At 32.6% G+C, this 65,432-nt stretch overlaps 3 protein-coding genes across 3 annotated transcripts; 1 reads left to right on the top strand and 2 right to left on the bottom strand.

The window, feature by feature from the left end:
* The first annotated feature begins 19,662 nt into the window (after window positions 1-19,662).
* On the top strand, window positions 19,663-25,778 carry LOC148603652 (uncharacterized). The gene is made up of 3 exons (XM_088552435.1): window positions 19,663-20,832; window positions 24,305-24,394; window positions 25,120-25,778. The coding sequence occupies exons 1-3, from the start codon at window positions 20,712-20,714 to the stop codon at window positions 25,743-25,745; spliced, it is 837 nt and encodes a 278-aa protein (XP_088408561.1). The 5' UTR covers window positions 19,663-20,711; the 3' UTR covers window positions 25,746-25,778.
* Window positions 25,779-27,944: 2,166 nt separating this feature from the next.
* Window positions 27,945-36,546, bottom strand: LOC148603651 (transcription factor 15-like). Its single transcript, XM_088552436.1, has 2 exons — window positions 35,414-36,546; window positions 27,945-29,037 (listed from the first exon to the last, which is right to left on the bottom strand). The coding sequence occupies exons 1-2, from the start codon at window positions 35,885-35,887 to the stop codon at window positions 28,978-28,980; spliced, it is 534 nt and encodes a 177-aa protein (XP_088408562.1). The 5' UTR covers window positions 35,888-36,546; the 3' UTR covers window positions 27,945-28,977.
* Window positions 36,547-57,604: 21,058 nt separating this feature from the next.
* LOC148603650 (pancreas transcription factor 1 subunit alpha-like) lies at window positions 57,605-59,724 on the bottom strand. Its single transcript, XM_088552783.1, has 2 exons — window positions 59,264-59,724; window positions 57,605-57,975 (listed from the first exon to the last, which is right to left on the bottom strand). Exons 1-2 carry the CDS (start codon window positions 59,679-59,681, stop codon window positions 57,770-57,772), a joined length of 624 nt encoding a protein of 207 aa, XP_088408909.1. The 5' UTR covers window positions 59,682-59,724; the 3' UTR covers window positions 57,605-57,769.
* Window positions 59,725-65,432: the final 5,708 nt, after the last annotated feature.

The following is a 65,432-nucleotide window of genomic DNA, read 5'->3' as shown; positions in this document are numbered from 1 at the left end:
GACTTCAAATCTTGTTTTTGACAGCTGTATATTTATTCTAAAGTATGCTCTTTACATTTTTGTTGTTAATGTTATAAAGAAGTTATAAAACATTTGTTCCTAAGTTTGACTTGTGCTTGTGTGTTATATACATATAAAGATGCATTTAGCGATGTTTCAGTTTTTAATTTAATGTATTATTAAAACTATGAATGAAAACATTTCATTAAAGAATGTCAGAGATATTGACTTTAGCAGAACCTTAATTTGATCCCAGCTATTTAACTCCTGTACATAAAATGCAAGCACCGTGTACATATATGTTAATTACTACATGTACATGTACATGTACATATTAAATAACATAAAATGGTAAACACACATGTACATACATGAAGCAAATAATGAAGTATTTAAAATAGAAAATAAACAGAATTGTTAAATTATTACGACTTCAAAGCAGAGACATAACAATGTCTCTGTTTCAACGATAAGGATGAAAGAAGGTCATGTGGCATATTCATCACATTCAGTAGGTAATCTTGAACTATCAAAATGGAGGGATATCCAGTGAAGTAAATTAATGTCATTGGGATGCAAGTGGACACATGAGCCATGACATTACACATACACTTGTACATGTACATGTTCCTAAAATCCAAACTTTCACACCGGCCATAGACCTTTATCGCATACCCTATATCACACCCATAGACCTGTATCACATACTGTGTATCACACCCGTAGACCTGTATTGTATACCGTATATCACACCCCAAGATCTATATTGCATTCTGTATCACACCCCTAGACCTTTATTGCCTTCTGTATATCACACTCCTCGACACTAGACCTATATCGCATACCGTATATCACACCCACAGACATATATTGCATACCTTATATCACACGCCTAGACCTATATCACATACTGAATATCATACCCATGGACCTATACCGTATTCTCTAAATAACTCCCATAGACCTATATGGCATACCCTACATCACACCCCTAGACATATTACATATCATATATCACACCTTGCACAGAACACACTTGAAGTATATTTTGTATAGATAAAATATAAAAAAGAATGAACATGACATGCAAAAATCTGTTTGATATATATGCAGTATCAACCCTCGACTAAATCTATATCACCCCGCGGGCCAGTGGCCCTTGAGTTGATATAGGAGTCTCCTGTTGATACTGCATGTGATGCAGATTTTGGCATGTACTATTCAGTGTGGAATTTAAAGAAATAGTAATACAATGTACATGTGTATTGTATCCATGTATGTCATAACTGATTATCAATATGGTTCTTTTTTAGTACATTGTCAAGATATACCAGATACATTTATTTAGAATGCAGATCATAAAGTAAGAAACAGGATTTTCATGACACAGGAAAGACACATTATGTTAGAAATTCTGTGTTCATGAAAGTGCATTGAAAATGTGTTGGATATCAAGGCTACCAAAAGTAGACCTTTTCTAAGAGCTGATTTTCATTGACATTCTTACATGTACAATGTACTAGATAAGTGTTAAAGGTATACATTATTTATTCATATACTTTGTATGTACACAGTTATTTAAAATTTTCAAAACTGGTGATAGGTATACTGTTTTTTATTGCTAGTGCAGAACAGTGTAGTCGTATTTCTTAGCAAAATTTGCAGTTAACATTTATATGTCTGTGAACAAGAAATTTACACTGAAAACTACAAAAATACATGTGCATGTACTCTAACTATGGTTACTGGCATATGCATTACAGTATCAATTAAAGAATTACACATGAAATTATGATATTTGTAATATAGTAATACATGTATCTAATTTGTTTTCTACTTTACAACGTGACATTAATTGCTCATCGATAGATAAATCAATATCCAGGGATTGATCCAGGCATTTTAAAATGGGGATCCAAACATCATTATAAAGCAGCAGGTAGCTAAAATCATACATAGAAGAAGCCCTAAAGCAATATCCTTAGCAAGCTTTCCATTTTCTGTATTTAGAAGGTTTTTGTCTGGTAAATGAAATGACTTTAATATATTGTTTTAAACTCGACACTTCAAACCACTTTAATATGATCTATCTGGTTATGAGGGAATGTTGTTTTAACAATGACAGGTGAAAAGTAACCTGTTCTACTTTCACTTACATGTATGTTACCTGTTATTAATAGGTACTGAAACAAAGATGTGCTCATGAAATACACTGTACATTTTTGTAAAGTTTGTGATGTTATTTCAGATAAATTTGAATTATTTTAAAGAAAGAAATTGTTATTTTTTTTCTTAATTAGTACAGCTGATAGAGATATTAAAAGAATAAAACCTAAGAACACTGAAATATAGTAGATATATACTATGTTAATATTTTTTTAATGTAGGATAAAAGCTATGAAATTATTGAATAATGGCAGAAAGATTGTTTGCAAATTTTCAATGGACCAGTATTGATCACTGTTGGAATATTGACCAGGTGGTTTAAAAATCAGTAAAAACCTGGAACTGTTATAACCACCAAACTTTTATTTTTACTCGATTTGCACGAAATTATATGTACATGTAACAATATTTCCCAACAATAGGAGGTTTCTCTATATCATATAGTTAAAATACATGTATATTTTCATGAATTTACATTGTAACATTTTGCATATATAAGACAATGTTATGATTTTTTCCCTTGATTTCTTTTCAATGGTTATCACTTATAAGTTTCACCAGATGAAGTGAGAAGAAAGCAAAAGTAAAACAGACCATTTCTGTGCTGGGACAATATTGAAACATGAAATAAAGTTCATGATTCTCAAGTGCTGGTACATGTATGTGTAGCAGGAAGCAGCTGTAAATGTACATGTCAACATTTCTTTATAAAAAAAACTATAAAAGCATGAAGTCTGATTTCTCAGCACTTATATATTTGCAAAACATAAGAGTTACTTGTATTGTAATCTTATACATATTTGTGAAACAATCATGCAGAAAAAAGTGAGAGAAATGCACATACATTATTAAAGGCAGACAGGTATAAAACACTCAGCAATAGTGATTCATCATAAAAAAAAAGTGGTACTCATGGGATATGGGTTCACTATTAACTTCTTTTGTTTTGGTGAGAAAAAAAGATGAATTTATACTCAGTGCATCATATTCCCTGTATTCACCACATCTCTATACCATTGACTTTTCAACTTAATTTGAATCTTAAATTGTTCAAATCTATGAGCTATAATTAAGTTGTTTTTAGTTTAATCATCTTTAAACTGCATAGTAATTTTTACAACATGAGTTTTTGTCCTTGTTTGAACTGAAAAATTCCTAGAGAAAGGTAATAATTTATTGTAAATACATGCACAGTTTCGACGAGTTAAACCCATAGCCTAATCTAGACAACAGTGACAAGGACAAATTTTAGTTTTAAGTTATTACAAAAAAAAAATTCTACATCAAAGTGAGCACAAACAAGGAAAAGATATGTTATTTGCTCATTTCTCCCTTGAGATTAGGCCCTTGTTCAACATCCTCCAGTTTGCATGATTCATTTCTATTTCATGTGGAATTCATATTTTGTAAGAAATACTGATTTAAGTAAACATTAGTTTATAGAGAGGCAAAAAGAAAATGCCCTATATTTTTATAGTATCCATGTTTTCACGTACACCCGCTCAGGGATATGCAATGCGATACTGGTACAAAATGTGGTAAGCAAGGGAGATAACTCATATTAACTCATAACGCAGCATGAACAAATACTCCTACAACGTAACATGTTGGAATTCCGTTCCTCCATACCCCTACCTCTTACTTCCGATCGCCATATTCCATAACGCTCGTTCCGTCGTTTTATGAAATCGGCAGAATTATAATAAACTGTTTGCCATTTAAAACGTTTTTTATAGTTTCTTTACCATAACACGTCAGAAGTTGACTAAACTGGAGAAAACCAAATGAACGACCTGATGAGAAAATCCAGCAATCCTGGAAATCCTTTGTAAAAGCAGTTAAAATGAACTTCAAGTTTAGTTTTTAGCTTTTTGGGTGTGATTAAATTACGGATTTTACAATTACCGAAACGGACATATCAAATTAACCAAAATCCCTTTACCAACTTTAAGTTCGTTTTGTATTCATATTGTATTCCGTAAAATAAGTGACCCAATTCAAAATGGCTGGGTATTTTGACAACTGTCTTCATTACAAATATTTTCTAGGTATTAATTCAAAATGGCTGGTCATTTTGACAACTGTCTTCATTACAAATGTTTTTTAGGACTTTAACAAATATTTAGATTTTTATCGCTCTATTTCCGGTAAATTAAACTTCTTTTATGTAAATAAAAGACTTAAAATATTTTTAAACACATATTTAGCTAATTCACATTGGCGTTGGCTTTCAACATATCAGATGTTAGAGGTTAGGATGGCACCAAGTCAGAAAATAGCTTGCCAGACAACTTCTAGCATTGCTGGTGTTCATGAACAAGTAGTTTTGTTCTTAATGCTTTCCTAAGTTTAGGCAATTCATTAGGAATGGTAAGTGTTAACACGTTTTTATTAAAAACCTTTAAAGCATAGTTTTCATGCTTGCTAAGTAGCAAAGCCCAAAAGGAAGATAATTTGTTGTTTTCCCAAATCTCCAAAGGTTATATTCTTTTACCCTTTTCAACGGCTATGCCATATTATGACTACGCATAATTTACTGTATTTTGTAAATTATGTTTTTGTTTACGAGCCCAATTTCTTTAGTTTTGTCCCTTTTGCGATCTTTTATAGGAACCAAGATTTATTTTAATTTAGTTAAAGAGTTGTCTCCACTTGAGACGCCAAAAGTTAATTTTGATGTTTATGTTTATTACTTGTAAGATTTATTTATAGATTTAAAACAAACGAGTTATGGTGCTATATTATGTTCTATTTAATTTATATGACATTTGAAAATATTGTTTGTCTCTAAAATTTATAAAGAAAAAGGGGGCATTATTTATATTCAATTCAGCCAATGAAAGTTTGTCAATTATTCACTGTATTTGTTGTATTTGATTAATTGTACCATTGCTGATTTGGACGTCTAACCAGCCAGTCGTAATAAAGTATTTTCATTCACAGACCTTTGCATATTTTCAGTCTGCCAAAGACCAGGTGTCAAGCTTAGCTTCCTGCAGACCTCGAAAATTGGTCACCTAAACATAAGCCTAACAACACACAAAAACAAAAAATACCCATAACATAATCTAATTGGGACATTTGCCAAGATGTTACACATAATAGTGCCTACCCATGTTTCAATGAGCATAAAGAAAAATCACTTCTTTCATGTTGAGTAAAACATCCAAAAACGTCGCACGACTACGAAGTCTTATATAATAGGACTAGTAGAGTATCATGCTGTCAATAACTTGTAAGTACCTTTTAGGTAAAATAAAATAAAATATTACATTTTTGAAATACCACAGACCCATGAGGCACGGATTGTCTTGTTTTATGTTATGTTATTGTTTTATATTCGGTCAAAAGCTCCTTAGAACTTGTGTTTATATTCATGACATGCCGAATCAAAATAAAGTTTTTTTTTCTTATCTTATTGTTCTGACCACAATCTTTTCTTAATTTTTATTTGTCTAACAGAGTTGAAGTGATATTGGTATAATATAACGCAAACCCTGTGTTATTTTAATGAATGGACATAGAAACTTGGACATTTTTATAGGATTGACGAATCAGATAAAGAGTTACTAGATAGTTTCTTAAATAAAGAGGACTGTTTGTGCATGTAATTTTAGTGGATCCAGGTGAAGGATTTTGAATTTAAAATCCCCCTTTGTTAAATATTTTGCTGATTTGATGTAAAATTTGGACAAAATTGCCCAAATGGTAACCTGGAACTTTCCCCTAATATAAAAGTCTGGACAGAACCCCTTTTATACGTTCCCGAAAGGAGAGTTAATAGTTGTATTATCGACTTGGTTCTGCATACTTAGGGCAAAATGCATCAATATCCGGTTTGTACTTTCAGTATCAGGCGCTTAAAAATAGCATCATGACAGCTTCATTTGAGTATACTTTGTGAATGCGATTAACAACCAAACCAGTCTCGGAAAATATTGGTTAGTTTCGATGATTAAATTCAAATCGAATCTAGATAGCTTTCCCAAGAGAGGATTGGCCATAACACTCTGCCGTATGCGCTCAGAGGTTAACGAAAATGACGTAATCAGTATAACAAATAATTCTTGGGTACTTAAAAATTGCAAAATGTAACGAAATAAAACGAAAAGAATCGATAAAAGGAGATTTATTTCGAAACAATTCGAAACAAAATTAATCTAATCGAATAAAAACAAAATAAAACGATACAAATTTAAACATAATGAAACGCAACTAAATGAAATGAATTATATTGGAAATATGCTAAACACAGACATGATCAAAAACCCAAAACGCTTCTGGTCATTTATCAAAAGCAAACGCTGTGATGCTTCAGGAGTTGCTCCCCTAACAAAGGATGGAATAACACACAGTGACAGTCTCAAGAAAGCTAACATTCTTAACCAACAATTTCCCTCCGTTTTCACCTGCGAGGACACAATTCGGATACCTCATATGGACACAACAACTCATCCAAAGGTAGCAGACTTCACAATCGATCAAAAAGGTGTACTTAAACTTCTAACTGGCTTATCCCACACAAAGCCACGGGACCAGATGGCATATCAGGACAATTCTTGAAAGCACTAGCCAACGAGATAGTACCGTCAATTACTCTCATTTATGAAGCATCAATAACTCAGGGACAGATACCATCACATTGGAAAAATGATTTTGTCACGCCACTGTTCAAAAAAGGCGATCGGAGTAAACCATCTTATTACAGGCCAGTATCTTTAACACCTATCTGCTGTAAATTACTAGAGCACATACTATTTAGCGTCCTTATGAAACAACTTGATGCCAATAAGATCTTAATAGATACGCAACATGGATTCAGGAAATCTCATTCATGTGAATCACAGCTCTTACTAACAGTCGACGACCTTGCTTCAAGCATGAACAAAAACCAACAGGTTGGTGGGATACTTTTGGACCTAAGTAAAGCCTTTGATAAGGTCCCTTACTAACGGTTATTGACAAAGATCCAGCACAACGGCATTACAGATAACCGCAACGACTGGATAAGAGATTTCCTAGGAGGACGAACACAAGAGATTGTACTAGAGGGCAAACATTCAGCATTATCAAATGTCACATCAGGTGTCCGTCAAGGAACTGTCCTTGGACCGCTATTGTTCCATCTCTTTATAAAGAGAACATATCATCAAGAGTGAAATTTTTTGTAGACGACGGCCTCTTATTATACCGGAACGTGAAAAACATAGAGGATGCAAAACAACTGCAACACAATCTTGATACTCTGCAAAGTTGTGAACGCACCTGGCTGATGGAATTCAATCCTGATAAATGTGAGGTCATAAATATCACCAACCAAAGGTCATATGTACATTTCGACTACAACATCCATGGCAAGATTCTTACTCATGTACCACATGCCAAATACCTTGGACTTACATTCAGCACCAACCTGACTTAGAATAAACACATAGACAACATAACAAAGAAAGCCAATTCCACTTGTGGTTTCCTGCGACGAAACATCAGCAGTTGTAGAAACAAGTCAAAGCCCAGTGTTATATTACAATAGTGAGACCAAATTTTGAATACGCTGCCACAGTACGAGACCCTCACACAAAACAGAACATCAACAAACTGGAACAAGTGCAGAAAAGAGCAGCACGTTTTGTGAATGAGGACTACTCGACTTACAGTAGTGTCAGTAAGATGTCAGACCTCAAATGGCCGTCATTACAGCATAAACGACAAAACATGAAAGCAATAATGATGTACAGGATTGTCTACCATCTGATTGCAATACCATGGCAACAATTCCTCACACCAGTCATTACCTCCACAACCTGAGGCCACTCAATGAGGTTCACCATACCCCACTCAAGAATCAAGACGCCTCAGTATGCCTTCTTCCCCTCAGCCATCATGATATGGAATGCCTTGCCACACACACTAGTTGTTGTACCCACACTAGAGGCATTCAAAGTGGGAATCTTGACAGCAGAGTAGACGAACTTGGATTTTAACTGTATATACAGATTCTTTTAATTGTACAGTCCTTTGTGACAGTATGTAAATAGTGTACATAGCCAAGTTTGACAATACTCAGGAATCTGAGGGATGAACTTTATAAGAAGAAGAAGAAATCTTTATAGACGTTTCGCAGTTTTTAGGAACCATAATGCTTACCTATGCCGGACAATACGATCCAACGACATTTCGGATCATGACCACATTTTGGCTCACAGACATTTCAGGCTATGACAATTGGATAATGCATTACGACAATTAAAACCGTATATAATTACAAAAATTACCATATTGGAAGGTTATAAGAATATTATATCACATCAGAGCTGACAAAAAAGTATCAAATGTGATTTTAATAGTAATGTTTCTTCAGGAGCGTTAAAAATTTCACCTTCATTTTATTAAATATCTGTATTCGCCTCTGTATTTGATGGTTTCAAGCAATCAAACCAAACATTAAACCATGTACTCTTACAAGCACATTGAACTGTTTCATTCACACCATGTATGATGTACAATCGTTTACTTACTTGACTATGCCCTCTTTGACGCTTGTATACATACAAGTCGTCTTCATATCACTTTGTGTTTTCCCCGTTCCAGGCTTTCCCCATATATATCATCCGTTTATTGTTATCTCCAGAGTTGAAGTGTACGTTCAGGAATTTTGATTTGATCTGTGTAGCTATATTTCTTTCTTTTCTTTAGTATTTCCTCCACTGTCTGGAGTACACATCAACATTTGATGAGAACTTTGATGAAAACTGTTAGTGAGGTAAAATAAATGTGCTTGTGAAAGGTGTGGATCCAGTATAAATCGGCTCAGTCCAAATAAAAGATAACAAGTCCGAATTCTACGATTCCCACCCACCACCATATATTACAGAGGATCATAGCAGCACTCAATTACATGGGTTAGCGTTTATGAATTATATATATATACTAAAAACAGCACATTACACAGTATAGCATGTTTGTTTCCTTTTTTTACCAAATTGTATTTACAGATATGCCATAAACTGTTCTTATTGAAACTTGTTTTATCCTAGACGTTATCCTTGGATTATATTCTACTGATTGTCGTTCAAATCGTGGTTTCCTTGATTTTCACATACTGCATGTACTAAGCATTTATTTGAGTGTTAAATAAATGCTGGCTGATTCAAGACGAGGGTTTGAGAGGTTGTAAAGTTTTGTTATTTTGGGGGAAAATATGGGTAGCGATGATGAGCAAATTATAGCTTTTTATAACCTCCTTTTTATTAATGTCTGTATTGGACACCTTTTATAAGATCAAGGACTATCCCCTTCACATATTGTATTGTTTTCCTCTCTATCAACGATACGTATGGCTAAAAAAATCATATTTTTTAGGGTAAAGAACACCTTCCTTTCTTGGCATCACTTCACTAGTTTAAAATGCTATAATTATAGATATACCTGAGAAGCATGTTACGGAAATATACGGAATCGACCGAAAGTACACGATACAGCGTTATTTCATGGACTTTCTCCACACATACAACTGTATAAAAAAATCCTAATACTAGGTTTATAATCAGAATATCAATAGTTTCGTTTTAACAAAAGTTGCATAAAATTTTAATCTAAACATTAGATAAAGCTAAAAGACGGCTAGCTTTTTAGATTTTCCGGTAGGCAGGATTGAAGATTTTCAAAATAGATTTGGTGGAAGAGTAATCAATGGAACCAAAGTTATAGCGGTAATCAAATGAATGTAATCCAGGGACAAAGACTAGACATGGAAAACAGATATACACAACAAAGAACATAAAGTAACTAAAATCATACGTACAAAGTAACAAAAGCAAATAAGCAACTCAGATTCCACTGAAAACTGGGAGCATAGACCAGGTGCACCGATAGGGCAAGCATCCTCTGCTTTTCTAGAAACAAACGCCGAGTTGCTCATAAAAACTCAAGTCCGGGGTAGACGAAAGAGGAAAGGAAAACTATGACACGTTGAACAAATCAGTTTTCATGACGCAGATGGATACACCGTAAAGATACAGTATTCTGGATGACATACAAGTAACATTAGGTTTATTCCACCACATATAAAATAATTTTAGAGAATATTTACAAAAAATATACTTTTACCTCATTGGCACAGGAATTTTTCATTTATACAAGGATACAAACTCTTGTAAAACTACTATGCAGTTTAAAGATCTTTAAACTAAAAACAATTATGTACATTATAACTTTGAACAATTTAAGATTCCATTTAAATTGGAAAGTCAAGAATATACAGATGTGGTGAATACAGGAAATATGATGTCTTTATCACAAACAAATGGAGGGGATTCGTGGTCAAAACAAAATGTTTGTACCTACAACGTTCATGTTACAAAGTCAATTTAACGAAAAAAGGAAATGATATCGCATTATGTAGGATGAAATTAGGGGGGAAAGTATACCATTTTAATAATATACTATTTGGTGATAACTAAATGAACGCATTTAACAGTGTTGATTTAACATTTAAAATTGCCTTTTTACCATGAAGCTGTCCCGAATTAGTTACCATTCGGTATATGATCTGACTCGGCATTACTGCCACCGTTTTTGATTGATAGAAAAGGGGCGTGGTTTTCTCGGGAAATAGAGCCGGAACTAGTAAACTGAAAAACGAAACGAAAACGAAATCCAACGAAAACTAATGCAATCGGTAAGCATTAAAAAAACGGAAACAACAAAGTGAAAACAATTTGATTTTTTGTAAAAGAAATTTTGAAAATGTTGAATACAGCCAAGAGAAGTTGGAAATTTTGCTTTCAGTAAAATATGCAGTACTTCTTACATGTAGCGTCATTTTTTTGTTATGATTGTCGTATATTCTATCCTGTGTCCGGGCAAATATAAAATGTTAAAATTTTATCCCTCGAATTAATTTATAAACTAGATTTTTCGATATATATGTATTATACTTTCCGATATTGATTTTATTGCTTGTTTCCTTTACACATTAGGCGCTTCATAGATTGATAGAATATTATATAGACTTCCTCGTTTTCAAATTAAAAACAAGTGTAATTGTGCTGTTTATTCTGATCCATGATTCTTTTTGAATGAATACTTAAGGAGTGGAAAAAGAAATGCATTTGAAAGATAATACTTAGGGTCAAGTGACAGTATACGGAGGGTTGTTTGTGTGTAACAGTAGACGAAACCAGCTGAAGAACCCGGGACCCTGGCACTGTAGGCCGACACTCTACACAGGCAAAATTATTTCATATGATTTTCACACGAATTTCACATGATTTTCCCCTGAATTGAGCTAAGTGACAGGGTTCACGTGAAATTCGGGTGAATGGAGCCTCTACGTAAAATTCACACGAAATGTTCACGTAAAAATCGTGTTTAGTGAATTTCACATGAAAATCATGTTAATTTCATATGAAGCTCTATTAACATGAATTTCACGTGAAAAATATTTGCCTGTGTACCAATTACTGAGCTAAGGGAAAAGCCAATCAATTCTGAGGTAAAAAAATATATTCACCTGGAAAATTTGGAAATAAATATATCATGGCCTCCACTATATATCTAGAATATAAACAATAAAATTTCTACAGCCTCCAGATTCTATTATACAGTATAATGATAATAAATAATCTAGCCATACAGCTTTGAAAACCAAAACTATCAGACCCTCTCAGAATCAAAGAGCAAGCCCGAAAAGAGCTATAGTCCCCCTATGCAATTATTGGAATGCGGTATTCATATCTCCATGCGACAGGAATCCATCCGCTACAAATCAATGTATTCTCTACATGTACTTGCTGAAAATAGAAAGGCGTTAATTATAGGTCCATCGTTACCTTCGACAAATATGGCTTCAATTTCTCCAAAATTTCCCAACAACGTATAATTTTAGTGTAAAAAATAAAATTTTGATGAAGATATGCAATGCAAATAAAGTTGATGGCAGAAATAGATAAATAAACTTAGAAACTTAAACTTAAACCAAACACAAAGAAGATGACAGTGCAAAAACCTGGATGGTGTCTTATTGTCTTTAAAATAACTTTATGGCCACGTTCTCGTACACATACATTATTCGAAATTTGCTGCTCACATTAGCGAGCTGTTCCTAAATACATGTGTTTGTTGTTATTTGATTAACGTATCTAATTCCATTAAGGTCCAATGTTCATGTTTGATATATAAATATAAGGCCTGTACCCTATTGATTCCACCTACTCTCCAATATTCCTGGCTTCACCCAAATATCATCTTTATGTAGTTGTTAAATTTTTTTTGTTTGTTTTTGTTGTTGTTTCATTTGTTTGTGTTTGTTTTCGTATTTTGTCTTTTGCAAAAATGAATCTGATTTTGATCATTAAAACTGTGCATTTCTCTATTTGTTATTCATGTCTTTATTTTTGTGTGTTTGCCTTCCTTCAGCACCTGCGTATGGAGTTTTCATATTTCATATCACAACTCATACGTTATGCAAAACTTGCCATAACTACGCAGACTTTGTGTATTGCGTTAGACTTCTCACAATTAGGCTTCTGGAACATGGTTGTGTTGCTACAAGACCGAAGTAAACACTACAGAAGTTTTATGGCCGTCGTTATGAACTCGTGGATCATTACGGTGTATCCATCTGCACTATGAAAACTGATTTGTTCAACGTGTCATAGTTTTCCTTTCCTCTTTTGTCTAACCCGGACTTGACCTTTTATGAGCAACTCGGCAGGTATTTCTAGAAAAGCACACTTACACCCTACTGGTGCACCTGATCCATGCTCCTAGTTTTTAGTGGAATTAGAGTTGCTTATTTGCTTTTGTTACTTTGTATGTATTATTTTAGTTACTTTATGTTCTTTGTTGTGTTTGTCTGTTTTCAATGTCTGCATGGTCTTTGTCTCTGGATTACATTCTTTTGATTTCCGCTAGAATCTTGGTTCCCTAGATTACCCTGATATTTCATAAAGTCAGAAGGCCGGCATAATCAAATTTTGAATGAGTGCATGCGTACTATAATACCTTATACCCAATCCGACCACCTAACTTTAAGTCAAACAGTCCAAACTCCTACTGAATATCGGGTTTATTCAAGATTTGGTAGATTTAGAATTGCAAGTGATTTTTTTATTCGATTAACTAATTTTTTCATTTTTTTTATAAATATAACTATATTTATTCCAAATATTTGCTCAAACTGCATGAATAACTTTATGTCAAATTTGTCATACGACTCTTATACGATATTCGACAATATTCCGCTGACTATGGTATGACAATGCTTGCGACTCGTTTGATTCCGTTTTCTTAGTTTACAGATTTCTCTTGTTTTTGACTGAATATCTTTTCCTAGTTTACAGTTCTCGTTTTCGTTTCATTTCATTTCGTTTCTCAGTTTACCAGTATCCGGCTTCATTTCGCAAGTAAACCACGCCCCCTTTATAATTAGCGGCGATTACAAGGAAGAAATGTTGTTTGGAAAATGTTTGGTCAGAAATGTATGGAAACGATGCATTGCTGAAGCGGGTCGTATACCGCATAGAAACTAAATTAAAAAGAGAAATATGAATTCCTCCAATTTTGTGTTAAGGAACGCAATCCTAATTCTTTTTGGGTCGGAGGCACTGCGGGAATGAGGGTTGCAATTTCATGTTAAGCCGAGCCGGTGGTATGTGTAGGGTCTCAAGGAGAAGAAACTGCTTCTGGACGGACATGCTCATCTAGAACAGACGTTCTGAAAATCTTGCTTGGATCCTGTTTTAATCTGTATCTTTGTGTGCTAGGTGTCTCTTTTTGTTTGTGTGTGTGTCTATGACATAAATTGAAACTGACTTTTATTTTCTATATTAAGATATTAATGTTAATTGTCAAATTAGTGAATGATTAGACCTTAGACCGCTGGTTTCAACTTCGTGCTTTGTTTTAGTTCGTCACTAGCACTATATATTACTTTCGTTACGTCATCTGTTTACTCAAATCCTTTAAGTATTTCATTAAACTTAAATAACCATCATAGGCGAGTGCCGAACAAGGGATTTCAAGGTTTTTAATGCACCTACCTAACACATGGCTATATTATATATCTTTGGAAAGATCTTTAATCGTACTTTTAGAATTACTTGGTCGTAAAAATGGGAACTGGTCACAATTGTTTTAAAACTGCAAAAAACAGCAAAAAAATGAGTATTTTAAAAATCATAAAACATTTAAATAAAAACGTGGTTTAAAAATAAACCATATTTCAAAATTATACTAAAATTGTTTTTAATCAATTCAAATCTTAGCTTTATTCATTTTTAAATTTACCTTCTAAAGATTCTTTAGAATTTAGGGAAAAAACGCATTATTTTGTAAAAAAAACAAAATTTTTGAGGGTTTCTATATTAAATGACTTATGAACATAAAAAAACTTATGTTTTCGTCACAATAACATATTTATGTCCGTCTGTCCGTGCGTCCGTCATAACGTCTTGTGGCCTAGGTAACGCCTCCGTTTTTTACCGATCTACTTCAAACTTAAGTGAATGATTAATAACAATAATATCTAAGACGTTTTTCACATATATCGGTCAATGGGCACTATTTTATTTGGTTACATACATGTACAGGATTGAATATACTTAAGTGTGTAAATGTTTGCGCGTTGGGTATTGTGAGCGTGCTCGCTAAATTTCTTTAAATTGTTCTCCTTTCAGTTAGACCAGATACAACTACGAATATCTCAATCGGAAGCTAAACCAACGCAAGAAATAAAAGGTCGAGGTCCGCTGGTAACCTTCGTAGGCAGAATAAAGTAAGACGACAAGGATCCATATAGGAGCCTGAGGGGCGCATTTTATTAGAGACAGAAAAGTAAGGCAACAATGAGAATAATTAATGCAAATGAAAGCCATTTATTTTTTTCATTATTCACTATTAATTAGCAAAACTGTTAATACTTCAAGAAGTTAGAGGCTAATTATTAATGCCTGTTCTGAAAACTTCATTTTTTACCCAAGGTTGCTTTTATTGCTGTTTGATGATTTCAGTTTTGATGACTGTCCAATGTGAGAGAACGGCTCATAAAACTGTCAAATGTTTATGCGGCATGCCAAAATACTTTAGATATTTCAAGACATTCGTGTTACCTAATACAACCTCAAAAAGAGCAGATCCAGTCGGCTATATGTCTTACACAGGAGTGTGAAACTTCGTACGGCACAGTTGGATTGCTTTCCAGAAAGCATTTCGTAAACAGGAGTGACTGCATATCAATCTGTATCTACCAACAGATATCAAAGACTCCCATTTCCCAATTTTTATGTAATGATGAATCAAAGCACGACAGAGTTTAAAAGCCACCAAACCACAGAATGTGAAACTGAAAACGCTCAAGTATGCACAGAAAAAGGTCGACATGCATATCACTTATATCAGCACACCATTGATATTGTATTTCAGTTTGTTGAACACAGTACACAAAAGAATTTGCTGTCTGTCAATTGTACGTAATTCACATGTTAGCTCAACAATAGTCCGTGGTAAATTTCTAAAGAAGTACCAAGTAATGAGAAGTTTTAGGATGGAAATGAAACATTTCAATAGCTTAGAAAAAGCATAGTTGTTCTGAACAGTGTCAGCTCTATGCTTTAGTTTCACCAGTATAAAACTTTGTCTATTGTCTGGGGATTTATTCGACAACTGTTGATTCTCTGATTACGTTGCCAAGTATTTCATTTTTATCGCGGCTTACCTCCTCACAAACAAGAAATGGGGCACTAACTATTGAGTAAAAAGAATACTTTCGATCTACTGTTTCAGCATTCATGTCAACTTTGACAACATATTGGTAGAAATCAGTGGGAATATATCAAGTACAAACATGCAAAGGTTTTCAGCTACAATGTACAATCAAACCTCGTGATATGAATCAAGGATTCTATGACAGTATAAGTGCTCAATTAGAAGTTATGACCTTCGATATAGTGCAATTGCAAAGAGATACCAATACAAAGTGTCACTAAAGCCTTCGTAAGCAATAACACAATGCAGTCGGACAAACCTTAACTTTTCCTTATATATTCAAAAGGATTTCAAATAAATATTCCTTTTTCTACATTGCTGTAAGATTTATCATCAAAAAGTCATGTAATAAACCCTGTCGATAAGGAAGGCAAAGTCTCCAAAGATTTCATCAATGACATTTTGTTCACAGTAGGATATTTATTGAATTCTAATTTTGCGTCTAAGAACTGAAGCTTCCAAATCAATTATTTGGTTTTTTTTCTGAAGTTTACGCAGACATTTGTAGTTTTACACATTTTTTTTTAGTTTTTAAACTAGTAACTCTGAGTGCCTAAGACAGTTGTGAAAAAGTACTTGATACAAAAGTTTGACTTCCCCTGACCATGATTCACATCAACAACTATGTTGCCCCCGAAATATTTAAAAAAAATTGACTTAAAGTCCAAAAGACGCGTATTTGAATAACTTGTCTGTATGTATAAAGCAATATTTGAATTTTTTTCAACAAGAGATCACCTTTCATGCCTTAAAGCATTTATAAAAGTTGGGAATATTTTATCAGTTGATGCGTACTTAGTTTCTGCTGTGTGACAGTTTGGCATATAATACAACAATGTCAATTTACTGACTTTGTATACGTTTCTGAGGCGGGGTATGCATTCAACGCGACTAAAACTCGATCATGATACGCAAGTACTATGTCTTTTTAAGGAATATTTCAATTTACACAATGAACAAATCGAGGCCGGGATAAACACGAAAAACAATCCGGAAGACAACTCCACTGCTTTTTATTTGAAAGGCTTGGAAAAATATTAAGTCGCATCATTGGTCTTCATTAAGTGAATAAATCGCTTAAATTTATTAAAAGTAAGATTAAGAAAGACTTATGAAAATTCTAATAGACTATTTTGATAAGAAATCTAAAGTAATATAATGTTTTGTGCTGTTTTAAGGGGAGTCGACAATAATGTCGTTGCATTATTTATACTGTAAAATTGTTTTTATCATGATTTTCTCATTTTTTGGACAATGTTTTATCTTTCTAGTAAGAAAAGAAATAATTCAGCATCAAAAGTTAAAAACTATATAGAATTGAATCTCTCTATAATTACAAGCTTTTCGGCATATCTTTGATCTCGTGAGATTTTAAAGAAACGGGAAACTTTTACGACCAATCAAAGCTTAAGCTATGATGAATTTTCTTTCAATGCATACCAAAATTAGCCATGTGTTAGGTAGGTGCATTAAAAACCTTAACAGGAGGCCTTTTTTCCAAATTGGCGCTCGCCTATCAAGACTTTCCTGTCTAATGTCTCTCATTTTCACACAGTACTTGATTACTGTGTTTTTTCCGGGAAGACACATTTCCATAATATCCAGTCAGTTACAAGGTCAGCTTAGAAGTTTTAATACAAATTATGATTGAAAAACAGAAACAATGGATGAAAATGATGAGAAAAGAAACAAGAGTACCAAAAAAAGGATAAGGATGATATTGATGAAAATGATGATGATTAAGTAGAGTAGCGTATGATGATGATGGTGATGTCAAACTTTTGTGACAACTCATTCAGGTAGGGAGGCAGGGACCTGGAAACATTTCATTTAAAGAATTCCACAACAATGAAGGGGTGCCGTTCTTTTTGTTCAGAAGGACAAGAGCTGGGATCATTTTTTCTTAATCAGCTTTAGAGGGTGGATCAATTTTATATTCTGTTTTCATTAATAAGATATGAGGAGAGCCCCTGTCGGTAAAAATTATATTTCCTTAAAACGATTGGGAATTTAGTTCATTTTAAAATTGTAGTATTTGTCCTAAAATGACTGTGTATAATTTATGTATGTCGACAGTTTTATCGCTTTATAATCCATTGGGTTATTTACAATGTTCAAAAGTAATACGAATTGATATTTAGGCTCGGAAGGTATTTACATACGGAAGCGTATTAGCGTCACCTAAATTTCTTGTTTTGCGATATTACGCAAAGTTTACTACAATGTTACTTACTCATTAGAAACAGAGAGAGGTCGTTTCTAAATAAGAAAAACAGACAGTTAGATGACAGAGAATGCAATCTGTGTGATGCTAATTGCATCGAAGATGAAATTCATTTCCTACTTGAATGTAAAAGTATGTAAAATATGGTAGTCAAACATTCTTTAACTTTTTACACAACTATTGTTCAAATTTTGCCCTTTTATCACAACGAGATAAATTGATTTGGTTAATGATAAACGAAAATGACGAGGTAATCAACCAACTTATAAACTTCATATATTTATCTCCAAAAGAAAGAAATGATACCAAAATTCCCTATAATAACCATGCTCCTGTGTAATAATGTTAAAAAAAATTTTCAATTTTTTTTGTTTTACAATTTTTGTTCCACACCGTAATTGCATTGTATTTGTAAGTTTTAAAATCATAGGTAATTATATATGTATGTTGTATATGCCTGAAATGGCCGATAGTTGGTTTTGATAAATTATTCTATTCTTTTATATTCTATTCTATTTTTATTTTATTCTATTCTAATCACTTAAGAAAGGTTCCTATATGGAGGTCTGTGGCCTTATACCGTTTCAGAAATAGGGCCAGTGGTGTTATATGAAACAACTGTATATTTTTAATCTTCGTTTGATGATTATCTCTTTATTGTGTTCCTTTTCAATTTCAAATTCTGTCGAAATAATTTATCAACAGATTTGATTTATAGTAGGCTATTTGAAAGCTACCGGGTCAAGTAGAACAACATCCAAAAAATCAACTATTTTATTTGAGGTCCTATTTCGACAAATTTTGTTCCATTAAACTCCTCAAGAGCATCCCTGCCTGTGTTTGTCAATCAGATTTGCGATATCTCTTACCGTTCTCGAGTAGTAAGGAGTTGAAGGGTTCCAAAAAACGTCAATTTCAAGGGTCTGTAGATTTTATTTTGTTAAAGGATCAGAATGTTTTTCCACCAAAAGGTGGAGCTAATTTGGATATTTGAGAGGTATGTCGGTAAATTTGATCTATTATTTACCATTACCGAGGAATATGTGTTAAACATGGGGACAGTCTAAATGTGAACCCTTTTTTAGACTAATTTCATTCGATAACTATTGAACTTCTAAGTTTTTTTAAAAGAAATTCAGTAAATATATTGAAAGACAAGTTCCAAACGCCTAAGTGCCAGGGGTAGTAAATTTTCAATTTGTGTCAAAAGTCACTGCACTGGGGTAGTTTTTATTTAGCTATGTATTCAGACTATTCGTCTTTGAAACGTATCTGTGACGAATATTCCACGTTTGATGTTTATATACAAAACTCTGCGTTATAACACAAACTTTACACTACTAACCAATGATTTAATTTGATAGTAACATGCAATGTGATTGGTTGTTTCTTTTTTGAACAGCCCCGTGCAGGTCCGGGTGTTAAACGAATAGGCCTGCAGCAGCGTTAAGCTTGTCGTAAAAGGCGATTAAATAGTGCTCAGAAACCTAGCCGGGGGCTAGGCGCTCTGCCCACAGAGCAACTGGGATGTGTGCCCCAGGTGGTGGAATGGGGTACCCCTGGCGTGTTACATGCTGGGGTTGTCAGGCTATAATACGGAAAACCTGACCGCAAACCATAGTGGTGCACCGTGTTGGGAAAGATGCCACGTTCCTCGCACGTTAAAGAACCCTGCTGTGGTATTCGATAGGAGTAGGAACCTTTGCGCTCCGCCACAGGAGGCTAAATTGCCCGACCTTACCCATCCCCCTTTTTTCCAGTGGCAATCAAAATTTGTCGACCCTATTATCCTTGTGACCCATCCTTTTTTTTCATTTCATGTTCATTTTATCATCCATTTCATGTTCATTGTCTGAATATAGCTGAAATATTGCTGCTCGGACGTTAAACCCCAACAAACAAACAAACAAACAAACTTTTTTGAACATTGCAGATTTGTTTGATTTGCTTTGGAACTGTTACGTCATTAACGTCGACCGGTCCCCACTCCGCGATTCAAAATCACGTTTTATCAACTATTAGGATTTGACTCAATTTGAAATTAATTTTTTTAATGTTTTTAATTGTTGAATTGGTTATACCTGGTTAGAGCCAGTTAACAGTTTTTTTATAAACAGGTTATTACTTGCAACCTGTTAAAACATTCATTAAATAAAAAAAAAGTTTAGGTGACGCTAATACATTTCCGTATTTACATACCCTTAACATAGAGAGTTATTTTTTTTTAATTATAGTACGTTTTACTTCAACATATGCAGAAAAATGTAAAAAAAAAACAATATTGAGTGTGCGGTTTAACTTTGGGGTATAACAATAGAACTTTCCACTTCTTTTTAATGCGGGTGGTTTAAATAATGTTTAATTCTTAAGTTACACATATGTGTAGCGACCATCGTAATCATGATCAACACAACGTCGTCATACACGAGGTCAGGAAAAAGGATGTCCGTGATCGAGATTCTAGTGTGATGAGAAATATCGATTCGGAAATGAACTAAATGACATTTTAAGACATTGTACATTGTTGTGTATAATTGACTGGAAATGGTATCGAATGCTTACAAGACTTAAAATGGTGGAGAAACGAACCAGATTGATAAGTGTGTGTCGTTCTCATGTTTCTCATGGACTTATTGGATTTCTACTTCTAGTGATAATTCCATACATACATATCGGTAAGTCTCATTACGTTTGAAGGATGCAGCAGTGAGTGGTGCTATTTACAAATATGCGAGGTCTGTCAGTTATTTGGAGAGATCTATTTCTTTTTATGCAGTGGCGAATACGGGGGAGGGGTGTTCCAGTCCCTTTTTGGTATAAAGATTTATAGATTCCGTGCGTAATTTGGAACAATTAGGACAGCCTGGACCCCCATTCTTCCTACAAATCTCACCCCTTTAAAGATATTCTTGGTCCTATCCTGTTGGTTTTAAGGAACGAATGACCCAGAACATCTACATGCATTTACTTTTACATATGCAATGTAAAGTTCCTGTAACAAGTACTATAACCTATGACTTTGAAGTTGTGCGATATGCTTCATTTCGGATGTTCATTTGCGCAACATGAATAAAACATCCAGATAAAGAACGTTTCGCAACTACGAAGTCTCATGTAATATGACTAGTAAGGTACCGTGCTATTAATTACAAAAAAAGTGACTTTTGGTTTAAAAAAAAGACATATACAGTTTTGAAGTACAACAGGCTCATGAGGCACGGACGGTTCTAACCACCCTTTCTTTTTTATTTGTCTGAGTGAGATTAAGCGGTATTGGTATAATATAATGCAACCCCCTGTGTTATTTTGATAATTGAGCACAGAAACTGGGACAAATACAAAATTTATAGGATGGACGAATCAGACAGAAATATAATGGTTATGAAAAGGAAAGGGGGCGGGCGATCGGTACATATCAAGCTAATTGTATCTATAGAAAATACGGAAAAAAAACTATATAAACCTGAATTTCGTTACAGTATTGATTGAAACTGGTTTTGATCATCCATTTCGTGATGAAGCTAGCATTCACTTTTGATTTATGAAAATTTGCTTTTAATTTAATAGAAAGTTCCATTAAATGAAGGTGACTTTTTGTGCATGTAACTTTAGTGGATCCAGGAGAAGGGTTTTGAATTTAAAATTCCTTTTTGTTGAACATTGTGTTTAATTTTGTGTAAAAGTTGGACAAAAATGCGGATATGATAACCTTAAAAGTTACTCCTTTTATAAAATTCTGGATAGAACACCTTTTATAAATTTCTAAATTCGCCTCTGTATTTTGATCATTTCATTGTACATGACTGTACTAATTGTGGTATCCCTGCTCCTCTTGGACTCTTACATATAATGTTAAACCAAAAGTTTAACCATCTACTCTTACAAGCACATTGAACTGCTCCATTCACACTATGTAAGTTTAACCATCTACTCTTACAAGCACATTGAACTGCTTCATTCACACCATGTACGTTTAACCATCTACTCTTACAAGCACATTGAACTGCTTCATTCACACCTTGTAAGTTTAACCATCTACTCTTACAAGCACATTGAACTGCTTCATTCACACCTTGTAAGTTTAACCATCTACTCTTACAAGCACGTTGAACTGCTTCATTCACACCATGTACGTTTAACCATCTACTCTTACAAGCACATTGAACTGCTTCATTCACACCATGTATGATGCCCAACCGGTTACTTATCTTATTTGATTAAACCCTCTTTGACCCTTGTAAACATACAAGTTGTTTTTCATATTACTTTGATTTTTGACTGTTTTACATATATTGTTTCGTTCCAGACCTTCCCTGTATCATCCGGTTATTGTTCTCTCCCTGAATTGAAATTTACGTCCATGGATTCTGATTTGATCTGTGTGGCTTGTTCGATTCTATACTGATATGTCATAAGCTGTTTCTATTGAAACTTGTTTTATCCTAGACGTTATCCTTGGATTATATTCTACTGATTGCCGTTCAAATCCTGGTTTCCTTGATTTTCCAATATTACATGTACTAAGCATTTATTTAAGTGTTAATATCAGTCATTGGCGGATTCAAGAGGAGGGTTTGTGAGGTTGTAAAATTTTGTAAATTTAATACTTTGAAAAATATGGACAACGATGATGAGCAAATTATAGCTCGGAACCTCTTTTTATTAGCTTCTTGGTTGGACCCCTTTTATAAGTTCCTGGAGTCTCCCTTGTGCATGTTGTTCTCTCCTCTATCAACGATAAGAACGACTTAGAGAATATCATTCTTTCTTGGCATCTCTTCACTAGTTAAACCTAGGAAACATGTTACGGAGATATACGGAATCGACCGAAAATACACGATACAGCATTATATCGTGGGCTTTTTCTACATTGGGCATATAGTAAATTCAACTATATATAGAAAATTCCTATGTTTGCCATCAGAATACCAATAGGTTCGATATAACAAAAGTTGAACAAAATTTTATTCTAAACATTAGATAAAGCTAAGAGACTGCTAGATTTGAAGAAAAGCCATTGCTTGTGTTAATCAACATCGATCTAACCTCGTGCACGTACGATGCTTAAGATTTTACCTCATTGGCACAGGTACACTGGGTCATGACATACTTTGCCCCGTTTTTTCCGATTTTCATCAATAAATCGTAAAACAGCTCGATAGTAAAATTGCAAAAGTCAATGAGAAGTAGTAACCTAGTTATAAAAATGGAAGGTCAATGATTATTAAGCAGAAACTCTTTTGGTTGAAAAATCGGAAAAAAGAGCCCCCGTCCCCCGGTCAAAATAGGTCATGACCCCGTGTACATGTGCTCATTAGGCTTTTAGTTACAAAACATTCCGCATCCACAGGTAACAAGAAAATAAAATAACTACAACGATCGTGTCAAGTATTGTATTTTTAGCAAACAGTTGGCTGAAATCAGTTAATGGTTGGTTTGACAAATATTTTAATTGCAATATATGAGGAAGTTCATATTTTACCAGTCTCCAAATACATTGTAACGCATGCATCCTTATACAATGTAGTTGTTGTGAAACTTTGTATAGTACTGTATAACATTCCATACTTGTATAGTACTGTATAACATTCCATACTTGTATAGTACTGTATAACATTCCATACTTGTATAGTATTGTATAACATACCATACTAGTATAGTACTGCATAACATTCCCTACTTGTACAGTACTACATAACATACCATACTTGTATAATACTGCATAACATTCCCTACTAGTATAGTACTGTATAACATTCCATACTAATATAGTGCTCTTATGACATTCCACACAAGTATAAATACTTGAAGTAACCATATTTCACAAGTAGGATAGATGGTAATGAAAGATTGACGCACATCTAATTTGTTAGTATATAGTATCTATAATCACAAGTAGTTTGAAACACACCTGCAAGACGTCACCCGGCTTCGTGACATCATTAGAAAGTTAAGACCAGATTCGATAGCGGTTAAGACAATTTTCCAGAGGGAGAGGTTCCAGCAGAATCTGTAGGGTATCTCAGTATTTAGAAACTTTAACCATTAACTTTTTCACATTATCTGAGGTCCAAGTAGCATCATCAGGTCATAATGTATTTTTTTCTTTTATCGTTTTACAAATTTGCTTTTATATGAATTTTTCAGGCATTATATATTCTAAGATATGGGTTCCTGATAAAAAGCCAGTACACAGGAACAACTGTACGTGTAACTGTTGGGACACAGTCTTCAAAGGTAATCTTTTGCATTCTATCCTTTCATGAAATTTGAATAATTACATGGGGTTTTTCTAAACATATTCTAAGGAAGGATTCAGAATATTTGTGAAAAAGGGGGTTTCCGTTCCTGAAATTCACAAAAAAGTAGTCCGGGTCATCTTTTGATCATTTTTGCCCAAATTTTCTACAACATTAATATTTTTATCCTAGGAAGAGGTAAAATTCCCGCCCTTCGCCAAAATCAACCACCCAGCTGCGTCCAGCGCCACAAACTGAAAAAAAAATACTTAAGTCTGAGAATATTCTTGACATCAATGGTAACTCCGATCAGTGTATTTGAAATTGATGACGTCACAAACTGTTAAGAATTTTAAGTAATTTTTCAAATTTTGTGGCGCTGGGGCCTGAAGTTTACGATTCAGACCAGTGATAGAATTTTATCCAGAAATAGTTTAAACCTTAAAAAATAATTGATAATTATTACATGTCTGAGGTATTTGTTTTTGTAACCGTTACGGGAGAGCATGATTTGACTCACAAAAATATCGTTCGCCAACGCAGGTAGACCGTCCTGCCAAATCTCCCCACCTTTTGAGTCACACTACCACGACTGTAACACTAGCACATCAGCTAACAGGAAGGCCATCGTTCCACATTTTTGTTTTTTAATCGAAGTATTACGGTACCACTGAATCTGCTGTAAATGTGTGTCTTATAATTAAAGTTTCGTTATATTTTTAGGATCATACGAAAATGGGAGACACATTGGATATAAACACGTGTACTTTAATGCAACACCACAGACACTTGGGATGTGGTTTATTACAATGGCCGCTGTCTTGTGCGGATACGAGGTTGTAAAATATATCTTACGGCTATATTCAGCAGGAACTCTGCGCCTTTCGATGTTATTTTTGATACTGGTTAATATACATCCCCATTATTATTCATGGTGGGGCTACCTTAATTACTTGAATGATGATTTTTACACTCAGTTTGTCCATCAACTTTTCTTCACAGTAACGGAAGTGATATCTACAGCAGTTGTTCTGCGCATGTGTTCTACGAAATGTCGAATTACTCCGTCCTTGTTGCTGTTTGTTTTCTCAATAAATGTAGTGCATATATTAATTGGTGGACTAGACCAGTTTTTCATGCAGTTATTTCTAATGAGTGGAAGAACATTTCAGAGAATGAGAAATCTTGGATTTGTTATTCCGGATGTATTTCATTTGATTATTCCATACACAGAATATAGAAAATCTTACAATAGTGCACATTCTCAATTGATTAGTAGGAAAAACGTAGCGGTGTTTTTATCGTCCACTTTGTGCTTATTTTTGTTAGGAAAATTTGTTATGAAATAAATTGGTCTTGTTGTTCATAAAGAGTAATAATTATTTTTGAGTTATCTTTCTTCGCGTAGTATATGAACGCACTAATTCACCGGGTAAACAATGGTGTAAACAAACAAACAAATTGCAGAAACAAACCACACGGTCAGAAAAAAGACAGTAACATATATAAAAATAATAATAACAAAGAAACAAATAAAAACAAATATAAAAAAAAAACAGATATCGGGGATTATCTATATCAGACTGAGTTAATATTTGACCTCTAGGCATGTAAAGAAATCCCATTGTAAGAAGCAAAATTAAAAAGAAAAAAAATGACAAATACCAGAAATGATAATCGAAGTACATGAGATAATATGAGGAAAAATCAATAATGCGACGGTCGGAACACCACTGTGACAAAAAACAGGAATCATCGGTAAGCCCTTTTTGATATTTCTTGTATTGTAACTAAGTTGTCAGTGTTTTCCACTCAGAGAAAACAAATAATCTATGCCCGGTGGTGGGGTAAAAATATAATCGAAATTAGCTGTAATCGTGATAAACTACATCCATCCAAGACAACAAGTGAAATTTTTTTTTGACTGTAAGTCGAATCATGCTATGATACATGAATATACATGTACCTGCAAGAAGTTAAAGACGGTAGTAGAACCTGGCCATATATTTACATCCTAACATTCTAAAGTTCAATTTTGTCATGAACCGAAAGCAGCAAAGCTGTAAATTTATTTAAGTTATTAATATGAAACTGGATTCTCTCTAATTTTCACTGCAACTGTCTATTTACTCAACAATTGCATAATTTAATGATACGTTAATATGTTTTTCTGTATACCTTTGTCCTCAGAATAAAGTAATATACTATATACATGTATATCATACATTTAGATTAAAATACAACTTTTTTGTACATGTATATGCGTTATAATTGTGTGTTTCAACTCTATTTCATCTACCCTATATCGCATACCCTATATCACACCTCTAGACCTATATCGCATACCCTATATCACAATCCTAGACCTATATCGCATACCCTATATCACACCCCTAGACCTATATCGCATACCCTATATCACACCCCTAGACCTATATCGCATACCCTATATCACACCCCTAGGCCTATATCGCATACTTTTTATCGCATCCCTTCACAGACCATACTTGAAGTTTGGTTAAAATATATGATATAATGAACATGACATGTTAAAATCTGTATCACATGCTGTATAAACACTCGACTTGTATCACCCCGCGGTTCGGTGACCCTAAGAGTGAAATGGGAATCTCGGGTTGAGACTCCTATATCATTTCAACACATGAGCACTCCAGTGTCCTGTATTATAGGGTTATTAAATGGTTATAATACAGGATTAATATGAAAATAACCATTTTATGATCCCTTTATTAACTGATGACTTAAAATAACAGGAGTTATCTGTACAAACCTTTAAATACAGCTCAGTATGACATATTTCCTATAGTCTGTTTCAAACAAAATGGCGGACAAGTTTAACTTTTATACAGGGCCAGAATTAATACAGGGCATGTGCCCTGTATTAAATTAATACAGGGCAATGGCTCTGTATAAATTATGGTTGCTAAAACCTCCTGTTGTATCAAAGGGGCAATTTACATTGTATTTTAAGTCATCAGTTAATAAACTGTGATACAGTAAACCTATCTGACCCAACACCTGAGTATTCCAGTGTCCCGTATACTGTGATACAGTAAACCTGTTTGACCCAACACTTCAGTATTAGTATTCCAGTGTCCTGTATACTGTGATACAGTAAACCTGCTTGACCTAACACCTGAGTATTCCAGTGTCCAGTATACTGTGATACAGTAAACCTGATTGACCCAATACCTGAGTATTCTAGGGTCCTGTATATTGTGATACATAGTAAACCTGTTCACCTGAATATTTCAGTGACCTATGTACTCTGGTACAGTGAATCTGTTTGACCCAACACCTGAGTATTCCAATGTCCAGTATACTGTGTACAGTGAACCTGTTTGACCCAACACCTAAGTATTCCAGTGTCCTGATTACTGTTTACAGTGAATCTGTTTGACCCAACACCTGAGTATTCCAGTGTCCTGTATACGGTGGTACAGTGAACCTGATTGGACCAACACCTGAGTATTTCCGTGTCCTGTGTACTGCGGTGAATTTTGTAGGCAGATTACGAACACATATCATTTACTTTAAGTTTCTTATTTTATAATTTAGAACATAATAGTACATTACAAAGTTGTTTTCATATACTAGTAAACACATGTACGTTTCAAGAAAAATATATGGGTATCAATGGAGACAACCATTTAATTCCGAGATCAGTTGAGGATTCAGGCGGGGGCGTGGCCGGCGTACGCCCTCCCTAAAATTTGCAAAGCATGGGTTGTCCTCAGTTTAATAAAGTATCTGAAGAGACGATGAAAATTAATGTCGTCGCATTCAATCCGTTTTAACATTCAAAGTATACAAAACAGTATCATTCAACGTGATTACTAATCATCTGACTTATGGTATATTTAAAATTTTCAAAAATTTAACCTCAAAATTTTCTTTATTCGCTCCGCTCGGCGAGCTTCTAACTGTGCGTCCCCCTAATAGAAAATCCTGGATCCGCCCCTGGAGATGGAGGCGGGGCGGGTCATATAATGTTCAATAGCCAGAAAATCTATTTTTCAATGTTTTACGAGAACTTTTTTTTATCTAAGTTGATTGAAGACACTTTTTCCTACATAAGCAGTGTTTGAATACAAAAATAAGAAAAAATCATCTTACTTTTTTCCAGTCTTGAACAAGTAAGCCATGATATATTTATTTTCATTTTTTTCTGAGCCTATCATATTAAGTTGGAATACAAAGCACATGCCAATCTTTCAAAGATTTCAAATGGACATCTCTTTAACTACGTATAAATATGATACAGTAATTGGATTGTAATTGTATGATTATGTGGTACATGAGCTCCATGGGGCATAGTTATTATACTATAACGTATTTCATATTTCATTTAGAGGATTTCCAACATCAAGTCGAGACAAAACTTTGGACCAAGTGATAAAATAATACATAGATGTTAAAATCTTATCGTCATGACTTGCTCAACATGTAATCCGTGCAGTCAATATGGACATGATTTATTTTTCTCTTATTCCAAATACGAGTCCTAAATATCAAAAACTGGTCACCTCCTCCTATACAATTGCATACAAAATCTGTTCATCACCTCCTTGACTGCATAGATACTCGAATGTCTTTGTACATACAACTTTCTGGACGTATCTAAAACGAAACAGAAACATTTTCTTTAAAATCAAATTTATAAAATGGCGCGTTTGCATTAAACAGCACCAACAAAATATCTTCCATATTTCATGATATGCAGATACAGGGTGGGGTGTCGCGGTTTGCCCGCTCTCTTTTTGTAAGAAAACTGTTGATTTTGTGGTAAGTTTTTTTTCCATAATTATACAAATATTATCCTTGAAAAAGTTTTCATTTTTTATTCTTCGTCTATTAAACTGTCTGGCTTTATCCCTGATATGTCACACTTATTTTGTCCCTAACTTAATGTACGTTACTGTATTTGATGTATACAGTGCGGCTATGTTAAACAAAACATTGTGTTCATCATATTTAATCTTATTTATAAATAAAAGTTACTGACAGAAACTCTGTCATAATAATTAATTAGTTTATCCAATTAACTCAAAAATGATTAGGAAGTAAAAATTGTAAGTAACAGCATTTCTAAATCTGCATCGATGCATAGACTCAGGTGCTACACCCAGGTGTTAAGATCATTTTGTTAAACAATTAGTTCCTTAATGACATTGTTTGGCTTTTTGTGATTGTTGTTTTACTCGTTGCCTCAAAGGAATTACTGACATGCATTTTCCGATGGCTGAAGACAGAAATCTAACGCCACGTGTTAATGCCGGTCGTATTGGAGCTCATTTGCAGCCAACCGTCAAACGAGATCTTCTCGGTAATTTCAGTGTTCCCTTTGGTAGCAGAGATATATAAAAGGAACATATAGCTTCTTACGATTTTTTTAAAAAGCAGTTATTTAGATTTATTACCAATATTGAAGATAAACGTAGAGACAAAAGCTTTATAGTGCTTAGGCGTAGGAAATACGCTTTCTTATTAATTCTTCTTCTGTAGTTATAAGACCCTGTCAAACGAAGTGACATATTTTATGATACCCTTCAACCTAAGACAAGTGACGTCATCCGAACTTCTTAGACTGGCATGTCACTGACATTAAAACTTAACGTAAAACATTTAGTCAAAGCATCGTAAATAATACGCTTCATACGTAAGCAAGACGCAGTTTGCACTTTTACAGCCGCCTGTAGACGATTTCCAACACATAATGTTTACAAATTCATTTATCATTCCGAATGGAAATAGTTCGTCAGTAGACTTGACAGATTTGTAACAAAATCTGACATATGTTTCCGATTTTATCAAACTTTTGAAGATAAATGTTACAGAGAGCTTGTTCGTTTTCAAATAACCAACTCAACGACCATAAGTTATAACGGGTTGTGGAACAGATGTTCGGAAATCAAATACTGCCATCCGTCATTCTAAACCCACAAAATATTCCGAATAATAGTCCAATGGAATCCGAGTGAACAACTGTGCTTTACGCCTTTCGCTGATGAATTTAACTGTAAACGACTATTTATGTCAGAATGAACATAAATACATAAGTTATCATGATTTGTCTGTTTGAAGAAAGCTCTGAAATCTTTGAGGATCTGATGATTGTTTTTGCTGAAACATTAAAATAATAAAACTGACAAAATAGACCGTATATCATTTTAGCTCATCGCTCTACGTGTTTTACGGAACCCTTCAAATTTAAATTCATCATATTCAAGGTGTTTCTCAAATTTTAAGAGGCAGCTAATGGAAAGTACAACTGAACTCCATTTTCTGTAATATAAACATGATGTCTTATCCTTTTTTCGTAAAATATACTGCGAATATAATTATATTGTGGACAATTAACTTACATTTTGTTCAATTCTCCAAAAATTAATTTAAAAATGGACTCAAAAGTATTGTTTCTCAAACTTTGAGCCATGTCTTTCTAAAGTAAGTCGTTACTCGCTTAAGCAAAACAAACAAATACAATTTTGAGGGACTGATAGCCACCTGATATAAAGAAATTGTCAAAATATATCTATCAAAAACAAATAAACAATATAAAGATGATCGATTGAATTCTTTATATCAGTCAAATCCAGAATATTGATTAAGGGTGCTAAAGAGTACATGCAGATTGTAACAGGTGCGCGAGGCGGCCTGAAGTAACCTTACTTTGAGGTTAAAGCAGCAAGAATTATTTTTCTAGTTCTGGCTAGTTCGCCCGGTAAGTTAACCGGAAAGGTTAACTTACCAGGCGAACTAGCCAGATATTACAAAACTTCAGTCTCTTGAAACGGTGTTGCTACTAAGATGTATTTATGTTACATTGTACACCTTACTGGCCTGGATTTCATTAAAAAAAATCAAATTGAGGATTTCCTCAAATATTTCCTCAACTATATGAAATGTCTACCAATCAGATTGCTTGAAATTAGATATTTGAGGAAAAACTCAAGTATTTGGAGAAAATCTCAATTTGAGATTTTTTTACGAAACCGGGTCCAGTTTTTGTTTCGTATTTTTTAAATTAAAAAATATAATTAAAAGCACAAAGGCAGCGATTTAACCTTCTATACTGGTACGTAACCGAGTATTCCAATGTATTCTGGCCTTCAAATGTTCCATTGGCCACTTTCAAACAAATAAACTTCTTTACTGATTGCTAGTTTGTCTATTCCATCCACACACGATAAGTATATAAAGAAATGGGTTTCTAAGGTCTAATGTAATTTTATTTAACTTTGGGTTGAGAACATTTCGATTCTGATTGTGTCACTAAAATAAGTGAATAAAAAAACATCAAAAACAAAATTAAAAAAAAATAACAAATGTGAATAAAAGCAATAGTTTGCCTACTTTGAATTCTTATTTGTATCGTTTTTTTTTTATTATTTATTACAAAACAAAGATCCGGCGCCATGATAGTTCCCCACAGCTTTACATTGTAACAATGCTTCCGCTCTTCAGAAATTTTATGACGCGGTTTTTTTTTATTCTTGCACATTTTGTTGTGTATTTTTCCCCTTATTTCAATTATATATGTCTTGTACTACTTCGAAATTTCCTTATACCTAAAGGGTAGAAAAATAAGGGATACACCTCTTATATACCGGTAATATACATGTATGAGTAAAAAAATCGGTTTTTAACTATATAACTACGTACATGTATCAGTTTATCCGCATAGTTTTCTCAATGCACAATCAATATCTATTACCAAAAACATGATCATCACTTTTATCTGCCGATCAAAACATTGAAACAAAGAAGGCATTAAAATAGACCTGTTTAATAATTGAACATACTAGAACTCCCTTTAATCATTTTATTGTTACTACTTTGCCTCATTGTTTTATTTTGTTTTGTTTTGTTTTTGGTAGAATCAGAATGATATATGTAATAAGTAGGTATCCGTATGTATATAGTACATGCTAGACTTGCACACGTACGCCTACATATATGTCGAAACTTGAAATTGATATAAGCATACTTCACAGAAATGTGTTTCTTCAATAAATAATTAGTTTTTTTGTATTAAATGTATAAGTGATTAAATTGATTACTGTAGTTGAAAAAAATGTCAATTTACTGAGTTGAAAGTTTAGAGCTTAATATTCGTAATTTCCAACAATGAAATACTATATATCTGACATTTAACTATGGCGAGTAAAAGAGCAAAATTGCCCTACCAATTGTGAGAGTGTTACAATGAAATGCGTCAGACTTTTCTATTGAAAAATTGCTTTATATTGTCAAAATATCCTATTCGCCATTTTCCATGGCCTCGGTCATTATTGACCCCGGCTTCAAGTTTACCAGTTAAAAGATTGGACGAAAAGGAATGAACAGCAAAAAATTAAAAACAGGAAGTTAACTTTCGAAATCTTGCATTGCGTTTAAAAAAATGGAATAAATAACATAAATGCTCTTATTGATACTATACATCCCACCATTGTCACTACCAAATCCTTATTTTATACAGTCGTACAATAAAACTTTGCAGTTTTGAAATGCATGTACCATTAAAATCTTCAATTTGGTGCAAACGCTTATAAACAGACATCAATTTATTTGTTTCATTCATATGCCAATCAATAGTGGAAAACATGCTTTCAATGAATTTTGAATTGAAATATATTTGACTTATTGATATTGTTATTCAATTTTGCACTTCTGATATCTCAGGGATTTTTATTTTGATAAATACATTTGCATTTCAAAGATTCTCTCCTAGTGAAAAATGAATTTTGTGAAGTTTTTTTTTAATGACAAAATGGGCAAGAAAAGAAGAAACAATACAAACATTACAAAAAAACAAAACAAAGATAAAAACGAAAAGAAAGCATATCATAAAAAAAAATAAATATCTCCACAATGTGATGACAGTTTGCTAAATGCAATAATAGTGGTGTCATTTCCTTTACGCTAGTTGCACTCACAAATTAAAAAATGCCCAACGCTTCAGATCTTCAAAGGAAGCATTTGGGAACTATAAATACAAATTTATATCTCTTGTCCGTGAAATTAAAAGTCCAGTTGCTATAATATTTCACGGATCGTTTTGAATGAAGTGGTAGTAGCTTGTCAGATCTGTGTCAGATATGTTTAGATAATGTCAGAAAGAATTAGCGACCATTTCGGTATCCGTCAGAAAAGTATTACTGACAAGAAGACGTATGGTTTCAAAATGTAGCACGAATAATTAGTACATTACATATTGCTGCTGAAAGATTGATGTATTTCCGAGTTATTTATGCCACTATACATTTTTGTATTATTTTCTTTTCGGTTTCATAGGATTGTACAGCTTAGAAGTGATGCATTTAGACCTAGTTTGCTCGTATAGTACTAATATCATTTTGCATTATTAAACAAAAGCATCCGTTATTTTGTTTCAAAAAGATATAAACATTAACATCAATTATATTTGGTTCAGTACGAGTGTCACTGTGAACATAATAAAATCAGTTTATGTTTTATTTGGAATTGACGAAAAAAAAACAAAACAAAACAAAACAAAATCGTGAAGAATTGCTGGATTATATATTCACACTGTTGCCATTCGAAGTCACTTCACTTGGGCTAGATTTTGAGTTATTAACGCCTACTTGTTTCTTATTTGTATTTTCAAAGAAAATGAAATTTCATCAACCAAAAGAGGGCAATCTACAAGAGCCCATTATACTAGTTTATAAAACAGAAAGAAAAAAACTATTCCAACAGACATTTATGTTTCAGCAGTGGTCTACAAGTTTGTTTTGGGGTATTAAAATAAAAACAAGAAAAACAATTCCGATATCGGTACCGTCACATTCAATGATATCATAAGCAATGATTATTGATATTTTAAAAATATTCATTTTTGTTTGTTGTACGCATTAAAAATTTAAATAAACTTCAGTCTTGTCATGACTTAGTGTACTTTTATATGTTCTTGGGAAGTACATCTGCAGTTTTTTTGCAGGGGCAGGTACTGTCAAGACAAAAACAAGCGACGTCGTTTCATTGCATTATGGATTGGGCTCGAAATATTTTGGATTCTGAAATCTTTGCTATGTTCCACTTTGTTTGTGCAGCTGCAACACGTTTATTTTCTTAGACATATAACATAAACGATGTACGTATTTTATTCCTATAGAAGTTACTTGTCTATATATTTGGTTTTTCAGCAAATTTATTAAATATATGGAAATAATAACGTGAATCAAAATTATCTTATTGAAATGTAACTAAAAATATTTATATCAGAAGGAGATAACCTGATGCGTGAAGAACAGAATAAAATCATGTAAATTAAGAAATAATTGTAATGTTTATAATATTGGGAAGATGCGACTTATATTCGCAATGATTTAAAATTGCATTAAGGAATTTTTAGCATTATTGATGCAGGATTTTTCAAGACTTTGAAATCCCATTTACGGCAAAATTACGTATTCACAATTTTAATGCACGAAATAATTTCTGAATTTACAGTATATATAATCCAAACTTCCTATTTTGAGTCATGCATTTATTTGTCTAAAAACTTAAATATGTTGATAAAAATTCGAAAAATATGATGAGGATTTTCTCTTATTAAAAGAAAAAGAATATAGAAATATTAAATAGTGAAGGATAAATATCACTTATTTGAAAAAGACTTCATATGAGCGAACACTCAATAATTATTTATCTTTCTTCGATATCATATCTTTGAGATGTTATTATTATAAAACATCTGAAAGCACAGAAAAGATAAACTATTCAACGCCGTTGTCGCCCTAATATTTAAATATTTCCACCTTATTTAGTATAAAAGAAATCAAAAGTGATGAAAAATAGACACCAAGAATTTAAAAAAAAACCAAGAAAGGAACTAGAACTTAGCTTAACCTCTGGCCACGTACTTACGTATATACCGCGCAAGCATTCCTATTCTTTTTGCGCTTTCTTATTTTTAGAAAAAACTAATTTGTTTAACTGTACACCACTGTACACTATATTTGCAACTTACCATTCTGAGCCGAGAAGCGCTGAGACAGAAGGTGCACACCGTTTTCGGAAGATTGTCCATTCCACCACGGAGCATGGCTTGGTGTTTTATACAAGGTTGATCAATACAATCCGCTCCGACCATTAACACTGTGTTTAAATGCGCAATGTAACTTGTCGCCAATCTAAGTGTCTCAATTTTTGACAATTTCCGGTTTGCAGGCTCCGTAGGAATCAAAGTCCTAAGGGTAATAAAGGCCGAGTTAACACTATGAGTCCTGTCTCGTTCTCGGGCATTCGCCGCATTTCTTGGTCTCGTATACTGAAATTCGCCTTGTTCCTGATCATTGTCGTCTGATGAAGTCCGAGATTTCCGTTTTTTGGACGTTCCGTTACCATTTCGGAAACCTGATGCATCTTCACTAGATCCATTGCTATCACTAGAATAAGTGTCCTCTTTAGCTTTCTTTTGATAATGCTCTAATGATCTTTTCATAATTCTGTTTTATTTATAAACCGTCTGTTGTCTTGAGATTTATGATTCAGGAATATGGAAAAGATATTCACTTTCCGTGTGACTCTCGTCCCATGAAACCTCTATAGGGAAAGATGTATTCGAATTCCATCTGTTCCAAAACAGTCTAACCAATAGTCCCTCAACTAACCATGAAACTTCACATCGTTCCGGTTGCAAACTAATTCTGTTGTCTCACACAGCTTCCGTCTGCTGTTCCCCAATATTATTTGAACATTTATTGACAAAAACAGAACGCTTCAGAGAGGAAATGAGAAAACTTATTAAATATAAAAATTATGCATATTCCAGAATTCAAACATACGCAAAATATATTATAATCTCCAATAGAGTTCCCAGCTTATGTGTTGATGAGCAAAACGACTAAAAGGGGGCGTGGTTTAAGAACTAATCAGTCTACTACTGTCTCTGTTGAGAGCAATTGCTTGTCAATTTTATGGCCACTTTAATCACATTTCTCTCGAATTTCTAATACCACGGACATTCCATGCCCTGATGAGTTTAAAGATAGGTCAAATGCTATTATTTCTGCAATTTCAGAACAATTTTTGTAATGTCAAGCAAATTATCGCTACCAGCTGGTGTCCTTAATACAGATAGTGAATGAACTTTGCCGGGATTGTGTGCTGAGTTTAACCAATACATGCATTTATACATGTATTGTACGCTGTAGGTGTGGAAAAGATTTCACTGCGCACAATCTATAGTGCATTGTATTTTCTCTCAAACCAAACTAAGCATTGCTGCTGTGAGTTTTTTTTCCGGTTTCGACTATCCTTACGGATTGCACGAACTCTCCGAGTTTCAGTTAGTATGTCAGGAGATTGAGGTAGCGAAGCCCAACCTTCGGGATACTGAGAACTTAGAACTCAGTCAGAATTTGTCCTACTAACGGCTGGGCTGCTCCGTAAAATTTGGGAGTGGGTCATTTGTAGAGTGAAACCAAGTATTCTTCATATAATAAATATTGTATTACATTGCAGTCGATGTATGTAACAGTGATACATAGCGAAAAAAAAAACTTATCCATTGCTGTAATACGAAACCACGATGGAATACTAATTTTATTTTTATCATTAAAATAAAATCTTTTAAAAATCCGTAAAATATTAATTTAAAGATACACTTTTTCCCTGAAATATTTCTTCTTCGGATATCGAGTTCAAAATTTTATTTATCCACTCGTATAATTATCAGTTGTACAGTGGTTTAACTTCAGGTACTGACCATTTAAGTATCTCGCGGTGGGGCTAAGCTTCTTAGATTGTCATGCGGGCCAGAATTTCTCAATAAAAAAATGACTTTAAAAACATCAAAATTATAAAAACAAAAGGATAAAAACATTAGAAACAAGAACGAAACAAAACGACACATACAGAAGATAATAATAACAATGCATTTATAAAAACACAAAACAAAACAGAAAATGCTATATTTGTTGTATCCGTCCTGTTTCATGTCTGTACTTCACATATTTACCTCCTAAGGTCAAGTGGTTACACTTTGTGTAGTATGTACCTTGTAAAACAAATGGTAGGGACATCTTTTCTCTACAATATTGTCTTTATAACCTGCACAGCCAAGGTTAAATTAATTAAATTAATTATAATTGGTAAGTTGAATATTAAACAATATGTTTTGTTTAAATTATATTTTTTATTTTGGAAGGAAAAGATTTATTTTTTTAGTCTTTTCAAAACACTGCAAATTTTGAATTTTCTTCGTTTTGGGGGAAATTATGAACTATTTTCTGGTTTGTATTAATTCTTTACATACACGTGCAATTATCATTAACATTTGTTACGCTGTTCTTAAAGCGATTCGAGTTGAGTATTACTGTTATATATATTTTATCTTTATCTCCTCAAGTGACGGACAACATAAAATCCAGTGAGAAGTAAAAATAGAAATATTGCAAATGAAGTTCGAGTGTACCCAGGTTTAGTTTTGTATTTTTCAGAAATGCCTCAAAGTCTTGAGAAAAATGTCAATCTTTAATTCTGCTCAAAATAGTCTGATCATAAGTTCAGTCATTCCAAGTGTAATGTAAGAAATAGTGTGTGTGCGTGTGTGTGTAAAGATTTTTATGTTCCACTTTTAATTAAGCAGCTTATTTCATTCACAAGTATCTAAATCTTTAAGGGATGTCTTTGATTAGTTTTTTATTTTGCTAATGTCAGCATTTATTGTATTTTTTTCGTCCTAAAATGAAAATAAAGAATTTAAAGAGCAAAACAACAACATAAACAAACAATACAGCAAAAAACAAAACAAAGACATATCAAAGTATGAAATTTAAAAAAAATGTAATGCGTCAAACATAAATGGTATTATACATCGTTATAGTTACAGAACAGATTTACAAGAATATCCTGCGGTAACATGCGAAGAATTATTCACGCATTAAAACATTTTTTGCTCGTATTATGATATTTTGGCATCATGATTATTTGTGTGCAAGGGATAATGTTCTATGAATATATGATGTGTGAATATAAAATTATTTTATTTTTAAATAATTAATTTTAAATTACTATGACAAGAGCCACGATATCTTTTAACTGTCCAAAAACAATACTGTTCGAAAACCATAATGAAAAGAAACCTTTTACATACAACATGCACCATATATAATACTGGAGGGAATACTTGATGGTGAAAAACCAAGGATTGATGAGAGTTTGCAGGCACTGATATACATCTTATGGCGCTTGTGCAACCATATGGCAGGATTTAGGGCAAAATATACCCATTAAGTGACTAAAAGTTGCCATATTTTTTAACAATATTACATAAGATGTCAGTTGAATTGACAACATTAATGAAAGAGCTACATGTACATGTATCTAAGATATTGAATTCAGAATAAATGTAAATCTACCTGCAACACATGTTAGTAACACAACAGTCAACTCCTGTGTTTACTAATGGCTAAAATACCACGAATCATGTTCATAAACTCCCAAATCCAACCCAATCATATAATTATTAATATTGAAAGAGATGAAAAAAATTACTGCAGTATATACAGTTATTACCCAAAAACCATCATGACGACTTTCTGAGATAACAAGACTTTCTGACCCGGACAAAGTTACGTGGTCAATGAGTCAATCTGAAGTGCCACTTAATGATAGATAATTATGATATGCACATATGAAAATTACTGTATTATATTACAATAAAACTCTGAAATAAACTAAGTGGGATTTCTATACTGATGTTTCCGGAAGTATCCATATGAAAGAGCGAACGTCAGTCGTAACGTGTGCGCTTCATACATGTTGTCTGCACAAGATACTATATTTACACACTATCGTTTTTGTGCGCAAATATTAACTTTAACACTTTGAATGCCCTATCAAGGCCCCGTTAAAATCTAAAAATATCAAGCACATTTTACTTGTAATTTTATATGTGCCTGTATATATATAATAAGATTTGAAATATAAAGGAGACACAAAGTTCTTCCGAGAAGTTTGCAATTTTCGAAAAAATTACAATGTCGACGCAATTTTGTACCCGGTTATTGAGTCAAGCGGAGTGTCAAGGAACAAGACTTCTCCACGAAAAAAAAAAAAAAAAAAACGGCTTCCTGATTTACAATGTCGCCCGTTTTGTTCTTGGTTATTGAGTCAAGCGAGGTTTCAAGGAAGCGGTCTCCTCCGCGGAAAAAAGGCTTTCTGATTTACAATGTATCACACCACTAGCTTTATAGACCATGCTACACATGATATGACATGAAAATTTACATGCATGGACATCCGCCAATCTGTTTACAATTCAATTACCAGATAATTTATATAAAGAGGACCAGTGTGGCGGTTTCCAACTTCCCGGGGTTAACCCCGAGACCGCCATTTGGCACGCATACGGACTTTCATTTTTGACAATTTTATTTTGCTATTGCCGTGATTTGAACAGTTCGGCAATTTTGTTATTAAACGTCATATCATCAACACAAAAAACATTTGGAATAAAGGTTCTTCACGACTTGTAGATGGTAGGCGACTGAAGATTAACGCTTTAATGAGGAGAATTAAAGCAAGAAAATAAAACCCAATAGATTAAGGCCAAATACCTGAACTAAGAATAACACTCTACAGTGAAACCTGTCTTATCCATAACGTCTTCAAATTGACAGTTTTTATTTTATAGACAGGTGTTTGTTTTATTCTGGTTGAAATTGAAAAGGAAGTTCTGTCATAAACAGTCTTCAGTCGAAGATTGAAGATTTTCATTCAGACACTTTTGCAATGTAGTACCTTGGTTTGCGAACGAAATAGAACACACAATCTTAATTCTACAATTTTCTTAGGACAGTTTTAGGACCATGGTCCCTCACTCTCAGACGTTCATCAAATAGTTTTTTTCAAAACTCTTTTCCTTCAATACGATCGACAATGATAAGTTCTTCGACCGTATCGCTATTAAAACCAAACTACATATTTACCATAAATATTACTAATTTGTACGACCCGGATTCCAGCTTTTAACTTTGAAAATACTCAAATATCTAAATGTTAAAAATACACATACAATTTGAAAATCATGCATGCCTTCGAGATGGAATAAAAAAAATTCGGACATTCTACGGTTTTGGCGTTCTATGAACTCAAATCCGTGGTGTATATCCCCAAACTTTATACAATACATTAAATAAAAACTTCCAGGAAATGTCATATTTGAATGAGACCAAAAAAAAAAACAAAAAAAACAAAAAACAAAACAAAATTAAATTAAAAAAACAAAACAAAACAAAACAAAAAAACAAAAAAAACAAAAACAAAAAAATTTTGGAATACAGCTTTATATGAGTTCGCGCTCATCATCATGTACAACAGTATCCAGATTTCATCTTTAATAGACACCACTGATAGACTTCTTTGAAGATAGCTCCATACGAACTCAATAAAACCAAAATGTACACTATCCAAAAACTTAAACAAGTAAAAATTGTACGTGTTCCAGCTTTCATATTTGTTTAGAATTTATAAGTTTCCTCTATCGGAACGGTTTCCACAGATGCGTAAAATATGATGCATATTGATAAATATTTTGGCGTTATGAGTCTCATTATCTGGGAGCTCGTCATACTAACACAGCGGGTTAGACGATCAGTTCTCTCCACGGGCTTGTATGATGAGTTTTTCAGCTCTTTGATGGTTAATTCAGGTGTGGTTACAGAATGTTATACCAGTTCTTGTCTATTCTTGAATATTTAATTGATATCGTCCTCATTCCCGGGCACTGAGGGATCATGGGATTTTTATACCACACAACACTGATTATACTGGTAGAACAGACATCACCTCTTGTCAGACTGGTGACATGTTTGCTGATTTCTACATGAACTGATTGTGTTTTTTTTTTGTTAAATACATAGAAGATACTTGTAGTAACAATTAATATTTAATAAAAATAAATTGAATGATTCTTTCTCATTCAAAGCGAGTGATTAAAATTGAACGCAACTAAGTATGCACAGGACGAAGAAAAAATTCTTGGAGCGCTTCCCCTTTCACATTTTCCGTGTTTTTAAAAATGTTTTCATAAAAAGGGTATTCTCATTCATTTATATGTTGTTTTTGAATAATTTCCGCATCTTAACATTTCAACATGCTGAAATTATATTATTTTGGAAATCAAAATGATACTCTTTGTTGCTCGATTGTGTTCAAACCACTCGTACCAAAAGTGAATCTAGGACTGGCGCGCATCATCCCGTCTTTCGGAAAACATTTTGGTTGTAAAAACGAAATGAAACTTGAAGAAACGTGACGTTGAGTGCCCCCTCTTTGATTAATAAGTACCTCTCTTCGTTCTCCTATTCCTTCAACTGCGTACTCGAAGGAGAATTTATATGTTTAGCCTTTAATTATTTCTCTTTGTCAAATTAAACGACAAAGTTATTCCGTACAGACTTGAATCGAATTGAATTGATGATATTAAAATACATTTGCTTTTTTTTTCACTTGTTTGTCACATGCTTTGAACAGTGAAGTTTCAAGGTTGGTAATTTTCTATGTATTTCTGTACTTTTTATTATTCTCGTATCCAATGGGAAACTGTTTTTAAAGCGTCGATTGGGTTTTGAGTTATTTTTCTTTTGAGTTGTCTCTCTTCGAGTATTGTAGATACAATTCATTTCAAGATAATGTTTAGACTATAAAAAATGGTTTTGTATGTATATATAAACTTAATGGGTATTGGATCGTCCACTCATGACGATGCAGCACAAACAAAAATAATTATATAAGTCTAAAGGATTGTACAACGATACCGATAAAGATGTTCACACTATAATAAAGTATATTATGGGCAAAATTTCAGTCAACAAATGACCTTCTTCAGTGCCTTAAATAAACTGAGTGTGTATGAATGTAAATGGTCTGTGAATACAACTCACTACCTAATCAGGTGAATACCTGTGACGTATAATTTTTTTTTTTTTTTTTTTTTTTTTTTTTTACCGACAGTAACAAAGATCTTGAACATTGTGCTATAGACACACGTTGTGTGTTGATCTTGAATACTGAACTATAAAAATAAAAAATATTTACAAATACTGTTATAAGAAACTATACAAAATAGGAAGAACTTAATGTTTTTTGTTAATTCCGTGTGGGTGTAAAACACGGAGTTTTTTTTTATCCAAAATCCCTCCCGCTTCACTCTCTGTAGATCGCTCCAGATCGTGTTTTGTTCCACGATGAAGATTTATATATATATATATATATATATATATTGAGAACGATTTTAATTCAGTCGATGGGGTGGTAAGAAACTATAAAACAAAGAGACCTAAAATCAATTGCTGATTTCCTTTGGAAGTCAAAACAATTTCTCGTCTCCAGAAGCAATTTTTGGATTTGTTAGTCGAATATCCCTATATCCCTGCGACAAATGTCAAATTAAAAAATTAGTAGTTTTTTTTCGATTATCAAATAACGGATGATTTTTATGTCGCTAATATTGTTAGCGACTTCTTGCACTCCTAATGTCAGTATTTTAGATTCGCATAATGATTTGCATAATTATATATTATTTTAATATGACGTGCTACAAAGCTCTTTAGATCACAACCAAGGTAAAAAGTGATTAACACATGACCGACATCCGTGCAACATAAGGCTGTGTCTAATAAAAAAAATATGAAGAAACTACATGTAATTCTATTAGAATCGAAATAAATCATGGAAACTTCATATTATCAGTGTTTTACCACGGTCTTCCCGATGTTGTATGAAGCTAGATCATTGTAGCTATGACGGTAAAAACCGATCAGCAGATTAATTTGGAGTAGTTAAGAAATATATCACAGAAACTCCATTTTAGCAGTGTTTTACCACGGGCTGGCTATTTATGTCCGCAATTTTTTATATTGTTATATATAAGTAGACATTCAATTTTAGAGTATATTACATTCGTGCCATTTCGGATGTTGAGAACAAGCCAAAATCAGTGGCATAGAATATTTGCCGATTTGCGACTTCGAAGATTTCAGTTTTGTTTTCTAACTTGCCGTAACCCGAGAGAACATGTTTTAGAATAGCCCGTCGCTCCATGTGGGCCCCTGAATATAAGTATTAAATTACTATGTTATGTTATACATTTTTTTTTTTTTTTTGACTTAGTATATTAAAATATTTTTTTGTGTAACGAAAATTCAAAGAAACGTACAACTACCCTAAAATAAAAAAAAGTTTGTGTTTGAATTATCTCCCTTGTTACGAAAGAGAGACGGTGATTTATTTGAGCTAGTATGAAAATTTTACGATGGCAACGGCTTTTACTTGATATTGCCTTTCCACCTGACTTTTAGTTCAGAGGAATTACAACCTTAACAAGTCAATTTGGGTGACATTTCGTTATATTTTGTTAACTTTCAATAACATAATATGTGGCCTTTAACAGTTTCTACTTACATCTTGTGACCGACTATTAATGTTTTGCAAAGGAGGGGGGGGTCTTAAAACAGATTCTATGCTCTTAATGATACGCAAGGGTAGATCGGCTAGTGCTGTAAGAAAAAAAGCCTTCTAAGCAAGAATTCACAATTAAGATGTGCCTTATTGTAAGGAATCGTGGTTATTTCATCATTAGTGGTGAATAATTCGATTATAAAAGTACTATTTGTTGTCATCTATCCTTCAACCTGCGTCCTGTTTTAGTACATTTTAGTTCACTTCAAAATGGTTAAAACATCATTGTCAAACAGATACATTGCATCTTAAACGGATGCAGGAAAATGAATTTAATGATCCACAGAAAATATATAAAAAATATGAAAAAAAAAATCATGGAAGTTCAATAAAATAAAAACACATAAAAGCGTCGCCAGGCGTATTACCCAAAACTTTTACCCGAATTCCGAATTCTAATCTTTAAACATCTTTAAAAATCCTAATTAGTACTTTCATTATTAAATTTTTCTTCTCTAACAATGAGCAATAAAAAAAATTGTCCCAATTTTAACGCTTGTTGTCCGCACATTTCGCACGTGTATTAAACCATCCACGAAAAGAATATTTTTCCTAGTCACGCAACACTACAACTAAGATAAAAAGAATATGACAGAAAATTAAAACTGTATTTAAACAACTTGGAAACCACAAAAAGTATTTATGCACGAGATTCAGGCCATTTTTAGGTAAAACTCACGTGTTTCTTCAAGGTCTGATTCACATGAACCAAAAAAAAAAAAAAAAAAGAAGAGAGAAACAATTTTCATGATACAGCAGCATTGTAACATTTAGGAAATATCTTAATCACGTGATTCATTAAGAAGGCACTTTTATGTGTTCGACACGGATATAACATTATCTCAAAAAGACAGCAGAAATAGAACAGTCATTTTTTGTTATTGAATTTTGATATCAATTCATAAAAAAAAAGGTTGATGACGTCACTGTCACATTTCCAAATTATACTGTTGGGTGATACACGAAATTTTTATCAAATCGGAATATGTATTACATATCTGGAATTAAATAACTCAGATGAAATATATCAAAAATTATATACAGACGACCCAGCTACATATTTGTGAAAACCTGGTATAATCCAGATACTTTGAAAAAGGGTGCTTAATATTGCCAAAAGTACACGAAATTAACAAGATTTTCAAACAAGTGGAGTAGAAACTTATCCAGACATCCTGAATACGCCACTGGGTATACGACAGTCCGTTTGTCGGCCAATACGTTGCTATAAATGAACAAAATATGTAGGTAATTATACGTACAAGTATATGTTGTATGCATGTCTTGAAGTTGATGCCCTATTTCACTCGCAATTGCAACAATATTTGGAGCCAAAGTCAGCATACGTATGACCAGCTGTTTATTACTAAATGTAACAATTCAGTTATAAACATGATGTGTTTCACACATTTGTGCTTGTCACCTTTCCTAACACTCTTGACCTGGTTGGTCGGGATATGTCAGGTGTGAACGCGACAACGATGACGATAATGTTTCAACAGCAGGCTTTTAAATTTAGTCAGTTACTGTATAATAGTGTATATTTGTAAACAGATAAAGCTGGATGCTGTATTATTATGTTGCTTATTTCAATTTCAAATAAAAATAAAGTGTTCAATTCGTCTATAATTGATGATGAGGCAGTTTATTTTTTTAAATAAAATGTATTAGGACTTTCGATATTTGTCCTATATGATCAATTTCACAAACCTGATTGAGGCGAATCCAGCGAATTGTTAAGTTGTTTGAACATGCTGGACTAAACTCTGAATTTATACCACAACTGCTTTCCTGGAAATGCCTTGATTCAAGATCGAAGATATAAACCTAGTAAGATGATATTTACAGAATAGATCAGACATATATTATAAATAGATTGCACGTACTAAAGATGAACAGAAACAACAAAATTCATCCTCCGAACCCATTTTCCCACTGACTAAAATCGGCTTCACAATTTCATCAAAAAGATCATATTGGATTTTGATGGTATGGTTATAGTTTTCATAGGAAATAAATGTTTTATTCAGATTCTAAAACTTTTATGGCTTTGTCCTTAGCGAAGTTTTGAAGGTCATTCAAATTTAAAGGACACATAAACCTCCAATGTTCCAAAATTCCCCATGGCCAATCCCCTATTTCACAAATCCCTGTATAATATGCCACACTGCCAATAAAAAAAATTCCACATTCCCAATGTAATCTACCTCAATATATCACTATTTCATTACTACATAGTCAACATTAACCTTTTCTGTAATTCTTATGCAATTTTATTTTTAATTCAATTGAATAATATACATTGAACACATTTTAACAGAAATTGCCATTCCCTATTCGAAATTCACTTCCACCATCTTCGTATAACCAAAAACAAACCAAAAGTTAACGCCACTCTAGGTACCAGTATCGTATTGCATATCCCTGAGCGGGTGTACGTGAAAACATGGATGCCATAAAAATATAGTGCATTTTCTTTTTGCCTCTCTACAAACTAATGTTTTGTCAAAAGACATGAACAATGACTTAAAAAATAGAGCAAACATCACACTGGAAGATGAAGAACTTTTTTAAAAGAAAATCTAACATAATATCATAAAAATGTTCCACTGAAAAGGTTGGTTTGGTGAGTGCAAAACGAAAGTGAAAGTAAGGAAAATGGCTATTTATAGTTCAAGACTACTTTTCTGTCCGATCTTCGTGGACTCACCCTATTTTCTTTGCGGGAAATTATTTTTTCACATGTCCTTAGAAATGCTACATAAGTGAAAGTTTTATTGAATCAATTTACATATTTTTTAAAAAATCCAAAAAATATGCACTTCACTATAGAAGTCTATGGGAAAATTAATACGATACTGAGACCTCTATGACTACAGTTATTGTTTTAATTAGACGACATTGTTGTAGAAAATCGATATTGTCCGGCGGATTTATCTTCCCTTGGTTTATTTGCACTGAAATAAGAGAACAACTTTGTACTTACTGCCAATAGTGATATGTGAATAACTTTTTAAAAGTAGACTGCATATGCAATTGATTGATTCGTTTTATTCTTCGCACGATCAATTTGCTAAAAGAAACACTTTGATAGAAATATATATTATGTATTACGTTAGCTGAACACATTATGACAACAGTGTAGCACCAACATTTATCTTACATGTAGTCTAGATGGTCCATCGCAGCACAGTAATTTAGAAGATTCAGTAAACACATTTGAACCCTAAAGTGTTAACATACTGTTATTCATGGGTATAAACGTTTGTGGTTTGTTACAATTTTGCAAATTCATGGATTTTTTTAATTCGCCTTTTTCATTTGAGAACCTTAGTTTTGATTGAAACTTATATTTTGTTGTGAAAAGAATTCGAGGTTTGACAAGAATACGCAAACCACGAAAATTAAAATCTATACTATCATATCAGTATATATATCTTCCAGTAGATAAATTTTATCCTATTTAAAAAAAAAACAATTACACTTGGACATGAATTATTACCAATTATCGACACGAATTATGGCTATTTGACAGAGACAAGAGTCATCAAAGTGTGCCAAATATTGATCTTAACAGACCTTCAAATGTTGCACAGACCCTCGCACAATAATCGAACGTGTATTCTGGGCATATCGCAGAATAAGCAAAACAGAAAGATCATAAGTTAAATGATATCATTTTAAGTGTAAAAGCGTGGACAATATTTACCCAAACAGGTGGAAGTTATCATAAGGCTGTTTGCACTTCCATAAAAAGATAAATATATCTTGTTTTAAGAGGAGAGAACAATTGTAGCAGACTTTCAATGGATAACAATATCAAAGTTTTAAGGGCTTTTTGCAGATGGGTTGTACAAGTCTTGGGAATTAAGCAATGCCTTTAGGCTAACTCAAAAGTCACTAGGTCCAAAATAAAGTTAAGCGACAAGAAACATGTACAAGTGCAATACACCTGAGATGGAATTTATTCCGTTTCTACTACAGAAGGAAGTAAAATATTCTCCTGGATTAAAGCGCTTTAAGCTAAAGGGTCATCTTAATATTAGTATTACCATATCTCCAAAATTGCAAATTAAAAACAATTTCTACAACTGTTAGAAGATAAAACTTAAGCTGCAATGCAAGAATACAATCATACTCCTTTCAAAGATTTTTCATAGGTATATTCTGCAGTATTTTAAAAAAAAACTGAGAATCGAGAATTCAAAATCTAACCTTTTTAAATTAAAGTTTTATTTATTTGGTTTTCTATTGTAGTAATGTTGTCGGGAATTTCTATAATTTACTGTCAATTTAATGTACTGTAGCTGGTTTATAAGAAGATTCTACAACTTAAATAACATTTAATCAAATGTGACAACAAAGAACATTCTGTAGTATATAATGCATATACTTGTGTAGTTTATGTAATGAGGCCTAGCTCAAATCATAACATGTATCTTGAAAGCTGAGCACACTTGTAGGACCACAAGTTTTATAGGAAATGCAATAACAGACAATGTCAAATCATGCAACAGTGGAAATCCCCCGTCATTTCTTGTTGCGCAGTGTTGCAGCAGCAATACTGTGTTTCACTGTCCATCCGCCCACGTTTTCTTTACTTCAAGAAACTTCCATCTGCTACAAGTATCAATCTACCCGCTTAAAGAACAATGTAAAGGTGTCATGAATTTTGAAGATGCATTCGTTTTCGAATCTGCATCTTGGCATATACATTTTTCTTGTCGCAGTTGCATGCAGTACCGTGTGCAGAAACGACGTTCAATTCCGCTTTTAGATGTCGTGTCGCTTCGTCCGTGTAATGTACCCGGCTCCTTGAGAAACATCCTTGCAGAAAACGTTTCTTTTTACGACATCTAGCGAAATCAATTTATTACCTAACCAGATATTATCTAACTTCATGCAGTTCTCCCATTGTTGGCCGAAAATTCTGGCAACTTTCTTCGTGGCAGTGCACGCGCATCTCGCGAGATCACCTGTCTTCTGCTTCAGTCGTAGGTTATATGATTATATGATCTTCCTCCAACTTAAATCTGAATTCAGCATCCAATTAATCACATACACAATGAACAGCAACTCGATATTGGTGAGGTGTTCCTAGTTATTTTCTAATTATACCACGTTTACATGGAAAAGAAAAGAAACGTCTTTTATTTGATTCTTTTCCATTCAAAGGGTCTATAGCAGATGTTTCATAGCGTGAATGTTGCTGAACTTGAATTGAGTTTAATAATCAAAATTGTAATCGAGTGGCACTAAATAATCCAGTCATTTTATGAGCAATGAAATATTCATTTCTATAAAGAGCATCCGTTCAACAAGAATATGATGGGTGGATGGCCTGTTGAGATCTTGTCAAAGAAGCAGTTTAACCGTCTAAAATCAATTGTTTTAGAAGTGAAAAGCAAATAAGACAGGCTCTAAGCGCAGTTGCAGCACGTGAAAAAGTGTCTGAAGAAGCAGACCTCATATGCGAATGGGAAACCAACATGCAGCTGCAGTGAGCACTTTTATAACTTCTTGTGTCTTAATAAGGTGGTGCTTAAGGGCTCTGTCAATATGATATGTGCGGCATTTTTATGACTTATAATGATTTTTTTTTTTTTTGGAAAATTCAAACTTTGCGACGTAACGTTTTGTCTCATACTGATCTTCCCAAAAGAGTTGCAAAACTCATTTGAATTTCCCACCATTTTTACATCGTTGCAACTAGCGCATGCGTTAATCGATACAGCAAGATTAATCGAATGCAGCGGAGCATTGCAATAAAATTGGTTTTTAAGTAGTAGATGTAAGAGATACTTTCCTCCTTCTAAACGGACTAAGGATAAAGAGAAAAAAGCTTATAATGCTAATTATATTGAAATTGGACAACATATTTTCGATTACTATCGAATGATGTCATCTTTGTCATGTATTTCTAGCAATGGTATTGAAAATATAGAGGTGTATTTGTTTTAGCATTCAGAGATATATCTTTGGTAATAATGAACTAAACAAATGCATTTTATCTACTGATGAAAATTAATGTTTTGTATCTAATTTTAAAGCTTTTACCTGTCATCGGAGAGATACTTAATTAATGAACATGTAAGAATAATTATACATTGAAAGTCACTTTCCATTAACAATTTTCACATTCAAATGTGAATTGGTAATTCAGTTGGTATAAATAGAAATCTTAGCATGTGCACATTATGTGACATCTCTTTTAAGAAATATTTTTTTTATTTATTTCAATAGAACGTCATTATTTATATAATAATTCAAATTGTCAGTGTTCAAATATTATTCTATAACAAATATTTTATACGATTTAAATTCTTCATAATTTAATACAAATCCAACTTTGACAATAAATAAACTATTTGGCCTTGTTTTAACAAAGCATTACGCAATAGTACATGTACCTTTAAAAATTCTGTCTACTTTGTCGTTAAATGTTGGTATATTTTTTGTCTTGATATTTATCTGTCGATATTATCTTAAATTAACAATATTCAGATAAACACTTACAGATTTGATTAGTAGTTCTTATGCTAACAAACATTTGTGTATTCTTTGATAATGAATGAATAAAATTCGTTCATATCAGTTGAAAGATTAACAGAAATACGTGTTTTGTAGTGTCTGTGTAAATTTATGTTTGAGCATTTTGTGTCATTTTTTTAATCATTCAATAAATAAGCGACAGAAGTTATAAATAGTGTGAATTTATCCTGAATGGTCTGGTTTTTTTTTTAGTAATATTATTGAATAGGATATACGGGTCATCGACGTTTCAATATATTTCATAATCTATGTATAAACACTCATTTACAAAAAAAAATCATAAACTCGCTGTATTTGACGAAAGACATCTCTGTCAATACGATTCATCCACTCAACCTTTAACACGATATCAGGTACCGTTATTTTTACTTTTGACGGCGATCAGGTGTACGATTTTATTTTATAGAAATACGCATGCGTTCGTGTATTGAATTCATGGTAATGCACATGTTTTATACCAACCGCCATTCTTTTGTCGGCCATGATTTACCAATAAATACAAAGAATACAATCATGTACACATACCAAGACATATTGTATAGTGTTAAGTTAAAGAGTTTAAAAGTTTATAAAAAAACATTCAGAATTCCTGAAAATGTAATTATACAATTAAATGAACTAAAACACAATGCTTTACGAAATAATGTAAACCAAAATGAATTGAATGACAATAAAAATAATTATATATAATGATAATAAAATAAAAAAAATAGTAAGATAGGACGAAAAGTGCCTCTGCTTCCGAAATAGTAAGATTGGACGAAAAGTGCCCCTGCTTCCGAAATAGTAAGATTGGACGAAAAGTGCCCCTGCTTCCGAAATAAGATCTGTATAATTATAAGTCCTTCTAGATTTTACATTTTTTAAATTGCATAGCAAATAAACTGATTACCATGACAACACACTGGAAAGATGAAGTGTGTATGATTATGTCGGCTCTACCAATATTGAAAGAACATTCGTCTATACAGCATGAAAAATTAAAGAATACAAATACATGTACTTGCAAAGAAAAAAAACAATCCATTCAAATTATGTCATTCACCAAACTATTGTATAGAAAGAATGGTAGTGTAAAGTCAATTAGGATGTTGATAACGAATTCATGTTGCAAAGAGAGAGATATTAATCATGCCGAAGCAGATAAAATCACTTTTGAGTTTGTCATTTTGTATGCATCTACATTAATTTAATTGTATCTAATAAATCTCTTGAATTCATTCATCATTTCATTGTATTCAAAATGTCTAAATGTACACTTTAGTAAAAAATATCAAAATATTTAAATTGATAAAAAGATACTTAAAAGAAATTTATCTAAAAAGAGTTGTGTTGTTTTTTTTTTCTTTTTCTTTTTTATTTTTTTTTGAATATTGCACACATTAAGTACGATGCCTGTCTTTTTAAGTGCTTTTAGGGAAATCAAATCTCAGGTCCATAAAATATGATCTTAGGCATAAATCTGCCAGTTTTGTCAAATTTATGTGCATAATAATTACCTTTCTGATATTCTAGAAATTGAAACAATTAGAAGCTGCATTAAATTTTCATCCTTTGCAAAAATATGCATTTATAAATTGATGAAGACAGTCATTTATCTTCTAAAAGAAAGTGACATTGTTGCACTTTGGTCATCGTCACGTGATAGTGTCTTTAGACACGTGACTGGTATTATTCCGAACAAACTGTTTAAATTTCTTGTGCAATTAAAAGATCGTAAAATTTTGTATTAATGTGTACAATCATTATGTCTGTCAGATAAAATATAAAACATTATGGTTGATTTGCATATCAAATGATACAAACAAAAACAAAAGAGCTGATTTTCATGTGTCCACTTTCTAGTAAAAAATCAATTTTTGTAATAATAAGAAAAAATGAAGTCTAATTTGTCCACACGGACAAGTGACATCTTCGAGTGCACAGTATCGTTATAAAAGGAAAAATCCAATTTTATATTGTGAATAATAAATAGATAAGTAAAAAACAGCCACACTTAAAAGGTAAAATAATAACTAAATGCAAATAAAATAGAATAAAACGTAATAAAAGAAATCGGCCTTTCACACGGGCGAATAGTATTGGACGAGAAATCAAACTTTCAACCCAGAATGGGTTATATATATTCACAGTATTCCAGTTTTTCGCTAAAGAGGTATGTCACTTTCACAAAAAAGGGGGGGCATGTATAACATGTGCGTATGTACTGCTGTTTATGAATGGGGAAAACTTGCATATATCTGCTTTGAGTTTAAGAAATTGCATTGTTGATATAGAATGATTAGAATCGATGTCCTGAAAGCAATTAATATAAAATGGATTTTTAATTTTAAATTAATTATTTTTGCCCAGTTTTTTAAGTGCTTGTGTTATCTCATTTTCATTAATTTTATACCAATGGTTCGCATACTTTTTTGACTGAATGTTGTCGTATTTCTTTTTTCAAATTCTCGTTGTCTTGTTTCTGATGTTAAATCATATGTACTAAATTTTCGATTTCCCTGTATCATTAGTTCGCAGTCATACATTTGTTCAAGAAATATGATTGAAGGAATGCTACTCTACCTTATCTTAAATTCAAATAAATTCAACAAATCATAATTTATAGCATCTTTACTTATTTTTCCAAGAGAATCCGGATCGTAAGTAATACTTTTGTTTTTTTTTTTTCAGATATAGTAAACGAGGGCCATACGGCAATTTCTACTGTATTAGTTTTAAATATATCATAAGTATTAATCAACAAAATGCAATTTACAGCAACGACAGGTATGATAAAGATAATAAAACAAAACGTTATTATTATTTTTTTTTTTCTATGTAACAAGAAATGACAAAAAGCATGTTAATGTTCTATTATTTCGTACTTTTAATTCAGCTTTACAACAACATAGTATCAAGGATTTCATCAAAAATGATGGTAATAAGTAATTCAAGTATTAATTACGGGTGTATATCATATCTTCACTTCAAATACGTTTGAGAATTTTGAATTATACATCTGAACATGGAATGGCCCTTCAAAGCCGCTTTAGTCAACAAACTGTATTACTACAAAATGTATGTAAATATTAGCATTGTAAACAAATGCACGTGCAGGTCTTTGCTAATGAATTATTGACTAATTGCTATTATTCTAGATATTATGTACCCGTATGTAAACAGATGAACGCCGTGTTGAAGTAGGGACAGGCAATTGTTGAAAGCGTGGTTTGGAAAGTATTGTAGTATGTTACAAAAGATTCAATGCTAAATAATGAATATTGTCTTTGTAGTGTATCAGTCAGGTATCAAGAAAATGTGTACTACCTAAAACAAGGAATATTAATATTTGGTGCTTTTTTTTCTGGAAAACTGAAGATTCAAGCATCCTTTCCAACCTTGGCAAATATGGAATGGCTCCATCAAGTGGTGGATAGCAGGTGACATAGAATTGTGCAAATATTTGTAGAAGGTTCAACGTAATACATTAATTTCTATTTAATAACAGTGGGCGAAGTTGTATTAAAGCAATTGATATTGTTTGTTTTTATTGTGTTGTAATGAATGGCTTCTTGTTTTACCTGGTGTTTGCCACTTCAAAGGAATAATCACCTTTTCCGTATTGTTAGCTTTTTTGTCGCTCGGTCTGTAACGCACTCATTTGGTTAATCCTCCCTCTCTAAGTGCTTAACGGTCTGGAATATAACAGTAAGTTCAGGTACGCGTGACAAAAGCGTAATCGAAGAATATGAAGCTTACTGATTCAACATCAGTTAGCATTACGATGCACGGCAACCTAAGCATAAAAGTACCTTTCATGTTTGGTACTAGTCCGTTTTAAAGCCATACACTAATTTTACCAGCTGACAAAATATGGGAGTATACAACAATTAGTTATTATGTAGTTAAAGCTGTAATATTTTTTTCTGTTCTTCCTTTAAATTTTGTAGAATTACATTTGAAATAAGAGATATCGAAGTAAAAGATTGCTGAATGTTTGCGATTTTATTGTTCAGTAGTCGAATAATATTTTTTTCTGACTCAGTTTTGTGTTTATTTAAAATAATAATATTTGATGATAAAAATATTATTTTGAAATACACGTTCGCTAAAAGTCTCTATTCTGATGTTCTTTTTTCAGTTTTCAATTATTTTTATAGTAAATATAGTAATGATAAACAATATATTCAGGCAATTGTAAGCAGAAATTACCATTTGCTATTTATATTTCTCCCCCCATTTCCAAGGAAACACAGATTCTTTAGAATGGGTTGGAAATGCTCAATTTTCAAGTCAAAAAACGCTTCGTATCCTCAGGCTAGGATAATCCCCTTAAGATAAGTCTTTAGTCTTTTTTTTTAAATCACAAATACCAGAGTGACCTTTCCTCTCGCTATCGTGTTGTTGCAGTTCTAATTAAGACTAAAACCGGTTTGTTGATCTGGTATTGTAATGTTTACAGGATATTTGTATTGTTAAATATCTTTATTAGACAAAGCAATCTTTCCTCATTGATTACCATTGTTTACTTTCGGCAATACACATTCCTCGTGCCAACAGAAGGACCAATAATCTGAACGTACCATATGACAGTTCTCGTTATTTTCCCATCAGGCGAAATGCTGTGTCAAAGTTTGAGCAGTTTTCTAATAGAGTCGTTAAATTTCTCTTGGCTATTTAATTTTCGTTGTTTTAGTTAAAGAAATTCGCTTTGAAATGTTAAAAATGGTTTGATATATACTTTGTGTTATATGGTCGATGCGCAGGGAAGGCCTGGTTATGTCGAGACATAAAATTTATATATAGTGAAACCTTGCAATTTGATCTTTTACGAAAAAAATACCGAAGCATCAAGATGGATGTCCAATGCACAGACATCAAAATCTAATTGCATGGCAAATGCGCAAATAGAAAAGAGATAATCACACACAATGTAAAGAACAGAATAAATTCAATTACCTGAGAATAAGGAAATTAAGACACCATAACAAAAATTAAAACACTTCATATAACCTCCCCCTTCAAACAAATAAACAAGAATAATATCAAGTAAACCGGAAGGGTAAGCGTGTCAAGCTGTAGAAGAAAATTACCCGCATTAGCCAAACGAATATGGATATGTTGGGCTGTCATATTGTTTCATTAAAAAAGTGACATTTTTATGTTTACCTTGAAAAACGCTCAAGTTACTTTAGGTTAACAATGATTTGTGTCTTAATCGGGCAGAAGAGAAAAAAAACATTATTTTGAAAAAGACAAGGAACAAATTAAATAATCTAATCTAATTTAAAAGAATCACATTAATTATAAGATGTACTTTGCATATTGAACAAAATTCTGTGCTTTACGGTAATCATGCATTCCGTTTATGCTTAGATATTCTTGATATTTCTTGCCCGAAAAAAGATACCTTTTGTGAGCATCGTAGACAAATCTATTTGCGAACTAATATACCAGTTATACTGGTATCCCTAATTAGGCGTCGTCATTTGCTAAGATCAGAATTCTTCGCAAAGTACTCTCCGCGGTATATCAATTGTAATGGTTTTATAAACAAAAATATTGATAATAGATTTATGAATTAAAAATGATCAACACCAATACCAAAATCACAGTATTCTTTGATAGTGAAATTCAAGAAACGAACACACCCATCACTTTATACACGTATCGTTTTTGTCACATAGAACCATTAGTTCCCGTAGGTTAGCAATATCAGTTTCTTCTATCGCCATCAAACACCATTAATAAAAGATATGAGACCATGAGTTGAAGTTTGATATTATTTCGCTCGTTTATGGCGCCTGTCCATATTTGTTTAATTGTGCAACTTAACTATTCTTGGTTCACTAAGACAGGTGGCCCTTTTTAAATGTGATGTTAGCGGTAACAAAATCCATAAAAATGATATATAAACTTATGCAGTTTTGTATAAGGTTGCAGTTTAATAGATCTTTATATGGTTTAGTATTAGTATTTGTATACAGTACGAGATGTCACTAGATTTAACAGCTATGTTACATATTTTAGCATGGATTGCTATGTAGGATATCATTTACATTGTTTTGTTCAATCTGTGATTGTTGTCGACAGTTTAACAAATTAATCCTTTGACAATCTTAAAACGTGAGAAAAAGGTTTGAAAAACACACATAAAGTAAGCATAGGGAGCACTAGAAAGTAAATCTCTTTAAGAATCGTGCATTGGTTAAACATCGCATGATATAACACAACTCCTTGACAGTCACATTATAATTTGGCTATTTGTACTTCCAGACAATGAGTAAAGATACGATTTTTTATGCCATTTCGTGTAAAATTTATTCATTTATTTTTTTATTGAATTGTCTTGCAAATAAGCATTTTAATGGCAGATAAGTCGTTCAAAAATCTCTATCATTCCTATGGTTAATTTTTGAAGATATCATGTGATAGTGAGATCAAAGAGGGGTCATTTCAAAGAGAAAAGACGATTATGTACCGTTTATTTTTATAGTTTTATCGGAGAATAATTATAAAGGCATGTCTATGTAAAAATGAGAGAGGAAAAATTGTGTCTAATTTGAGTGGAGTTTTGAGTTTTATACTGAGAAACATCTATCGTCTTGCTGGTCAAATGGCTATTCATTTAGTAGTTGTATGAATGTTGAATGTGGTATATGAGTTGAAAACAATCCTAAAAAGTTAATAGGCCAGAGGTTGGAAATGTTTGAACACTGAGTAAACCTCATCGCAGTATATGGTATGTGTATAAACCAATACTATATAGTTGCAGAATGGTCATGAGGGGAACAGTACGATACCTACTATATATTTCCCGAGTCAACACCGAAGGAAAGATATCTAAAAATGAATTTGGTAAGAGACCTTTTAAGAATTTATTCTTATATGCTCTTCTTGATCTTTTTTCTAGTTCAAGGAGGCGAATCGCGCAGCCATGATTGTTGATTATCGTCTTATTTTAATGCATCGAATTTATACCTTGTTCTATGGTAATCCCCGAGATGTGAATACGGTTTCCCCAGTCAGACAGAACTAACAAGGTTTTTTTTTTAGAAATAAGTTAAAAATGGTAAGCTTAAGAATATGCATTCGGAAGCGTACGAATGCGATATGTTACTACCAAAAGATATTGTTGTAATTATTGGTGTAATTTTATTTTTTTTTAAAGAAAATAGAAATGAATCGTAAACATATACAACAATTTATGTTTCAACAATAATAATCACAGCTTTTAACATACAAATAATAAACAAAAAAGATTGACTGTTCATTGCACTTAAGTGACTAGATTGTCATTAAAAAAGCAAATTGGAATATATTGTTATATTCCAATAGTTGAGCCAATTGATTGTGTCATTTCCCTTTCGGATTCTATGTGTTCCGACAGCTTGAAATCTGACGGATTTTCTGGTGTCCATATTTTAGCAAATAAGGTCTTGTTTGGACCAAGTTGAGTTTTTCTGTTATCTCGCCACGACAACGAATGTCCAGCCAATGGTGGTCCGCGATGATCGTCTGCAAACAAACCTGCCACGTGCAAAAGAAAAAAGAATCATGGGTAATATTAATTGGTCATCATGTCGCACGTCAAAAGAAGCGCATCAAATGTAAATATTTACTGTTAGACCCATTTTAAACAGACTACGGAAATGTAAACAAATAAATATTGTGATTCGATTCCATAAATAATACAATTATTTCAATACAATGTCACTTCATTGATAAAAACGGTGATAATTTTTGTAAATGGTACATCTGAAGACTAGCGCGCAACATCAAATAAAAATAATGAAAGGAGATTAAAGGCATTAGAATAATAAAATATTTTGAGTAGAGATAGTAGAGACTACGAAAAAGAAAACCCTTGCCGTCCTCTTTAAAAATTCAATAAATTGAATCGGAAATGTTATAATCAATTTCATTTCATTCGATTTGTTCAATATTTCAAACTCAAGATATCATTCATCAAATCCATTACTAAAGACGTTCAGGTGTACTGGCCCATAATACGCATGACATCATTTTAACAAACCTATTAATTTATGAGATTTATCAACCATTAAATGCTCTACTCAAAAAAAGAAAATATATGAAATTTTACGCACAAAGAATTTAATAGTCGATATCTCTTTTCTGAAAAAGAGGATCATATATGGATATTAGCCGTAGCTGCACACGGATTTGAAACAAAAATACCGCTTGTAATATGTTGAGTTTACATCCTTTTAACGAGTCTTCAATAAAACAAAAAAAGAGACTAATAAAAGTCAAATTAACAAAATAACCTTTGATAGAAATGAAATAAAACAGAATAAAATGAATAACGACAAAAAAAAAAAAAAAAAAAAAAATTAAACAAGCAAACTATATTTCAAGAAAAAAAAACCATTTTAATATGAATAAAAAATTATATTCCCATTTTGGCACCATTGAAGAAAAATGTCATTCAAACATTGAAGTCGATAAACAATAATAAGAAATTATATTTGTTCATTCAAAGATGATTTGCAATTTTCGCCCTGTTTTCGTCCCAAACGTAACTAAGAAATGATAAAGCAATATATTTATGTTAAATTGATTATGTAGAATCTGTAAGTTATAACAAAAACAATAAAAAAAAAATAGAAAGAAAGTAAAAAGACACATGATTGTTTTCCTGAAAAAAATCATGAACATGTTTCAGGATATTTGATTTTACATAGATATTTGAAAGCATATTATACCATTAGGAAATTTGTCTAAACTTAAAACATGACCCTTTGATAAAAGGCCATCTAGGTACCGATTGATACGTCTACACCACAAAAGTAATTACCTGTGTGGTAGTGAATGATAACTTTCTTCGTGCCATCGTCTGAAGTCGAAGAAACCCTTTCTCCATTTTCAATATCCGATTTGACCAAATCTGCCAAAAACCCAATATAACCGATCGCTAGTTTTAATGTATCTACTTTTGACAACCTCTTCTCGTATGGTAACGTTGGTATATGTTCACGTAGTCCTTCAAATGCATCATTAATAGACTGCATTCTCCTTCGTTCCCGCAGATTTGCCGCCTCTCGTTGATAGGTAAGATTATGTCCGTATTTTGTCTTTTTACGTTTTTGAGATTTCGGATAGTCATTTTCTGATGAATAGTCAGATGAAATGGGCGATAAGCTGTCACTAAATGATGAGTAAGGTGAGCCAGGAAAATCGCCGTTAAATGCTGAAATACTTCTAGTAAAATCCATCCTTTCTATAAAGTCTCCGGTGTATTGACTAATTAGGCTTATTAGTAACTCAAGTTATTTTCTATTTAACTAGTTAACCATGTTAAGCAACCCTTTATCAGTTTATGTCAACACATGGCACGTGTATCAATCACAGCATCAACCAATCAAATCATTCTTTTTATGATGTCGCGTGTCCAAAGATGCAAATATCTTTTTTTGCTAGATACTATTTAGCGCTATGAAAAACAATAACCAAAAATATCAAGACTTCTTAGTATCAATATTATGTATCGGTGAGATCAAAAGCAGGCTTTGTCAACATTGCAACATGAGCATTATAACATAAAAACGACTCTATTCAATCTCCGGTTTCGAATACGATCTTAGTTATCTAGGAAGCCTTCCGCTTTGCTTATTGAGAGTCGCCAGTGGAAATATTAATTTGCAATTTTTTTAAATACAGTATCTAGGATTGATAAACGACTTTCGTTAAAAAATGATTGAAGAGTCGATTATGCATATTGTTAAGTATTAATTGTGCATTAATTTGAATACTGAAAATAGAGAAAAATTACCAATGGTCGTTACGGGGTTAATCTATACACAAATCTTGATACTTGACCCACCCAATTACACCTTGCTGTTAAAATCGGTCATAAATTTAAGATGAAATGTAATAAATTTTCGAATTTGTGATGTCCTGCTTTGATGTCAGTGATTAACTATTTTTCTTAACTCTCTATAAACCGGTAGTTTCCTACACTCTGGCGGTTACCCTACCAATAATTGTCGCTTGTTAACTTTGTTAACTGATACTTAAACGTTCTTTTCTGAATCTTTAATAAAATGGTGTATATAGCAAGGTGTTAAGGTTTTCTGGTCCATTAACTCAGAAAATTGATAAAAGATGTATTTTACTGCAAATTTGAGATAGACCAAGAAGCATCTGCGTGTACGACGTGTTATCAATTGTATATTCAGTTTGGGTTTTTTGGCATTTGCTTCGTTTTAATTTATTAATATGTAAAACATGTATCACTAATTTTAGAAATGTTGAATTTGACATTTCTAGGTTATACAATGTCAAAGTCTTATTAAAAAATTAAAAATACCAACAATACTTGATAGGTGTGTATTATATTTTTATAAATAGCAGAAACATGTTATACTGCCATTTGGTACTTTCCTTGTTACGTTTCCTCTTGTCTACTGCCTAGATTTCATCAGTTCGGTAATTTTATTATTACCCTCCATAAACATCATCGTAAATAACAAAGAGAATAACAATAATGATAATATTTATAATAGCAATTATAACGATATAGATGTTATTGAAGCAACAAACTTTTATATTGATATACATGTATATTAAAATCTCATTATTTATGTTTTTTTCAAAATACTTTAAATTCTTGGCATTTATTCAAGAACGATATTTTGAATAAGTTGTACTGGAGTTTTATATCGCTAATCGCAAACTCTAAGAATAAAATAATGTATTTGTTGTTTTTATTCTACATTTGACAAGTGTTTAGACAATATTTTCGATCAAGATTGCACTATTGTTCTCTGTACAGGAAATATCGGAATAGATTCTTGTTTTTCAACTTGTAATAACGGGCCTAAAACGTTCAATCCAGCTAATTTGTTTGAATTTCTATGGTTTTCGTCCTTTTTGATCAATGTTCATCTTTGAAGTATCGATTTCCACCCGTTGAGTGCTATTTACTTTAAATTAATTATTGTATATCTCTATTTCCGATTTGTCTCCACATTGGAAAACGGAATATGTAAACAGTATGATATAAATTAGAACCCAACCAATCGATATTTTGTGGGAAATTTTTGTTCTTGAACAAATGTGTAAACTACCGTTATATTGCTGATTTCCAATGTGTGCCCTAAAAGTCAATTCTATTTTTCCCAATAAGTGAAGAAACCTTCTTTGTTTCCATAATATGACCTTATTCATGGTTAGTAAGTAAAATGTTTTTAAATACAAAAAATGTTAAAACTAAGACTGCATTGTACTGTTACCTATCACGAAGAAAATCTATTCTTAGTTGTTGATTTAAAGTTTGTTTTTAAATTTCATATTGACAATTTTTAATATGCATATTATGTGCTTTAATATGAATAAATGGTTTCGACATATTAGGTGACCTAACAATACGATAAGACCTAGTTCATCAAAGCTGGACAATCTTGGTAATGTTTTGGGTAATTTTCTTCGAATATCTTTCAATATTAGGAGCTGTTATGATATAAGAAATTAAAACCAGCATAAAAAATCTACATAAATGTTTTAAAAGAACTGGTCTTTGTCCCTGGATTACAGTCTTTTGATTTCCGCTAGAATCTTGGTTCCCTTGATTACTCTCTTACAAAACAATGCGCATTCTGAAATAGAATCGAAATAAACCTAACCGAAAGTCGCTGTGAGGACATTATAAAACAAGGCACAAAGGCACAGAAACAATTATAACCAAACACAAAGACCTAAACAACTGAATGAATGACCACAGCATCGATAAAACGCGCACCCCCACCCCCCCCCCAAAAAAAAAGGCTTTTTACCGAATGACGGAAAGGTTTTGATCAATGTATAAGTCAAACAGAAAAGGGTTATCTTAAAACAAATGCTAAGCACAAATGTAAAAACAAAACCTAACAGAAGAATACAAATGTTACATACACACGAAGTGGAAAATTAACCGGTTTTAAATAATCTTGATTCATATGGAGTTTATGTAGTAGTGTCAAAGTAAAGTTGTCCATGTAAAAAAGTATATCATATAGACAAGGAATTGTCGTTGTTTCTTACCAAGTGAAAATTTCATTAAACAAGATTTGTGTGCACGTTTGATTTACATGAATTACTCATGAACTCTGTCACTAATCATGATTGTCCATTTCAAATGAAATTCGTGTAAATCTAGAAAGAAACGGTGAGAAATCCTCACTAACTTGATACCTCCACTCCCCCATTTTATAACCTGTCCCTTTTGACCTCCATATTGATTTGGATAAAAAAACAATAGGAGAATCACAATGGGCATATGTAAATATTTTTATTGTAGGGAACCGTTCACGTTGAACTTTCTTTTTGTACAATTCCGTCATTGTGGAAAAAATTTTCCTTGATATTATAAATTTGAATTACGCACTTTTGCGAGCTTCGCGCATATCTGATTATTCGACTTCACGAAATGCAAGAGTAGTCCGATCGAGAATTTATTAAGAAATGGTCGTTCATCAATGTTCGACTTAAAGCACCTATATTCTTCGTGATTTTTGTTCTAACGAATCTACTTAACTTTGTCCTTTTAATATCAAGGAATTCAGATAGAATTTAAATTGCTAAGATTTCATTGACATTTGTAAGAAAAAGGTCTTTGAAATAACAAAGGAAAATATTCATTAAAATCGAAATGAAAAATAATTTGTTATTTACATAATAAGATAATAATATGTGATGATTATCTTATCACTGACAGGTTAAAGAACATGTGTCCAGCAAGAAATTTCCCAAGCTGACGTGTTTCATATGGTAATTTACAAGCGTGTCCAAGGATGACATTTCTCAATATGTAATTTAAATTATCTGTGGTAGTTGCCTTTTCATAAAAGACAAGATAATTCCAACAGCGATGTTACCTTAAATCCGTTACGATGTGATGCAATTAGAGGTGGACTGTAATCTTCTATTGTTGAGAGTTCTTATTTATGATGGGGGTATGGACTAAGCGAGTGTCGTGGAGTTGGTCCTGTGTATACACTGTAAACAATTTGATTTCGTGGGATTTTGACAAAAGAATGAAATTAAATTCAATATTTTATTTTCATAAAATTCTAGTGTTGGTCGAAAAAGTATTAATCCATCTCCTTTTCGTATATTCGATAAACAAATATTTGGTAAAAGGTACCTACCAATCTAGGTACAAATGTCAACATAAAATTAAGAACATAATTTTCGGATTGTTCTAACCCTTGATTCTTCCCAATTTAAACCTCTGACAAATGTATGACAAAAATTATTGCAGTAGTTTTTGGTAAGTAAAGAACTCATTAGTGTAAAATATGAATATTTAAAGGGTTGACATTGGGAAACTTTAATGTAAACCATTTACATTGCTTGAGTTATCGATTTTGTGATTCAAAGAAATTTCCTCGTACAAAATATTTATTGACAATCAAACATTCAGGGGTGGTTCGAGAATTTGTTTTTAGAAAAAGGGGCTCCGATCTATAATTCATCGAGGATGGTTCCCAGCTCTTTCAAATTCTCATGCTGTTAAATTTGCACAAATTAGCGGAACTTGCAAACTAAGTGGGTTTCCAATCCAAGGACCTCATAGATATGGCACAAAAATGCACCTGTATGGCGAAATAGGATACAAGTACAATATGGTACATTCCACCAAATGACCCTAATTAAAAAAAAACAAAAACATCGTCATATATTTTTCCTTTTTTTGCTCTTCTAATCACCTTCCTTTAAACAACTTGAAATATCAGAATAAAAAAAATAATATGAAGAATTATCTGCAACGAGATAAATAAATGCAAATATCAAATCATGGAAATAGAAAGAAAAACCGTTCTTTGATATTTATTAATATTCATTTTACGTCATTATCTTTGTAAGCTGTTGAGGTTTAAGCTACTTTATGAGTATATTAATGTAAGAAAGAAACCTATAGTGATATAGTGGTGGTAACTGACAATAAATGCCAAAAATACAAGACTAGTTGGATTTTCCCTTAAAACGTGATTTATACCGATAAAATCAAAATAAGATCACTTTTAAAAAATAATTTGAAACAGTTAAATTTACATTTAATTGGCTTGTAGCGATAATTTTGTATGACAAAAGATTGACAGAGTCGAAATCACCAAAATCCAACCACAAAATTGCAGTCGTCACGTGCAATACTAAAAATTTAAATTCGGTATCATCATTTAGGAAATAATTACAATTTTACACGTGCTTAAATTGTTTCTGGTCCTTATCGTGAGATAAAAATCACAAATAGATACTGGACCTTCCTGACCGGACAACGCTCGTACGTGAGGAACAAAGATCCGAAAGGCAATTTACAAAAAAACATAAAGCGGAATAAATAGTAATGTTTGTAACACAAGTTAATGTCATTAAATACGTTTCTCGTCATGCAAATCCATATAATGAATAATATGGTAAACATTCTTAATTCAAATGATACAGGTTTTGAATTACTAACATTATTTTTTTTATTTGGCTTCCTAATTCAATAGTATCGGTTTTTAGTGATTTTTATACACAATTTAGATTTGGAACTTGTACTTTCTAAGTTTTTGGTTATAATGCTGGTAATAAAACAAAATAACCATAAGCTCTGTAGAGCTTTTATATCGACTCACATAAATAATCAACAAATAAAAATACACAAAATCATGCAAACGTTCAGATATACAGATGCAAATATATACATAGTTTGACACACACAATACACATTTCATTAAAATACAAGCATGATACACAGATTCAAGCAGTATACATCAATAATCAAATTTATAAACTAAATCACAGTTTGTTTAAAAGTTATAATAAGCAACTGTTTAGATAAGTAAATGAGTAAATTAAATGTAAGAACAGTACTGGTTATATGGCTAAGCTGTATAGAAGATTGAGCAGAATTAACAAGATCTTCAGGGGCTGGATCCGCAAAAGCTGTCATTCCAATTATAAATTAACTCTTGAACTGTACAAAGCTGTAATCTTTCTGG

The sequence above is a fragment of the Perna viridis genome, chromosome 11 (genome assembly GCF_037379345.1).
Source record: "Perna viridis isolate PV_CMFRI_1.1 ecotype Kerala chromosome 11, ASM3737934v1, whole genome shotgun sequence".
In the NCBI taxonomy this organism is placed as follows: domain Eukaryota; kingdom Metazoa; phylum Mollusca; class Bivalvia; order Mytilida; family Mytilidae; genus Perna; species Perna viridis.
This window is presented reverse-complemented; position numbering and strand designations above follow the sequence as displayed.

Excerpts from the sequence above, each read along its gene's own strand:
- LOC148603650 (XM_088552783.1), bottom strand. The coding sequence starts at position 59,681 with ATGGATTTTACTAGAAGTATTTCAGCATTTAACGGCGATTTTCCTGGC. Across the intron at positions 57,976-59,263 it reads TATCATTCACTACCACACAG|GTTTGTTTGCAGACGATCAT; the intron begins GTAATTACTTTT and ends TGCACGTGGCAG.
- LOC148603651 (XM_088552436.1), bottom strand. The coding sequence starts at position 35,887 with ATGAAAAGATCATTAGAGCATTATCAAAAGAAAGCTAAAGAGGACACT. Across the intron at positions 29,038-35,413 it reads GCGCTTCTCGGCTCAGAATG|ATACGTCCAGAAAGTTGTAT; the intron begins GTAAGTTGCAAA and ends GTTTCGTTTTAG.
- LOC148603652 (XM_088552435.1), top strand. The coding sequence starts at position 20,712 with ATGCTTACAAGACTTAAAATGGTGGAGAAACGAACCAGATTGATAAGT. Across the intron at positions 20,833-24,304 it reads AATTCCATACATACATATCG|GCATTATATATTCTAAGATA; the intron begins GTAAGTCTCATT and ends TGAATTTTTCAG. Across the intron at positions 24,395-25,119 it reads TTGGGACACAGTCTTCAAAG|GATCATACGAAAATGGGAGA; the intron begins GTAATCTTTTGC and ends TTATATTTTTAG.